The sequence below is a fragment of the Acipenser ruthenus genome, chromosome 23 (assembly GCF_902713425.1).
Source record: "Acipenser ruthenus chromosome 23, fAciRut3.2 maternal haplotype, whole genome shotgun sequence".
In the NCBI taxonomy this organism is placed as follows: Eukaryota; Metazoa; Chordata; class Actinopteri; order Acipenseriformes; family Acipenseridae; genus Acipenser; species Acipenser ruthenus.
Genome location: NC_081211.1, coordinates 22,352,770 through 22,414,005, shown reverse-complemented (window position 1 = coordinate 22,414,005; position 61,236 = coordinate 22,352,770). Strand labels below are relative to the sequence as shown.

Sequence of the window (61,236 nt, the reverse complement as noted above, 5' to 3'; positions counted from 1 at the left end):
GCGTTACTGTCCTTGGGTGCAGTGGTTACTGCTGGAAATGTAAGATGAGCTTTATACAGGCTTTCTATGGGAATTTTTTGACTTCCACCAATACATTAGTTCAGAAAGGAAATGCACATTGTAGCAAATCCAACTCATCCATCTTATTATCTGACAGCGAAAGGCTACATTTACACATAGTCTGTGTCAGACAGGCCATGTAACCATCTATTTTCAGAGCACATTTATGCACAGTTTATACATAACTCAGTTGACCAGTTGCTTTTTTTGTTCCCATTATGCTTCTTGCTCTTGAAAGGAACTCATTTTGGCAATAAGTGGGATTTAAGTCACAGAACAGAGATGTCATGCAAATTGTATTAGGGAAGGGGTGGAGAGAGCTTCACATAGCTGAGTGAAGAGAAGAGCTGAAACCAAGACATGTAAACGGCTTTATATGGTATTATGTGTTCATTTTTTTTTTCTTCTAGAAAACTGTACATGTGAGACCTACATAGGGCTTGCAATAACTTGATTTATCTATCAGTCTATTCAGGCACTCACCATATGCTTCTGATAATTTACCACTTTGAACTTTCATCCTTGTTTAACAGTTCCATCTTCCCTTCTAGGCTCTTGAAAAAACTTCCTCAGCACAGTCTGAAAATCGCTATAGGTCTTAGGGGTCAGTGTCAAGTCATTAAATTCCTCATGAGACAGTATCAAAGCCAAATCCTATTACAATCCTTCAGATGAAAAGAACTAATTTCGCCTTCAGATTCTGTCATTGCCTCAGACACAAAGAGGAAACATCCACAAAAGTTCATCTTGAAATGTAGCAATTTAGCAATACAGGCCACACTGTCAATGTGGATATATAACAATTCCTCCATGATGACCAACTCTCATTCTTGCAGGGGAGTTGGGAGTGGGAATCTGAACATAATGAGTTCTCCAAGATGGTCCACTGAACTGGTGTGCTCAGGCATGGTACTAGAGGGTTCTTCCCCTCCAGGTTTAAAATGGGAGTTTAATTAAACAATATATAATATGGTTGGAAGAGCTGGTCTGGAAAAGATTGTCATTGAGACCGTTCTGTTCACATTTACTCAAAGGTCTGTGCTATAGACGTTTCCATCAAAATTTGCAAAAAAATAAAAACAGTAGATTTTAAAAGCTTTTTAGTCAATGGGTAAATTACTCAATTTTCAAAATGAGAAAAACACCTGTTAAAGTTACAAAATTAGAAATAAACACATCAGATATTTAATTCTACATTGCTTTTTTCTCAAATACAAACAGTGGAGGTACTGTACTGTATATAACAAACATGTTTGACAGCTTAGGCCTTTTTTAAACTTTTTATTTCTAAATCGAAATCTACACAGGTAATTACAGGCACTCATTATTCTGCATGCGTATGCAAATGAATGGCTGGTTCCTGGAGTTGATTCACAAGCTCCATCTAAATTTTACAGTTAAGATATATTAGAAATAATTGCAGAGAACCACAAAGGCACAATACAGTGCATGATTCAATTAGTGTAAGAAAATACAAAAAAACCTTCTAATATTTACATTTCCCAGAAGTGATGGGAAGAATTTTAAACTGAACTGGCTGCTGTGTATGTGTGTGTGTGTGTATATGTGTATATGTGTGTGTGTCTGTGCGTGCATGGGTGCGTCCGTGCGTGTGCGTGTGTGTGTGTGTGTGAATGGCTTGGTACAGAAAAGAGGGTCTCCAAGGACTGAGAGGCTTCTTATCCCCCTGTGATTCAACCTACCTGTGCCATGCATCTGCAGTGTATGTTCTTGTGCCACAACGGCAAATGGACAGGCAAGCAAAAACAGCCACACAATTTTATTTATTAACAAAACAAGACACAAAACAATAACTGCCTTTTATAAAGGTTATGTGTTTTTTGTTGCAAAGCTATGAGAAGACACCCCCAATTGTCCTCTTCCCACAAGTTCCTCTTCTGAACTAAACTTTTAAGTTGGTCTTGCAATCACCAAATCATTACACCATGAACACAAATCAATACACTCAATTAGAGTAGTGCCCAGAATAGAGATGCTCAAACAGCACTTTCTTAAATGCAGTTAACAATTATGCTAAGGATAATCAGACGAGAGGACCAGAGAGATAACGCTGCAAAAACTGTCTCCCCGTAAAGATATTGAAGTAGATCTTCTTAGATATTGGTACCAGGATGATTTTTGGCCTCTGGTTTTCCCCAGGAAACACAGACACAACTGTGCTTTAATACATGTGGATACATTGGCAATTAATGATCCAATTTACCAAGACCGCTTTTCATACATGGTAAATTAAGACAGAGCTCCCATTTAAACCATCTATTTCACATGCATGGTTTGCCTGCACAATTGGAGGGGAAGCTGAAAGATTTACTTTTCAAGGAACGTTCTTTCATCTCTATACCCACCTCTGGAATTTAGAGGTTAAACTCAGGATCTTTTCAATTTGCTGGATCTGTTTGGCATTGTATAGTATCATCATAACACCACTCAAATAAACTAATCTGATCAAACTCTCCCATCTCTGTTCCATAGACGCAAAGATGTTTCCCGTGACCATGCCGGTGAAGTATGCTAACGAAGCACAGGTTTTTAAAGAAGATTTTATAAGTCAAGCTTGCCGTGTCTGTTTAAATTGTAAAATTCAACAAGAACATCTTCATACGGATTTACTAGATAGCTTCTCTACAAGAGGACACTATTGCAACCTATTTATTTAAGAGAACACAGCCCTTGCACTTGCTTGCAGATTATTATACACACATAGCCTACTGTATAACAAAAAAGCTAATAAACAAAAAAAGTTGAAAACATATTCATTTTATGCAGTGTAAATCCTTTGTATGCACAGTAGCATTCTGTGTGTGCGTGTGTGTGTGTATTAAGACTGTGAAAGCTGATCCCGCCCCTTCTCTGAGCTCAGTGAAATTTACAGTATTAGGGGACTGGCTCTAACTCACTAGGCTTATCTCCACTTAAACACACATACACAAACTGCTCCAGTCTTGGGAAAACAGCAAATGGGGGGTGGGGGGGACATCACAGAGAAGCAATACTGAGTATCATTGGACTAGCAGGACTGGCTCAATGTACTTTACAAGGTAAGGGACTGACTCAGTTTTTTAAGAGATGGTGAAAAAGGCTACAATAGATGTTGTATCGGTATGCTACAGGTGTGAATATGTGAGCTTGGCTACAACTTACAGTATACTGAAATCCTTGATATCTAACTGTAAAACAATAGGTTAAAGTAAGAATTTGTTCAGGGATTTTGTCTTAGAGCATTATATACTGTATAGCATTGTTTTAGTCGCATTGAGAAAGCATGTTTACTTTTTCTTTTTTAAAACAGTAAAGCAGAGAGAATAAATGTTATGAGGGTGATTTTTAATAAAACAAAATGTAATGTTTGAATTGGGCACTTATACTGAGATTTACATCTTCCCACAGAAATACACTTTCTGAGCCACTGGAGAACAGACTTTCTAGCTTTACTCCTATTTTGTACCGATTCTGTATTGGTGTGTGTGTGTGTGGCATTTCTAAAGCTTCAGGTAGCTGATTTTGAGAGAAAAAATTGCTCACAGCAGTGAATATTAAAAGTGGTTAATGTCCCAGTGATTCATTTTGAATAAGAGCTCTGCTTTTGAAGGCCCCATTAGTGGTTCCTCCTCAATTCTCACCCTTGAGTCCTAATTACTTTAGTAAGATAGCCCTCATTCTTGCTATTGCCCCGAAAGTTTACATACATGTCATGCCTTAGAGAAGAGACAACTCTGTGTAACACATGTCTTTGTAGTTTTATTTAATTTATTACATTCTGTAATCCTTACTGTATATGTACTGCATGTTAACACACCTTCATAAACATCTCATATGGTATCTAATGTGCCATGTTGTGGCATTCTGACTTTATGGCTTCCGAATGATAGATACTGTATTTGCTTCATTTCTGATACACCGTTTTATTCTACAATTTTCCTGCAGTAAGTGTGAGAATGGTATACATGGATATAGTACATTGTTATAAAAACATTGAAAGTATATATTTTTTCTGAAAGATTTCATATACATTATTATTATTATTATTATTATTATTATTATTATTATTATTATCCAGAATAATGCATGCTTACTCCACGGAATGCCTTTCTTAACCTGCCAAGAGGGATGTCATTTCAATATATATATATTTTTTCATATCATTTAGAAACAAGGTTAATGATTCAGAATTCAGATGGAGAAAGTTTTCTGTAAAAGTTTTTTAAAGACAGAATCTGTGGAGATATTCAGGATGGATAGAATAAACTTGTGTGAATCCCAGTTATTCCAATTAAGACATGTCTATGACCTTGTTTATAGGATACAAATCTCTCCCTAGAAGAAAAAACCCTAGACTCTCTTGTAAGTTTCACAACTACATTCTTGTCTCTTGAGCCTTCTGTCCTTGAACTAAGACAGATAAGCTATGGGGATATGGCCCAGGGCGGTGGTGCTTGCTTATAAAGTATAATAGTGATACACTTCTGGAAGCTTAGGTCAAGTGAAATTAATTTGGTGATTTCAACTAATATCACTAAATCCATATCACCAAACAAGCTGGCACAATATGAGTTGAATACATCTAAAGATTGATGTTTAATTTATATGTTTAATCTACGTATAAATGACCTGGAGCCCATTTTAAACAAATATACAAAAACAACAAAACAAGTCATAGTGCATCAATAAAAGCCACATACACACTGTCATTTTAAAGATTTTGAAGCACATAAAGTACAACAAATTCAGAACAGATCATTATTTGAACAGTTATTTTAAAATGCAATAGCAATAACATAATTAGTAATTGTATTAGCACTGGTATCTTTTTTATCACTTTCAACTAATCTATCTAATCCAGGTTGGGAGCCAGTTTTATTTAAATATATATATACAGCAGTCAGTCGTGTATTTTACTGAGGTGGGACCAGAGTAAGGGCGGATATGTAAACAGTTGGATAAATGAATACCATTATACACAGCGATAACAATGACTATATTCACACAATTATTGTTTTGAGATTCAGCTTTTATTAGGGAGCTCCCCTAAATCCCTTGTTTAGAAAGATACAAGGTAATGCTTGTGACAGGGTAGCTGTCTGCCGTGTGGGTGCGTGCACTCGCTGTTGAGTGACAGGCAGGAGAATGAGACAGAGATTGAAGTTGATACGCTCCGCAGATGAACAGGATTTATTTACATACAACACACTGAACATCTCACATGACACTACCAGCAATGGCAGCGCACAGAGTACATACAACACAGTGTATGAAAACTTTGGTGGGATCTACAATCTCTGAACTAATCTTCTCTGTTCAATAATAAACAACTCTGGCTACTCACCTGGCTGTTGGCAGTTTAAACTTGCTTACTCACTCTTAGGTATCCAACCCTCTTTCTTTCTTTCTTTCTTTCTTTCTTTCTTTCTTTCTTTCTTTCTTTCTCTCTATCTCTCACTGACTCACTAACACACAAACAGTTAGGGTGGTTATGTGATGGATTACTGTATTAACCAATTTTGAAACAAATACAAATCTAATTTGGAAAAACATTACTAAATAGCTGATACTTGCTGAATATTTCACCCTACCTTATTTAATAGTTTAGAAATACCTGTATATATGTATTTTAAATTTAAACAGAGCATGGCTGTTCTGCCTTGTTTTATAGCATGGAAAAAATAATTGAATTGAATCTTTATTCGAGGAAGCGATTGTGTTACAAGGACATTCTGCTGAAGGCAAGAATTAGCTTTTTTCTAGAATATTAATATTATCAATTTCAAATTATTTTTGGAACACTGACATATTAAGGAAATACTACAAGCTACTTCACTTTGAGAATCATGGGCTAAGATGTATGATGCATTATTAATATAGCAAAGCAGAAATGATCTATTAAATCATGCATACCTGAATTTGCTGCCACTTATGACTTGTGTGACCTCGCATATTGAAACAGATCAGGTTCCCTTTATTGATGTTTTACTAACATAGTTACAACAGCATTTTCTCATGTCGAGTAAAAATGCTTAAAACAACAGACCTTATGAATGCTTCTCTTCTGGCACATGTGTTGCTCACTGTGATGTCAAAGTTTGAGATTATTAAGGCATTATACACAAAAAAAACTATTTTTATGGAACCAATCCAAAATCTCCCTTTTTCCTCTAAAAATTGAGTTATTTCCAACTGGATCACTACTGCAGAGTATTCCAGAGAGGCCCAACTAGTAGATACCATCACATGCTACAATGCACTGAAACAGGCAGAAACAGGATAGACTTGATCTTTAAATGCATGTCCTGTTTGGTTTTATCCTCTAACAAGTTTTAGCATACATTTTGTCAAAATATATACCTTATGTCTTTGTGATTTAGCATCACAAAGTTAACACCACACATTAAACTGAGTAAGATTCCTTTCTCTTTTAATGTAATTGTACTTTTTAATGTTGTGCAAACCTTTCTGATGAAAAGGCACATTAGACCAGATTTATCAATGTTTACAAAACCATCTCAGGCACACTTTACACTCCCCGAAGTAAACTTTAGCACTGCCTGTTACTCGTACATTAACAGTTTAATTTTCCTTTTACAAAGAATGGTGCAAATTACACTTTGATGTAAGACCTTGATGAGGCACCATTTGTGTCCTGTTCACAAAACCTTAAATTGTCAATGGATCAGATAACTTTCCTGGAATCAGATATATGATAGCTATCATTACTTATCAAGTGCAAACATGTGATCTTATTTCTATTAAGGAATTTCTGAGGAGCATGAACGAATTAAGAAAACAATCAAGATAAGCAATAACCCAGTGCCTTGACTTTCATCAGATGTAGCTTTAAGATATTTCTGTATTTTTGACCTACTGCAGACTATACTCTATACTAGGATTTGCTGGCACCAGTACTGATTTCTCTATATTGTATTGAATTTGCTGATTCTCAGCTCTCCCGACTAAGGTCTGTATACTGTATTATATTTGCTGGCTCTCAGATCCCCAGCACTGAGTTCTCTATATGGTTTTGAATTGTCTGGCTGAGATCAACATACTGAACTGTATTCAATAGGGACACTAAAGGGCTGTTGACCAGAGGGAACCTGTGGGTTTTCTAAATCAATCATCTACTGCAGCTTCTTCGTTGAATAAAATCGTGCTTTGCGTTTCCTGTTACATGAATACTTACATTACATACAGTCCTCACTCTGCAGTCCAAACCACAGTACTGTTGATCACGATCTCTGCCTTCCCTCTGCGGTGGCCTGGTCCTCATCTTTAATGTTGATAAACACTGATCAGGGCAGCCAGCACCACATCGATCAAACTTTTTGTCAAATAAAGTAGATTGTTCAGCTTGGCGAGCGGCCCTTATACACTGTTTCACCTTATTTGGATAGAATATTATGCACTGTTCAGGGTTGCAGCCAATTTACACATAAGTGTGTTTCTGGGGTACAGAGGCGCTCCTGCTGTACTGATGGTGGGGCGAGTCATACGGCCAGGTGCTGGCTGGTTCAAATCCTGGCCTTGTTTTGTTGGTGATCTTGGCTGGGGGCCCATAGAAAGTGCTACATCGGTCTTTACACACAGGCTACCGATCTCCGGGCTCAGTATGGAGCTTGGCAACGTCTACTGTTTACAGTGAAAAGGGACAATTTGCTAGCATTTCTATCTTTTGCCTAACTGGTGTACATATTACCTCCGTATGTGTCCATACTGTATGTGTCTGTTTACTGTATAAAGCGTGCGGTTTATATAGAGCAAAAAAATCCCCACTACCAAACACCAGCTTCCTCTCACTGATTTACTGCCTGTCAGCTTCCCGGCAGGGTATCTGATTAAGGCACTGCAAACAAGGTTTTGTACATTTCTTTGCCTAACTAATAGGGAAATGTTAGCTTTCATTTCAAAGGCCTTTAATTACTTCTGGATAAAAATACATTCTTTAAAAAATGATAATATCAATTTATTTCCATTTATTTCAGTAGCTGACTTTCAATAGTGCAGCAATAAAACAAGTTCAGTGTCTCTAAAGACTGCTGATGCTAAATCTATTAAGATAAGTGTGACTGTAGCTGACCTTTTCTCATGTGGGGTCTACACATAGCTCTGTGATTAAAAACAAACAAGCTGAACAAGAAGAGTTATTTTTAAATAATCTTTAACAGAGCCAGGAAATTACTTTGTATTCTGCATGTGATTGTTAATCCAATAAAGAAACCAAAAGAGGAATAAATAACTCAGACATTAATGCTGGGGTTTATAACAGTCTTAAATATATTTTAGAATTGTAATTGGAGTATTTTTCTTTGCGTATTTTTTTTTTCTAATGATGATTAGAAGTAAATAGTTTTGAGGACATAACCATTAATGCTGAATATTAAATTCATATAAGTAATACAAGTATAAGTAACTCAAATTGCTGGCCCTGTCCATGATGGAAGTTTTTTTTTTAAATGAATTTCATTTAATTCAAATGTGTTATCAATTAATGTAACTTCCATATAGTTACCACTACTGTGTCATTACAACTGCACCAGTGCTGGCCACAAGTCTTACCGGGATTATTTTTAGTGTTTTTTTTATCATAATAATCTCCTTGAATCCCCACAAAAGAGGATTAATGCCTCGCAAGTTTATCCAGAACACTTAAAGCAGTGAAAGCACCCATTCAAAACAGAGCCCAATCACCAACATCGGCGTTAATGTGTTACACAGGTCTGTGCACATTATATAAGTAAATAAATTTCAGCCAAGTTTTTTTTTTCCTTGATTCAAGCCAAGCTCTGTTTGTAGTTCCATAGTTTATGCTGCATAACATAAAAAAAAAACATGAGGAATCTTTAGAACAATTTTATAATGTGTTGACTTTTCCAAAGCAAATACAATTTATTGCGGGTAATTGTTGTGAAGCTGTTATAATGGAGGGTGGAGCCGGAAAAAAGAAAAAGAACAAAAAAAATGTCTGGAGATTTGTAATTGTGTATATACAGTACATACATAGACCTGTGGCCAAAAGTTGAGTGCAACTGAGCAAAGAGCCCTTTAAAACTTCAACACAAATACACAGTGAATGAGGAATGGTACTGTGGTACTTTAAAGTTTTTAAATATCCTTATGGTGAATCTCCTTATGATAATTATATTCTGGAAAATGAAAAAGACTATTTACATTAATACCACTAAAGCGCTGACCACTGCGATAGGCTACAGCAAATGCATTGAAAACCTACAGTACCAGTATGCATCAAATCCTGTAGGGTTTACTACATTGCTGAAACATATAGCCTATAATATTATAATATTATAATACTATAATACCTTACTACAAGCTTCAGAAGGTGACAGACACTAATTGAATTACAGTTATCCTCCTGAGAGCAATAACCACAGCACTCCATGAACGTCCTTGGAGTATTCTATTTATATAGCAATGTATTAAAAGGAAAGTATATTTAAACATACATTAAATAAGCTGAATTCAAGATCCTAAAAACGAGGCATAACTATGGACTTTGCTTAGTCAGTATGCAGTTTGATTTGAAAGAATTCTATTAGACTACTGGTCGATTCCAGTTCAGGCACTCCTGTGATTCACAAACTGAATCATCACTGAGAAGCAGACAGGAAGCTGGTTAGCCTGAACCATGAAATTAATATTTTGTGTGCCTGTACTGTATAACACAAGCACGCACAGTAGAACACAATAATGATGTTGCTAAGTTTATGTCATTTCAAAATTTTACATGCTTCATAATGTAGATAAGAAAACTAGTATTTCTTGTTTTGTATGATTTATTTTTGTTCTCCTTTTAGGAAAAAAAAGAGAAGAGATGTGTACATGCAATTATGTAATCAATGTGTCTGAAATCTAGTTTAAATAAAGCATGACTGAATATTTAGAGGCAATGTCTTAAATGACTCCAGTCTTAAGTGAACTGAAATCCAAAATGGAGAACTTCACTCTTTAGGGACCTCAATCACTTAGTTCTGCTACTTTTGTAATATTATATAAATGTTACAAAACTTAAAGACTGTAGTAAACACAACTGTGTTGGCTGAGCAATTTAAAACTTGGCAGGATTTTCAATAAAAAAATAAAGTAAAAAAATCATATGGCGATATTTCTGCGCATGTGACACCTTTGTCACGTTTCTTTTTCATTATTTTTTTTGCAGGTGTTTGGAGGTTGTTTCACACATTTTGGGAGCAAGACAGAAGGAACATGTTGAGGCACTGAGCCATCTATCCCTCCACCCGCACCCAGGCAGACTGTGAGGGAGCCTGTTGCCTTGGATACCAGTTAGTGGAGAAACAGGCTGCTCTTTCCAGAGCAGAGATAACAAAACAGAATGTCGTTGTTGATTCTTCCACCATTACATGGAACACCGTTAAATTAAAAAAAAAAAAAATGCCTTACATGATAGTTTTTCATCCAGTAATTTCTAGGGAAATTCTAGTTGGAAGCAACCAATAGAAGCAAATAAATAGAAGGGAATTTGTAATGACCTCTTGGACAGTATTCAGTACTACAGTCAATTCTCACAGTAATAACCCTATTCAAGAGTAACCCTCCCTCCTTTGACAAGGCATTACATCAGGATAAAGAGTGCACCTCTACATAAACACCCCCAAACTGAAGACAAAATGCCTAATTTGTGGAGAACTGGGATGTCCAATCTAAGAGTGGTCTGAGGTGAACAATAGCAGTTGGAAGGAATGGAAAAATGCTTGAACAGCACCATGGCCGCTACAGACCTGTGCCTTAAACGAAGCATGTTATCTACAGTAATGCTTGGCTTCATTCTTGGAGCAGTGATCGTGCTCACAATCTGCGGCAATGTGGTGGTGTGCCTAGCCGTGGGCATGAACCGCAAGCTGCGTAGCCTAACCAACTGCTTTATCGTGTCTCTGGCTACCACTGACCTGCTCCTGGGACTGCTAGTGCTGCCCTTCTCTGCTGTCATTGAACTGCACAGGAGCTGGCCATTTGGGGCCACTTTCTGTAACATTTACACCAGCCTGGACGTCATGTTGTGCACTGCCTCCATCCTTAATCTCTTCATGATCAGCTTGGACAGATACTATGCCGTCACTGCCCCCCTGCGCTACTCCATGCTGGTGACCCCGTGTCGTGTGGCTGTGGCCATGGGGTTCATATGGGTGGTGTCACTCATGGTGTCCTTCTTGCCTATCCACATGGGGTGGAACACACTGGACCTCACAGTTCAGAACAAGGGCAAAGAAGACAAGGAGGACAAATGCAGGCTCGAGCTGAACAAGGGCTACGTGCTCGTGGACGGCGTTGGCACATTCTACCTCCCACTGGTTGTCATGTGCAGCACCTACTATCGCATATTCAAGATCGCGCGGGAACAGGCCAAGCGAATCAACTGCTGCACCGCTTCCTCCTCGCTCAATAACCACTGTTCCCTGCCCGCGAAAGAGCACAAGGCCACGGTGACCCTAGCCACCGTCATGGGGGCCTTCATCATCTGCTGGTTCCCCTACTTCACCGTATTCACCTATCAGGGTCTGAGTCAGGAGGAAGTGGATGAAATGACCTTCGCCATCGTACTGTGGCTTGGCTACGCCAACTCTGCCCTCAACCCCATCCTGTACGCAGCTCTGAACCGGGACTTCCGCACTGCTTACAGCAGCCTGCTCCGCTGCCACAAAGTGGGCCCAGCCACAGCCCCTCCTCACTCTCACCAGGGCCGAGCAGAGCTCCCCAGGGGTAGTCACCAACAACACAGCCCCAACTGTAAGGGGAGCCTACCGGAGGAGAGGGCACTCAGCTTGCAGGACAGGAATGGAAAGGAGAACCCCTTCATCCATGAGACCGCAGAAAGGTAATACTGTTCACTGGGTTTAACACTAAGTGCGTCCTATTTACAAAACCATTACTTAGTCTTATGTTTCAATGTAATCCTTAATATGTGCTGATCCTGATGATTTGGTCCTGCAGGGTCCTAGACACAAAGCTTAATTAAGTTTGCTTTTCATTAGACAAGCAACATCACAAATGCCTCAAAGCAGAAAGGTAAACACAAAAGTTTGGATTTGAATTGGAAAAAGCACATTGAATGTAAAGCAGCTCAGCAAGTATAGTACACAGCTGCAGAAGCACAGACAATAGAATTGATTGGTGGAATCGGTTCTAAAACACGATAGATCTCATAAAGTCATGTGTGTGGGAAACTCAGTCAATCTGTTTGGAATTTGACTACAATATTGCATTGATTGCAGTAAAACATGTTAAGGCTTGTTGAAAACTGTTGCTGTTTGTTCCCCCATGAAAACCCAGAAATATTAACATTTACAAGGTCAATTTCTGGCTAGTTAATCAATCTAGATCTGGCATAACAGATATGCATTTTTTTTCAGGATTGTTTGACAGATGAAAATGCTATGATAATGCATATGCTGATCCCATGCCAAGAGAAAATGTAGACCCAACCGAAATAGAAAAGAATCTTTCACAAACATAAGTAGCACCAATTAACTAATAGGACCACTGTAGATCAATCACTCAGCGGTGTCTTCCAGAGGCAGTTATTCACTGTATCAAGATAATAAGGTAATTTCACTGGATAGCACGTGACCGCTTTACATGTGATCTGTGCTGTGCAGGTTTTAAACAGGATGTAGTAGTAATGCATAGACAAAGAATACATACTTTGAACCAAGGGATGGAATCCGTAAAGATATGCATCATACACACTACAGTCATCACTCGGATATACGACACTCAGGTACACATCAATCATGTTTTATCATCCTTGTATTAAGAAACAAATCGATTCCCATTATATATATATATATATATATATATATATATATATATATATATATATATATATATATATATGTAACAAATGAATGCAATTAGCCGACTCTGTCACCAGTTTTCAAATACAAAGCCCATCTCTTCAATGTTACAATTTATTTGATTATCCGTCACAGCCCATGCTTTTTTTTCTTGCATGCACAAATCAGTCTTTATTGTGACGTTACACAGCGCTTCCTCCAGTTTCACCTGACGAATATGCAGCAAAAACAAAGAGAACGAGACCAGCTACTGTAGTGTAAAACAGTTAACCATTAAACAGTTGCAGATACTGTGATGTATTTAAAAAAGAAATCTGGGATCTTTAGTTGCTTTTGTGCATTTTCATTTGCAAGTGAACTATGACATTAGGGACTTATCGAACATTATATTCTGCAATTTTGAATACTGACTTTGGATACCGTTTTAATTCTGAAATCTGTTTTGTTGTTTTTTTTGTATCTTTGGCTAAATTGCATTGCCTTTTACGCTTTACTCAGTTCTATGGTAAAATATAGTACTGTACAAACAAAACCAACTACAGTACATCTAAATTGAAGCCTACTTATTTTAAAACACAGTCCTTTCCACTATGTATTTTTGTCATATATTTTTGCAAATACATCCAATTTGGACTGTGGGAAAAGGTCTGTTTGAATTATTAACCTCATCCCACATCCTCATAAATCACATTGTATTTTTACAGCAGGTTCTGTTTTTTCAACTAAATTACACATTCAGCACTGTTCACTATTACTGCACTGTGCCTGTCTTTCGTTTAAGAGCATATATATTTTTAATTAAACATACATGATTAACTCTTTCAACTAGTGTCATTGACTTCACCGTACTTACACATAATGCTATCTGGTAATTACATAATATGTACACAACAACATGTGTAAATATAGTGTAGTTACAAAATATGTTACCAATTTCCTAACATTTTAATTTGAACTGAAAAGGGACTAACTTTGACCAGTGAAGAAAGCATAGAGACTTCTAGAAAGCATTTAGGATAACAAGTAACAAACAACTAAGAATATAACTGACACATACTGTACTGTGGCATGTTACAAAAGAAAGAACACAAGTAGCTTAGCAACCAATTGCAATATTTTCTATTCCGCCTAAGCATCAATCTTTTAATCTTTTGATAGGCTTGGTACACTATTTATTGGCAGAACTCCTATATTTACAGAGCATGCTATCATTTTTCCATGCATTAGAATTACTGTACTGTAAAAAGAAAGATAATATAAAAGCAGGTTCATGCCATTTTCCATTCTAAACCAAACTTTTGGGGATTTCCCCCCCCTCTCGTATTACGTCCTATTCGTTCCCCCTTACCCCAGCTTGAGCCTTATGTCTAGTGGATTATTGGCAACTAAGTTGGGTCCGTCAACCGCATTTCACTTGAACTTGATTCAAGTCCAGCTGAAAAAGCAGTAAACGACTGTGAATTAGCGGCCCGCTGTGCCCCCTAGTGTGTAGCTGGCTTTCATGATACAGCCAGCATGATTTCAACCTTCAGTTTTATATGCCGGTCCTGTAGACGCCTTGAAATTCATGAGATTCGTAGCATGGATCAGCCACACCCTATCACTGCTGTTTTAAACCTGGCGAGGGTCTTGTTTGCTCATACTGTAGATTGTTTCACTTTGACCTCTTGAGCGGTAACCGCAATCAAAGGCCATATTCATTGTTTTATCAGCGGCCAGTCACATTGTCTCATTGTGATTAACAGCCGGTGTTTTCTGGCTGTCTCAGGCAGGTCAGAATGGTGTTCCAAGGACATCAGTGTGTCAGAGTTAAAAAGGGTAGACGATTCTTTAAAACGGCACATGTGGTGTTTAAAAAAAAAGGGCCTTTGAGAATGTTTTGCATTGGTACTGTACAAAATTACAGGCAAGATAAATTGTTGTAACCAGCGGCATATATAAATATGGACACTACAAAGAATATATTAAAATAAAACCCAAAAGGAGCTACCCGCACAAGGTGGTTTTTAATTTGTGTTTTTTAATCACTGAAACATCACTCTGATTAAACATAAGCTTTATTGATTGAAAACCAAATGGGAATGTACTTGAGAATAAAATATCCCAGCAAAAAAACTGTTTGTGCCAACAGATGCTAAAATGTATTTCAAACAGTCATCAGCTTGAATCACTAATCACTGTGATTAGCCCTACTCTCATACCGAGTGGCCCCAACCACACAGATAAAGAAGACCCTCTGCCAAGCATGTCTGAAATCTAGGGCCTTGCTTTCTTGTCCTCATGAATATTGAACATAACTAATGCTTGCCACCTCTGCATTACCATTAAAATTCCTTCTTTGCATCCAGGAATTTCAACATGAGAGGAGGTCTGGCCAGTGAACACATCTCATTCTCATCCTGTATGCACAGCATTAGCCTGAAGTGTTGATCAAACACATTAATGAGGGCAGGTAATATAACAGCATGTTTAGTGAGAACACACTCTGTGTCATGGCTGAGTCACCTGGGTTCTCAAGAGTACCTGGAAATGTTCAGACTTTTCATTTACCTACCATGATCAATTCTACGTTCTGTTTTTAAAAATAACTATTTCATTTCATTACTTATTTCTTCTTTAAATAATTTGCCACTCTTTTTATACTCATTAAAGTTTAGCAGCGCATACTTGATCATAAAGGTGACAGCACTGGCAAGCTTGTCATCACTGGACCCTCTTATTTTCTAGAAAGATTCATCCTCATATTTAAATCAATCTCTCGTAAAGTTAATACATTGTGTGTAGGATGTCTTGAAGATTTTTTTTTTTCTGTTATAACAAGAGACACCGTACAAGCAACGTACAACCTTATTATGAATCACACAACATTAAGATTGTACTCAGGAACTACTATTAGATAAAAAAAGTTTTTTTAGTTTTTTAACTTGAGAAACGTGCCATGTGTTACATGCACGGGATGACCTCTTTCACAAGATAGTATGTACTGCAATGTAGACAAACTCTTAATGGTGATTGGTGTATTTCCCATGGTTTATAATAATAATTTTAAAATTATTATTATTATTATTATTATTATTATTATTATTATTATTATTATTATTATTTGATTTTTCTTTATTTAACCCTTTCCAGCTTAGAGTCTGCCCCTTAGAGCTGCTTCAGCCTATCTGTCTCTTGGGCCCTGCCTCATGGCTCCTGGTCTCAAGCCCACCATGAAACTGATTGGAGGCTGAAACGCATTGTATTCAAAAACAAAAAAAACATATTCAGAATGGCGGTGAGTATGACAAAACTCAGTAACTCTGCGCATGGAAAGGGTTAACTAAGAGCCTGTTATTGGCACTGGAAATCACAGCACCCAGTGCAGTTTCACTCAAGGAGATATATTCTATTGACTGAGTTGAGTCTTACTGTATCGTGGAAAATCATTGCCCAGAGAGAAGCAACAGGTTTTTATACTTTTAATAACACCCATATTAACACTGTTCCTTTTTGCTTGAAAAAGCGACCGATACAGTGACCAATGAGGGTTTTATTGCAGTCATTATATGCTTTGTTAAATCTGTTAGGAGAATAATGTTTGAACTCTTGACTGCTAGAGTGACTGTTGGGAAATAGCACAAACTATTTTTGGACATGTCTATTAGCCAATAGGGTTGCGAGTTTGACTGTAAGGGTTTATCATATATATGGTTGAATCTACTCTTTTGCATAAACAGTTAATTGCCCACTCTTTAGCAGAAGTGGCCAAACTTGACAAGTTGAAAAAATAGAATCTGGGACTGTTTGAAGTAGAAATCCTCTTTGCCAAAAATGAATTCATCACTATTTCAATGGCTAACATGAATAAAAAGGCAAAAACAAATGTACATTCAATGACAATGACAATGACAATGTTCAGTATAATGGTACTCTTACATACTGACACTTTCTATTAAATCAATGTTGTTTGATTAAATGTTTTAAAGAATTCAAGTTCTAAGAACATATAATTGCAATAAAAATGACTGGGTAGGCAGATAAGGGTGGAAGCAGGTCTGCCAGACGAAATTGACTTATGAAAAAAATGCTTGCAAGGCTTGACAGTTTTTGACAAGTATTTCATTGACTGGGTTAGACAGCTAAAATGATCATTTGTATTTGAAACCACAGGTTGTGGTTGCTGTGAGTTACCGTCATTTGCTAATTGCAACGTTGAAAGGGTTTTTGTGCTTTGGCAGGGCCCACTCTCTCTCCTTTATCTGTCCTGCCTTCCAGGAGAGAAACCATTGCCATTCACTGACTCATTCATTATCAAGTGACCTTGAACAAGGACTCTAAGATTACACTGTGGAAATGAGACACTTTGATAACATGTTACAGATAGGTACTGTACCCTAGGAAAATAAATGCAAATCAGTAAATAAACAAATTTGAATATGTGTGTTGCACAGCCAACAGTGTAACAGTATTTAGAGCCCTCCCACGCTGTTCGAGACTCAATGCATGCATGCAATTAGATTGTTCTTCCATATTTTTTTTATGTTGATATAATGATTTCCATTACATGAGAGTAGATGTTAAAACTTCATGCTGTTTTGAACTCGGCTCTCGCCAAGATAAGCACCAACTAAGACGTAGCTTTATAGTAAACTAATGTGATCCATCTGCGTTTCCATCCATTTGCGTTTCCTTCCATCTGATGATGTAGATATCTTTCTGCCTGGTGTTGATGGCTGAAGTGTAATGCTGGCTCCAGGGATCAACCACAATGCGGTCTGCCCAGTGCATCAGCATGATAACTGTCTGGATTGAGCTAAGTAGGGTACATCCCTGGGGTCTTCAAGCAGGCACCTTACATCCTCGGTATAAATGATTGACTACTCCTCTATACTGCATATCGAGCTTCTCCTAAATGATCATGTGGCGGAGCCTTATTTCAGATCGGTTGTTGAGTCAGTTCCATCCTGCTTTTTCCTCCAGGCTTGCTAGAGCAGTCTGGGACTCCAAGGGAGGGCAGCTCCATACCATAATTAGCGGCCTGATTCGGTCTGTTTGGCTACATTGATTTGGTCCAGTTGGAAGCCTACTGTTAAATAATCCAGTTGGCTAATTTAGTTATACTGACCCATCCCATGTTTTAATTTAATAAAATTCATTTTAATGAAGCACTGGGCGATGCACAAGCCATCTTCCCAATGCTTATGTAAGCAGTGCTCTAGATATTTTTATTTTCTGTCAGTAGTCATCACTCCCTGAAATTTGTCTGCAGTAGTACATTTACTACTGCAGTAGTACATTTTTGTTATAATAAAATAAGTCACAATTAATACAATTACTTATTATTTGGTGAAATTTTGCACAGGATTAATTTACTGAATTAAGTCAGGAGAAATGTAGTCATAATAAACCAAAACAATGACGTTATAACTGCGCTTTACACTTTTTGTATAGCTTTACATTTTTTACAATATTGATAGGCCTATCAAAGTATAAAGGTACATGTTTTCAGATAGTCGGGCTGAGATTTTCTGCTGTCTGTTCGCCATCTTCTCTACTATTGTAATCAATAACAAGCCAATTAAATTTGGCTTTCCAATCACCAGTTGTTCTTTTTGTGAGCGAGACCCCAGTATATTTTTCAGCAGATTGTAAACTAGTATCAACTCGCTTGAAATAATTCAAAATGCTATGTGGTTATCCAGCAGCCACAGCGCAGGCCAGACAACTCGGTGAGCTATTTGCTGTTTATTTACTGTATTCTTTACTTTTAATGTCTACATTATTTTTCATTTCTTTCATTTTGCTGTTACTCTTATGTATAAAATGTGCTTTTCCTTTGAAATGACTGGGTTTTTTTATTAATACATATAGCTTTATATTGTTGCAACGGTATTCTATCCGCTGTAGGTCTTTCAAACACTGGAAATAAGAAAGAAGGAGGATCTAGTTAGTATCATATGTTTTTTAATGTTTACACAAACTACACAGTTATTGGTTGTGAAATGAATCGTTCTCGAGTGCACCAGTAGAAGCTTCTGGCGTCGCAGAGAAACTTACAGTCACCTCAAGTCTGCACCAGAATGAATGACTTATTAGCCATTTTACCGTTCTTTTTATTGATACACCACAAGCCATAAACAGAAAAAACACATCGTGTTGGGGTTAAAAAACGTGCCAAATGTATGTCAGTATGTGCCTCGTAATCATGTAATCCACGATTTAAGCAAAAAACGGTAAGACATTTAAAAATGTACTAATTTTGACACATTATAAACACATAAATGCGAAAGCACAAAAGGTTCATTTCTAACAGTCTTTGTGAGTGTGTTTTTTTGCGATTGCTGTAGTAAAATGCAATACATTTAAAAGTGTCATTGTTGCCCTGTTTGAAAGTCATTGTATCATAGTGTAATATTACTGGTAAGAGGGAGTAGAGGCATCGGAATCAAGCTTTACACGGGCCACTGTGGGGCAAACGTCGCCACTGTTCTACAGATCTATCTATAAGTGTGATATACAGTACAATGCTATTCACATAGATTTTTTTTTATTTTTTTATTTCAGTCTGTTTTAATTGATAACATACAGTATCAAATCAGTTGAACATGGTTATCAGTGTATGTACTGTATGCCCTGTTTGAGTGCTGTGGTATAACAGCTTTCGTGGTTATCAAACCTCTTTTTTATTGATAAAAACATTAATTAAATCATTTACGACTAACAGCTTTGTGAATAGGGCCCATAATGTTATTTATTCTAGAGTTGGCTGCAGCATTTTTAAAATGCATGGTTGTTAAGAATGGGTCATGACTTGTTTGAGTTGAGTAAGTCTAAAGGTCTTCTCTTTGCTGCAGGGATCTGCCAGTTTCCTGTGGGAAGTCAATGGGGATCCTGTCCTTCTGCCAGGGCGTGTGGCTGGCCAAGGTAGTGCCAGCGCGGAACAGGTGGATCTTTGAGGAGAATGGAGCTGAGCCCACAGTCTCAGAAGATGGTTGAGCCTTAATACAGAACCTCAGAAAAGAAATAAAATTTGAATAAAAAAACAGAATTCATCTTTTAAGAGGGAATCTTGGAATTACAGAATGCCAGAACATGATACATTTTAAAACAGGACTCCAGAACATGGTGGATGCTGAATTGAACTATTCCAATTTGAGCTAATTTCTTGCTATCAAATGAATCTTGTCATGGTAACTAACTAACTAACTAACTAACTAACTAACTAAATAAATACATAAATAAATAAATCATCTGAAGATCAGCTGCTGTTTAAGTGCAGTAAACCAGTATGAAGGTGAGTAGAGTCTACCTGCAGACATTTTAAACGCTCTGTACATTGCATTAATCTGTTCGCACATAGTAAAGTTAGGCTACCATCCTGCCCTTTTGTACCAGACAACTGCACTTTCTCTGAGGTTTATCTGCTGTTGCTTTTGATACAGTGAATGCCAACAAACGAACATAAAAGGAAATGTTGGGGGCTCCAGAGTGAAAGCGAGTGAAGTGTGGAGTGCAGGATGCGCCTTATCACCTGGACTTGCCGGTTCAAGTCCGGGCTATTCCACTGCTGACCATGGATGGGAACTCACGGGGGCGGGGGTGGGGGTGGTGGTGGCGGTGGGGGGGGGCTTAGGTTGGCCAGGGTGTCCTCTGCTCACCGCGCACCAGCGACCCCTGTGGTCTGGACGGGCACCTGCGGGCTTGTGGTATTTATTTAAATAATTATTGGTTTTCCTTTAACTGTTTTCCCATGTAATAGCACTTTAAAGGGACTAAGCTTAAATAATGGCAGTAAGCGGGGTTCACTTTATCAGGTGTTCCCTAATAACCTGCTAAAAGAAGTGTTGACAACTAATATTCCAGTTGGGCTGTGTAACTAAAATGCAGTACCAAGTACTGCATGGATTAAAATAGTCTTTGCAGAGGTCGTCAAAATACCGTTCTGTAAATGTACAAACATTGTAATAATGAAAAACCTAGGGAAGCTGTAAACAAACACACAGCATTGTTCTTTATTCTACACATCGGGTACATTTCAATACCGGACAGCAACTTACTTTATAAACTTCTAATCTTAGCCCTTTTCCCCCCAATGTGATCAGGAGTTTGTCGCCACTGACATTAACAGGAGTGATATTGTGAAGGTTTCCCTGTATTAATGAAAGTGCTAGAAAATGCTTCCAAAACAGACAGGAAGCATAGATTTACATGTTTAACATTTACATGGCAAAACCCATCCTTCAATCCATTTTATAATGCAGACATTAATTGAGCAGAAGAAGCACTGAAACTTGGACTGAGACTATAAGAAGCCTATGTACCCCTTTCACAGTACCCAGATGGTGTTTGTTTGTGATGTGAGCTACAGCCAACATCTCAAGTGGGCTGATGCCTCAAGAGTAGCCCATTTAACATGCTTTTTGCATGAAAAAAAAAACGTTATGCCCAAACCCCACCCCAGCTAAAAGTAACTGACTTGAGCCATCATCAAGGCATATACTTCTTTGATAAGCCCTTTGCAGAATATGTAAAAAAGAAAACAATAACTAGCAGAGAACATAACAAAAATGGTCTCTCTCTCTCTCTCTCTCTCTCTCTCTCTCTCTCTCTCTCTCTCTCTCTCTATATATATATATATATATATAAAATGTAAGGGTTTTGGAAACACTTTGCACATAGAACACACTTGTGTAAAATCTTTTGTTATACAATACAAAGCTAAAATCTAGTACACTGCTGCCATCTGCTGTCAGGTGCTATTATTTCAGCTTCTGTTTTATACAGTTTCCAGACAGAACGTGCCTCCTGATATTTCACTGATACGGTATTTGAATCATTTTTAAGGCCAGCAGCCACAATTTTGTAGCATAAAGTGAGTGCAGCACATAGGAAACACTGGAACAGTCAAAAGAAATGCTACAGTACTTAGAAAGCCAGTACACCATGTAAAGGAACAGTGAATACCTGCATCTAAAATCAAATCTTCTACTTGTGAGCGGTCCACTTCTCCTAGCTACAGTAAGTAAAGAAAGATTTTCTTATTTCAATGGTCATCTTAAAAATGCCACGACTACAATATTGTATTTATTTGCTTTATTTGAATTATGAATACTGCAGTTGATGCACTAATATTTCTATACTGCAGATGGCAGCCGCATGTGGAATGGAGGGACTGCAGCAGCACAGCATTTTTTTAACCTTAAATACATAGAACCCAAAAGTCTCTTGTCTTTTTTTTTGTTTCAGAATAAAATGATGCATATCTTAGCTTTTAATTTTATTTTTGTATGTTACTGTTAATGTCTTCTTTATAAGTTGTTGTGCTTTCACTAGTTTGTAATATGGAGAAGTTGTAATGTTTTTTTTAAAGCTGGCAAAATTGCACTTAAAAAAATGGTGGCTCAGTTATTTTTGCCTATTTTTTTTAAAATGTATTTATTTTTTGTAGTATATTAGAAATCACAAACGCTTTGAAGACAGGGTTATTGATTTCATACACTAACATAACACAAGAAAAAAGCCCTCTTGGCCATTTCTTTCACATCACATCTTAATGCGGCTGCCCTCAACCCCTAGGCTGACTATTACTGTACTGTGCTTTTTATTTTAATTTGAGCCCACACATCAGTGAGGTAATATGTCTGCTAAACTATCTATTTGTATCAGCAATAAGTGTTATTTTATAAAGCTTTGCTGGAAGACTAATAATGAAAAACCGCATTGCTTCCCTGGGCTTCATTCATTCTCCTCCTGTCTGTTTCTTATATTGATTAAAGTTGTCAGTCATTTTGATTGACTTCCCTTTACCCAAAACGGGTATATACAGTTAGTGCTTTTCTAATGTCATTAGAATAAAGTTATGTGAGCAGGACTCTCTATTTAAGTGATCATGCCTGTTGATCAAGGCTCTGTCTACGGTGTGGTATTTAACTGTGACGAGAGCGCCAGTGCATGTCAATGTCAGAATCACACGGTAGGGCCTTCATCGATGGACACGATCACTATTAGAAAAAGATTTTTCTTATTATTTAAAAAAAACTTTAAACATAGATTTACCTTGGACTTGTAATGATTCGTCGGGTGCCTGTCTGCTGAGAAGGGTTTTAGGAAAATAGTCCCGAAAATGTTCATAAAAGATCACTACATAGTTAAAGGGAAAAAATATTTTAAAGAAATAACTTTTTACTTGTCAGAGTTGCTTATAGTTTGTCTGGACAGTGCTGTTGTTGTTGAAAGGTGCCGAGTTCCAGTCGACAGGCTGTGATTGGCTGATTTGGCAGTTGCGGGTACAGGATTGGTTGCTTTAATCGGTACAAAATATTGATTGGCTGGTTTTGGTAGATATTAAAATACATTTGGATCAATTGTGACTTTATTTAGTACTTGATGTCCATTGATGTAAACTAAGCTTTCATTAAGGCAAGTCAAAATGATTTCGCCAGCACTTGCATGGATTGATTTTAAGTTAGATCCATTTGATGCCGTCTGATAGAAGCTTGCTAGAGCTGGAAGCCGATCGGCCCAAAATCTGGGTATAAATTATGATTAACTGCTTAAAATGTAACTTACCTAAACTGTAGCCATATATAGTATATTCTGCTATGCCAATTACATACTGCTTTGAGTAAAATGCTATATATTGGTGATTTGTGTCTGTAAACAGAAATAAAATCATTAGGCAGTTGATTTGCATTCCATTAAAAAAAAAAAAAAACTGTGAGTACACAGTGACTGCTACCAGACATTAATAAACAGTGACACGAGTTATAAGGAGCAGCAGATCAGCCAATAGGAAAATTACCATCTGCAAATGAAGTGTAAATAAATGACCCGAATAGAATGCCCTTTCATTGTCAAGCAGGAAATGAAGCAATGCAGATTCTTTTCATATTAAAAATAAACCACACAGACTTATCAGATTAAAGATAGACCATGCTCTTAACAACTGTCAGGCACTCTTGGTGACCAGTCACTGCATTCTCCTGGTAATGAAAAGGTTCTTCACATTGGGAATCAGGGTTTATTCATAGAATTCAATGCCAAAAAAGAACCACACAATGAATTTTTAAAAGGGTAAACCTAAAACCCCACTTGGGATGGGTGTCAAATATCCCAGTTATCTTCCTTTTTGGGTTAACCTTGCATGTTGTTTTCTGTTTGTCATGACTTTTGTGACTTTTTAAAAATCGGTAGTTACTCCAATGAACTCTATAGAACTCAAACAAGTCTCCTCAAAGAACACATGTGGTATGTGTTACATCCTCTGGGGGCAGGGGGTTGCAGGGGGTGGCCTACACTCTGGTCTACCAGGGTGAAGACATGACAGAGCTTTATAGAGGCTTTAAACATCAGGGTTTTTATCATGATGACTGAAACAAAGTGATTCTAAACAACAAGAAGAATAGTGAAGGTAACTGTGACTATAAAGCTAGATGGTAAAACATTTAATATTAAAAGTGAAATGAGTCTCTACTAGAAGTCTATCTCGATGTGATTAGAAGACATTGAGGATAAAGTATGCCAGAAAATATATAGAGCTTCAATGTTATTACGGACGCACTAAAGCTATGTTATTACATCCCAATTTGTCTCCAAATCATTGGGTGTCAGCTGTGGAATAAGATTTATTTAGCATACACGAGAAACGAATCCCAAGTATTACTGGACGAATAAATCTAAACAGGTTTCTTACAAACTACATACTACCATACAAATTATGAACTGTAATTTAAAGAAGAATTGGCTTTAAATGTCCTCATAAATATACATATGCATTCACGATTCACCTCAAATGGGATAATGTCCTTGAGGGTCTGAATGTGTTGAGAGTTATGAGATGTAGGTGGTTTGGAGTAGTTGGGTGCCAGGGGTAGTGATATTAATAAACAGTATTTACCTAAATGTGTGGAAAGAGCTTTTTCACACATGTCTTCAGACATTCCAGCAAGCAAGCTAACCTATGGTCCTCTATCAATTCCAGAGTCCCCCAAGCTCTTTTAATACAGTTGTTTATTTTAGCTGAAATAATAATAATAAAAATGTTCTCTAAACCACAATTCAAGAGAACAGCCCAGTACAGAAATTCCCAGGCTAGACACGGCAGAATGTTTTAGGTGTTGCCTATTATTAAAAAGGAATTACAGATTATTATAATATCACACTACACATGTATCTTGTGTCTTGTTTATTACAAACAGTATGGGTTTTTTATTCATCTATTTTATTTATTATTCATGAACAGGATTCCGATGATAATTTATTTTCTTTTACAATGTATTACTGTATAAGTTTTTCTTCACTAGGTGAAGAGCATTGTTACAGTCTTTGAATGGTGAGGTCTCTGGCATTAACCTGGTCACCAAACAAACAGAGTATTTATACAAATGAAAAAATTTATACCATATAGACTAGGATACTACACGTACTGGGTGATTGACCTTTTGAACACATCTTGATGAATAAGGCGTCTTTCACTCCCTGCTAAGAAAATGATCTCTCAGCACAAAGAAGAGATGATCGACATTTAAATTAAACTCTAATGTTTTCATTTAGACCAGGGGGTGAAAATGCAAATGGAACCAAACTGCTTCCAGATCTTTCTACCCTGATTAAAGGACACGAGAATCATACCCCTCTTATTTCTGTCCAGATTTGTATCTCTCTAAACGCATTATTGGGCTGTCGCCTTGCTAGAAAAATGAATGCACCCTGACACCTTGATGAGAAATGTCAGCTGGCCTCGGAGAATGCAGATTATCGGTATTCAGCACTTTGAAAGAAAAATATGACTTTATTTTTCTTCCCGCAGGCTCATATGATAGCCCTGCATTAAAATTCAGGAGCTGAGAATGGAGGTGCCACAGCAGCACTGGAGCGTGGCGATGCAAGTGACATCTCTGAGCGACTGAGGGCAACATCTTTGCACTGTTAATAAATGGTTATTCTAAATTGTGTGGCTTGTGAGACAGCAAGGGCACATGGAGTTACAAGTGGCCGTACATCTTAAGAGAGCCTTTCAGAGATGTTTTTGATAAGCAGGGACTCCAGAAACCTTTACTTTCCACCTAGGATGAGCACTTATTCTTTGTTAACCGTTAATTGCCATTTGTAGTGCTTTAGTGCCAAGGGAAGAAAAACCCAAATTATTGGTGCTGTTTTTAATTTGGAGAATGGAGAATGAAGATGTTATTAATGACAATGAAGGCTTAACAGCAAGGTTACGATCCTTGACACTCAAAATTGTCTTCCGACGAAATTTACAGTCAAATCTAGAACGTTTACAGTCAAATCTAGAACATATTCTGTGAAAATAAAATTGTTGGTATTCCAAAGCAAAAATATTCTTGAAAAATCGATGCCCAGCTTTTGGGAATAATAAAAAAAAACTTCTTAGCAGATTTTGATCTGATTCAATGGGAAGATTGAACCATTACACTGTGTCAGCTATATCTTCCGCAGAACCACTGCAGTTTAAGTAGAAATGTCTATTAAAATATACAACATGGGGAAATGAATGTTATTGAACTGGGGAAATCTAACATGTCTAGCATTAAATAGGATTCAAATAGTCATAAAAGTATGAAACCATTTAGGTAAACGGATTGTTGAAATGGTTAACAAACTGAATAGTTAAACAGATTTCTAGTTTTTCAGTAAGCATTCGTCCATTTCGAAAAGCTAAAGACCCTGTGCATGATGATTAGGCAGTGAAATAAAGATTTTGAAATTGTTAAAAACAATTCTGATAGACAGTGTCTTCTCTCAGAAATGTTCTATGTCATATGGGCTACTACATTTTTACAAATCCCGCCAACAATTGTTATACTCTGCATGCTGAATGAAGTCACATTCTGCCTGCTATCATTTCTTGACCATTTTCTCTTCAGACTCGACAGCGTTGCATCTCACTTTTAATCTATGTACTTTATGCTTTGAAAAGTGTTCTCTCCTTAAATTTAGATTGGCAGCAACTTTGAAATGGATCTCAAAAACCCATTCCATACAATTGAAAAACAAAACAAAAAAAAAACTGGATCCAGAATATATCTCCATTCCTAAGTGGCTCTACCAGTTTTCAAGTGACTTTATTTTCTTAGGGTCACTAATGTAACACATCTGGGTGCAAACTGGGGACCACATACTATACACTGCAAGCATGCATCTTAACCATGTAACCACATTGGCAGAGGCCAGAATCTGTAATGGTGTTGCCCACAAGACTGCCCATAACACCAATACAATTTCAAGTAATTTCTGTGGGGGACTGATATAGATAAATAGATAGATAGATAGATAGATAGATAGATAGATAGATAGATAGATAGGTAGATAGTTTCAATGTTTTTTAGGGACAGGATCTGTGGTTGGAAGGACTAGTTCCTTGGGTCAGATAATGACTACTGTAAGTGCCTGAGCTCACCTCCAGTCACCCTACCAATAGTCTGCATGGCTTTCTTCATTTTGCAGGTATTAAAAGTTGTGCTACATGTTAAGACTTGAGGGGACAGTAAAGTAAATAGCTTCTTTCCAGCCGAGTCCCTCGCAACATCAATACGGCACTGTAAACCTTACTCCACAAGGCAGCATCTATTAGCTTATACCCCTGGGGCCTCTGGAACAAAATTGAGCATATTACTGCATGAAGGCAAGAGGCTAACTCAGAAGAGGCGATTTCTTCAGCGCAGAAACCCAGGGCATAATAATGAAAAGTAAACAGCTACCAGCTAAAAGAACAAAAATAAGAAGGCTACAGCTGCCTTTTGTAAATATGGGTTGTCTATCAGGCTGTTCAGTGGTTTTAATGGTGTCTACCTTACATTAAGATCCATTAGCCCCAAGAGGGATAACATATCCAAAGTGTTCCATGGGTCCCTGGTAGATTTAATAGACCTACATGCCTGCTATTATTCACTTGGCAAAGCGGCTTTGTCACCAAGCTGGTATACAAACAATAGGTAATCCTTGGAGTATCTGGTCCATTTGGGTAAATTCTCCTGCTCTGTTTTAATAAGAATCACACTTCTGGAGATGCAACGCTATTACGGCTGTCACTTATGTTATTTGACTCTGTGTAGCCGAGGTTCATTTATGAATGATAATACAAAAAAGGTTAAAAAGAAACACATGATACATGGAAGATCAATGAGAAAGTAAATTAATAAATAAAAATACAACTGAACCCCTACGCCCTCAGCCACATTATGTTTCCATAGCAATGAACGGCACACTTCAACTTTAATTGATCAACCATCATTTGGGACCACACCAGGTACGCTTGGAAAATTTCCCACCCAGGGTTAAGCTGTGAAGTATTCTTCATATCACGTACTGTCTCCTCAAATTGAAGCTGACAAGAAGAAATGAGGGAGAATTACTCATAAAACCAGGCAATATATTCAATACCTGGGGAAGAAATAAGATTTTCTGCATTTTTACATACCAGACTACAACAAGCTAGCATGGTCAAACTGTGTTATCTGAAAGTCAGTCAGGAAACCCTATATTAAAAAAGAAAACCCAAACAAACGATGTGCAGTACTATTTGTGTGGTTTCTTTGGCTTCTGGGTGCACACTGAACCTTCGGATATCTTGAGCTGTGTGGGGAATTGCTTCAGTGAGGAGAAAAAAAGTATTGGATATTCCAATTTGAGGCTAAAATAATTGGGCACACTATAAAAAAATAAATTAAAAAAAAATAAAAATAAAAAATTATATTAGTAACTGCATACATTAGTAGTCTAAAATAATTTATATTTATGTTATAATGATCCAATTATAATTAACCATCATGTTTTCCAATTATATTTAAATGACATTTCTGATTTAGCAAGTCAAGACCTACTGCTCACACATACAGTAAATCCGATAAATAGATTTACATTCTCATTTACATACATATTAACATAACGCATAAAATATGCTAGTAATTATGAGTTGTTGGCCATATTTCCCTTGCTTGGAATTGATACAGAATAAAATTTGCTTATTTTTTTTTAATTGGAACTTTTCAGTTCAATAAAGTTTATATATGTCTACCTACACTGTAAATCTATATCTACTTCAGAGATTCAAAGTAGTACTGAAAAGAACTGAAAGTAATACAAGCAGACAAATGTCCTGTCTTTTAACACAGAGGATTCCTGTCTATGTATCCTCAGGACAGCTTTGGTTGTCAATTTGGGTACCTGACACACTCCTTAATCAGCTCTTACACAAACAGGTTGGAAATCCTCTGCGGATAACAAGTTTGGTGTCATAATATAGCTGAGTGTTATGTTCTGCCCAATACCCGTTTTATTATTGTGTGTGTTTTTTTTTCCTCCAGAGGACAAATAACTACACCATAACCAGCTGTAGCACAAACACCAAGAACTCCAAAACTGCACATCTGACTAGAGTGGGGAAAGTAAGGAGAAGGTTATTCAAATATGTCAATTAAATATGCTTTGGAACACCTGCACTTGTAGGATAAATGTTCCTAAACTGGCAATCTGAAGGTTAAACTGAAGCTTGACTGCCGAGAGTTTGCTTTCTCTTTAATGATTTATATAAACAGATAAGCCTGCAGTAGATATTACTGACCTTCAGGTAAGAGAGCAAGGTGGAAGACCCCTTAGCTTTCAGCTCCAGGGATAGAGCTTCTCCACAGCCCTCAACTACAGTCAGTATTTATAGAATGTATACAGTGCATGACAAAGCATTTCCCTGTATGGTTTCATTACCAGCATGAGCTTTAATGTTCTTTCAGTCTATAACCTCACATAAAAAGCGTAATTGACTGCATTACTTTGGCAGTGCTATAGTTTCTGGTCAGTGTATAATTTGCATTGCTGTGGTGGCATTGCACAGTACTTGCATACATTAATGTAGCTTTTTTCCACTGCTGAGTGACCTCTGCCCTGCCATTACAAACACTGTATGAAGCACTGTACTTATTTTATAAGTATATATTAATTTTTTTGAATGCAGTTTTATCATAGCATGATTTCGTAATAAAGTTTATTATTAGTTTAATAAATTTATTTTTCTAAAAAACCACCCACAGCAAAATGTAAAAATTGTAAATGACCATATTAATTTCTTTAAAAGAAACACCATTTCAAGTTCTGTAATTCAAAATAAATAATTGTACTTAAATAAATCACTGAAGTAATTTGTACCAAGTAATTTGCACATTGTAGTAAAATAAAACTTTAAAAGTTATCATCTTTATGGAAGCATCCATAGCAAGTAGTAATAAGTCCTTATCCTACATTTAGAATGGACTAATGTATACTGTGTATGAAATGAGCAATGTGTATGTGATTCTTAAGGTGCAGGTAGCCATTTCTCCAGCAGGGAGCAGTAGGAGCCTGCTTGAAAAGACAGAAATCAGCAGAGCTGGTGCTGTCAGAGAGGGCTGCCTGGTATAGCCCATGTCTCAGGATGAAAGTCATCTGATGACTAATCCCATAATGGTGGAACAAACAAGTAGGCGAGTGAAGTGTCTCAGGGGAGCGGCACAGTCTAATATTCATACACACCGAGTACAGAAGTACTGCAATTCTCTGTCTTTCTCAGTCAGGGGGAGATCAGAATTGTCATGCCATTATTTTTGAGGCTGCCAAGGATAAGATATTCTGGATAATGGAGACAGTCATTATACTTGTGAGATACAGTGCAGAGAGATGATCTGCTCTTTCTGGCACTGATTTGAGTGTTTTTACTGCTTCAAAACAGTGAGGATAAGCTTTTCTGGTGGGCGAAGACCCCCTTTATGAAGCCACGGTAACAAGGGTAATTAATAGCATGCTCTGATAAACCTTACTGTTTTATACCTCTGTAACAGGGGGTCACGGTGCGGGTATCCACCGAGATATTTAGAGAGACACAGGGCTGCTCAGGCATCCAGGTTTTATTAACAAACAGGCAGTTGCAGTGGTTGGTGGCTGACACTAGGGTACCAGCAATGGTATCCCTAGTGCGGGAGGACATGCACACAGGTGTACATAATATAAAAACACAATACAAAACACAGTGGGCAAAACAGCTCAAAACAAAGTTTGCCATCCAGTGGCTCAGGGCTGCTCCCACTAAAAGGGAGGTTCTGATTCAGGGACCTTCTCCTTACCACGCCCTAAATAAACTGGGGTGGGATTAGGGTTGCCAACTCACCCCATAATTCCGGGACAATAAGACAAGTCAGGTTTTTAAAGTTGCCTCTAAAACATGAATGAATCGATATTAAATCAAAGTAAAGTGAGTGTGAAGTGCATGAGCGGCTTCAATAAATGTTTAATTGTGGTGGCGATTCTATTGGGAGAGCATCATAACATGGATTAGTCTTGCTTGATATTTTATATGATAAACAATATCTATCAAAATAGTGCAATACCGTATTTCTCAAGAATTTTGCCCAATTTTAAAGGGAATATTGACAGGTATGAAAGTTTACTGTTGTTGTGCTTATCTTTGTTTTGTCCACATTTCAGCTTTCCTTGGATGCAATGTTTAATCTTAAATGCCGTTTGAACATTAAAAGCATTATATATCTCACTTGCCTCCAAACACCCCAGTTTTCTTTACCAAGCAAATTCAACTTTGCAGTAAACTGCAATTTTTACCTCTGACTTAATTCCCTGGTGATTTTTTTCTTCTTAATCCAGATCTCATTTGGAATCTATCTTGCATTCAGTTAAATCCAATGACTGATGACTGGGGGCAAATCACACAGTTCCAAATTCTGCAGTGTTGCTAAGCAGATGCCGATCCTTATCTGTTTAAGTTAGGTATAGACATACTTTATTTTCCATGCAGTAGCTATTTCTTGTTATATAAACAGAATAGTCATCACTTTCATACAGCAGAGCAGGGGTGGCCAAAGCTGGCCCTACCACTCCTGGTCTTCATTCCAATACTATTCTGAATTGTTTTATTGAACCAATTAAACCTCCATGCAGACCCTGAACTTGTTCATTATATCATTTTCCCTGTTAAACCTGGAGTGGAATGGTCCTCCAGGACCGTGATTGGACACCCCTGCACTAGAGTGCTGTGGTTATTTCACTCAGGAGGATGGCCGTAAACAACATTCATGGTGTATCCTCTATTAAACTATGAAACCTGTCACCCTGAGTATCCAAGGAGGAAACTAAAGAGGTTTAGGCATTATCAGTAGGAGACCATTATGGAACATTAGATTTGGCCTCATATGTTACTTGCACAAGAAAGAAAGAGAGAGTGAGGGAGAGAATGAGAGAGAGAATTCTAAAGTTCATCATAACTAGTTTTCATCAGGTTTTTGCTTTTTCATTCCTTTGTAGCAGCCTCTAGCTGCTTAGTAATGAGCTGGTAATTGACCATGATTTTCAGCATAAATACTTTTCTTAACCTTTCCTGTTTACTTTTGATTATACAACTGGGGAAAAAATAGAACAAGTAGCTCCAACGCAAATGCCCTGAAAGGCTCTCCTGTTGTATTGGCCCACTCATGACCCGCTCTGTTGCTTTAGTACAAGGCAGAGCGGGTCAGGATACTCCACTGGCTCTACGTGCCTCAGCTGTGCAGGAACTTTTCCAACAAAAGCGCTTCGAAGTTCAATTTAAAATGGTTGGAAATTGATGCTAGCGGCAAAATATGTGTATTCTTTGTGGTTCTGAGGGAATTTCAGAAAGCAAAAGATTGATTGCCCCTAGCCTCTTTAAAACCTTAAGGACCCAGCCCCCAGCTTTTTCACCGTAATTAAAGTTTTTTTTTTGTTTATTTATTTATTTATTTATTTACATAATGGTAATTTTGTTTGGTTCTCTATAAAAAAGTTTTGCTGTGGTACATCTGTCTGCTTTAATATGGTATTGTGACGTACAATTTGAAACCATGCTTAATTCTGTATTGTATATGCTTTTCATCATGCTTACCCAATACTTAATTATTCTTTTTACTTTTTTTCACACTATTTTCCCATTTGTTGAAACAAGAATGTTAAGTGATAATTGCACTGCAAATGGATTCAACTTATTCATCTGTAAAAGCATGGATTTACTTTATGACAAGAGGCTGCATCTGAGGCACTAAGGGCTCAATTAAATAAACAATAAAAACGTGTTAGTCTAAATATTCTTAACTTTGAGAGGCAAATGTGTATGTATTAAAACTGTTTACCTGTATTCTTCATTCAAGAACTAGGAAAACAACAGAAAAAATCAAATTCCTTCAGATACAAATAATAGTAATTATATATTACAAGGAATTTGTTTTTCCATTTTATACATCCATTTTATCCATTTTATACCTTAGACCAGTGGTCTCCAACCATTGGTGTAATTAAATAACTGAGAACTCGGCTGAAACGAAAACCAGCAGACCCAGTAGCTCTCCAGGACCGGGGTTGGAGACCCCTGCCTTAGACCTACGCCTTCTTATCTTTGGCTGAATAATTGCTAAAGTACTGCATCTGTAAACCACAGGGGGCACCATTGCACCTTCAGAATGATATTGTGCATTGTTCTATATTCCAAGTTCTAACCTGATGCAATGGGAAATGGAATGAGAGAAATAATATATTATACTGTCAAAGCTATGATCAGAAACAAAAATACTATTTGTTTCTACATTCCTTAAATAACATTGTCAGCCACGAACAAGCTCTAAAGCTTTAATGCTGCATTTAATATTTCATCCTTGAAACTGTAGTTAAGACCGACGATCAAGGTAAGTGCAATTATTTTCATAACAGTAATCACCAACAATTTAGTTTCTGTCACTTTGCTCATGTTTTGAAAATGACACAATTGTTTATTTTAAATGCTGGCTGGCTAAAGTAGATTAGTTTATAACTACTGTGTTTATGCTACTGTCTTAATAACTTAAGTTTCTAGCCATTCATGGTCAAATATTAAAGTAAAATATAGAAAACAAAGGATAAAAATGTAACAGTGTAAACCTGATCGATCCTAGCTGCCGTTCTCCTGTGTATTTATTATGATTGTTATTTCAACAAATATAATAAATATAAATGTGACGGCTACTCTAACTCAGGAAAACTGTCCCCATAATTCAATTGATCACAAAACCTAGATTATGTTACTCTGAAGAATCTTCATAACATAAGTCACATTTGGTTGCCAGTCTGATAGCCTCCTTTATATCCAAGTTGCCAGGGATATGTATCACATGGAAAAAAAGGAAAACAGTTACCTCAGGTGCTTAATTCAAACAGTATTTGTATTGCTTGTGTGTATTCTTCCTCATATTTTGTGTATTATAAGATCACCTGTAGAGAACGCTTAAGTCTGCAGCATTATAACCTAACAATAATTTCTGATTGAAATGTTGACCTTCTTACACATTGAAAATGCTGAAATGGCACCACTTATTTTATGTCCCTTTCAAAAAAGCTAAGTCTTTCTCTTGTACAGTCATGCATTATTCTACCTGTCTGTTAATCTATTCGAATCCTCACTCAATCCAATGTGTGAAGAGAAAAAAGGAAACCCGTATTTGAAAGCTTTTATGCTCTGTTGATTTCTTAGCTTCCAGTTCTCTCTAATACTTTCTTCCTAGTTCTAGAACCCAGCACGCCCCATTGTGTACAGCTCTCATGTCCTCCAGCATTAAGTCACCTGACACAATCTTAACTGAATCAACTTTTTTGCTTCCACCTGCACCTGTTGGGTCCCATGCTCCTCTTGTCATGCACTGTTGAACACAACCTTACAAGTCATTTGTCGTTAAAGTTACCTCGCCAATCAACGCCTGGGGCTAGACCCTTCCCATGGGGGCCCCCCAACCACTGATGTCATTGGACATGCTTGCTTCTTGTTTATGCCACAGCTTCCCTTGCATGGTGCTGCCAACAACATCTCTTGATACACTAGCAGCATGCTGGGGCTGGGTCTGATACTAACATCTTACTGCTGCCAGACGTCTACTACTGTGCCAATCCAACCCTTTCCCTCTGTCTTTCATGAGCTGGAATGATCTTTTCCTCCTCCATCCATCCATCCATCCATCCTCCACTCCTGGCCTCACAGACATTGTCAGATTTCAAGACATCCTATCTTTTCTGCCTTGGGCATTAGGAAACATTGTAGTAAAGTGAAAATGTTATTGCTGATATACAGTCCTTCACTGTACATGCTTGCTACAGTCACTTTATTGCTGTGTAAAGCACTTTATACATACATTTAAAGCCCTATTTAAATGTAGGATTATTATTACAGAATACCTACAGAAGTTTCTGGTAAATGGCGCCATTCGTTGCCTCAAAAAGGGTCAGCCTAAATGGCACAAGCACGTTTGTAGACAAGCCATACATGCGCTGTAGCCATTTAGAGACATCTAATGAAAATAATTGGACTGGAAAGGCTACCTGTTGGGTAGAATAACAGTGTATAAATCCTGTTAAGTAACTGCACACTGTGTGTGAATTATAACAAGGTCACAAAGTGATTACAATTCCGAATGCTCATTATGAAAGCTATTTGAAAAACCTAGCTCTTATCCCCCTTTCTTTGAAAAACATTCTGTCTTTGGATGACTTTCCTCTGTTCTGAAATGAAAAGCAGAACTTAGGAGACAGGGCCAGAGTATTAATGTGGCACATGAACACACATCACAAGCCAGAGCTTGATTTTAAATGTCACTGATATATCTGCATATATATATATATATATATATATATATATATATATATATATATATATATATATATATATATGTACACACAGGAGGCTGGTGTCAGAAGTATTCAACACTGTCAATTTCATTTAAACTGTGAATCCATTCCGCTGTGCTTCAGTCATACACTGAATTTGTGCAATAAACAATGTGAGCATGGTAGGCACTTGATGAGTTTTATAATTGCTTTCCCCGCACTTTCCAGCCATTTCAATGCTTTTCTGGCAGTTGCTTTTTTTTAAATTACACAGTGAAAAAGCTTTTAATCAAATGATGCATTGTTCAATTGTTAAGACTTGCAATGCAAGTGTGAAGGAAGAGACCAAGTTTGATTAATCCCTGAGTGACCTGTGACTAAGGTACCATGGTCTTAGCGAGGGTGGCTGAGTAGTAAAAAAATACATAAAAAAAAAAAAAACAACTATATTTTTGCCATTTTGCCTTCTTTTTTTTTGTACACTGAGCTTTAAATAGCACTATTATATCAAGCAATCAAGCTGCCTATAATATTTTCTATGGCATTATCTCACAATCATTCAGTTTTTCATGATACATTTTTGTATCAGTTTGTGGTGACTGCAGCTGATATAAACACGTGGTCATTAGGTAATAATCTTAAACTGTTTTTGGTCACGCTTTATTTAAGGTTCACTTTTTTAGTTTATTAACTGTTAGCGTTGTTCATTTTGAGCTTAGGGTTATACATGAAGATCTTTCTAAACTAATGGAATGGACAGTGTTGTGGGATACTCTGCCGTTATGGATTTTGTTCCCTGTCGGTGAGATGAGGTTAAAAGCTCTATCACCACAAATGCAGACGAGCACTGCTCTTCTGCATTGTTCATAAAAACCTGATTTAATTTGCTAAACATTACTACAATATATATCAAATATATGATCGACTTGGAATTGATACTTGTAATCCAAAGGACTCTGATGTTTGCAGTTTTAGTGGGCCGGTAATATATTAACTAGCCATTAACAGAAAAAATAAATAATGTATATTAACATGTTTATTAGCTGGTTGTTAATAGTTAAAACCCTTTTGAAATTCGTTTTATTTTTTATAATTTGTTTTGTTTTATTTTTCACAAATTTCCTTTTATTTAGTTTTATCCACTACAACTTGTTTTATTACAGATACACATTAATAAAATAAGATGTATAGATGTACTGTATATAAATAAAAACAAAGTACACATCATGTTTTAACTATATACATATTTTTTTATTAAACATTATCAGTTTTATTTATTATTTTGACATAAACAGACCTAGCACAAAAAAATAATTTAGTTACCATAATTTCTCATTAGCTGCAGTAACGGTAATGTATGTGAAGTCCCCCACTATTTTTAATTAACTGCCTATTTACAGTAAATACTGCCCATGCCCTCTATATATAAAAATACAATAAGATAACATAAAAATACTTATATTACCGCACAACGGAAATCAAATCAGCATGAAAGATATTAAATCAACAAACACAAAAAAATTGTTTATTTCAGAATGTTGTACATGTCAGGATTAACTCGAGAAGCAGGTTACTGGCAAAGAGAAGTCAGGAGAAATTCTTGCAGTGCTGTTTAATTGTTATGTGCGGTTTATGCATTTTACAAACAAACGTCTCTTCTCTTCCATCCGTGTCTATGGTAACGGCTGAGCCTTGACAACTAGGATTTATTTAAAGTATTTTTTTTTAACAAATCTCCCAATTAAAAAATGTCATTCTATATTTGCTTTATAATTAATTTTCGTTTTATTTCGTTTTACACATTGCATTTCGTTTTATTTCATGCTATTTTGTATTTGCGAAAAACACGGGGCTCTATTAATAGTTAATAGGCGGCCATTAAAATAAAGCGTGACTGTATTTTTATAGGGTACTTAACCTTCAAACAATGCTTTCATACCTATTGTCATATTCACACACCCAAGCTACAGGATCCTGTTGGTTATGTTTCTGTTGTCTTCAGTTTAGGTTCACTGCGGTGTTTTGTTGTCATGTGATGTTCATGTATGACTGGCCTTAGGATTTTATTCTGAAGTAAAACGAAGAGCTCTTAATGTAAAGATGCTAAGTACACCACCCCGGGGGTGCTTTAACTATGCTTGTTACATTCTTTTGAGTTCATAGTGGGGTGTAAAGAACTGTCAATTGGCATGCCAACAGGACGGAAAGGGATACAATACAATTTTCACTTTGTCTTCTATGGATTTAACATCTTTTCCCACTGCATCAGTTTCACTTTTGTATGTCTTAACAGACAAGGATTATTAACAGTGCTGAGAAGTCCCAGTGAACCACGCTGAATAGTGGAGGAAATGACACCTCCAGACCCTGTAAGATGGCCTCTACAGGGAGCTTATTCTCCCACGGCAACCACTCAGGCTTCCAAATGCTGTTAGCATCTCCACATGTCACTTCCTGCAGCAGCCAAAGCTGTCAGCTCTGACAGGTCCAAAATAAAATAAATAAATACAAACATACATACATACACAAACACCAAGGCTTTGCTTTATCTACTGTGCTAATTGCCTAGAACAAAGAACATATCTTATTTTATCCATTGTCAGCTCACACGTTTGTTTTGCTCTCTTCCTGGGGATATTACACTGGCCAATCATTACATTGTAAATAGCAGGTTAGAAATGTGTCCACTGGAAAAGGCCCCAGGTACACCCGCAAATTCAGGAGTTTCTACACATAAACCAAGCGTCACTAAAAGATTGGACTATTATCTTTAAGCTTCAGGTTGCTGCTTCCTTATTGCTGCAAGTCTCCGAATGGCACATGGATGGTTTCCACTGTGCAGAACATGAGGAGACAAAAATATGTATATTGAATTACTTAAGTGTAGAGAAAGTGAAATTGGTAGTTATATTAACAATTTTAAGGTTTGATAAAGGAAATATTCAAAATGGCAGATATTTTAGGAGCATCTTGTACAGTTGTTCCAGTTATTTTGCTTAAAGTGAAAAAAATTCCAGGATCATCCTGAAGAAAAATGGAGTTGTTTATTCACAGAAGCATTGTAGATGTGTTCAACTTGTGTAAATGGAGCTGTAAATGTTCCCAGAGCCTTTCTTAGTGAAGCAAACACAACCTTCTTGCAAGTGTTAACATTCCACTGTAATTAGTATGAAACCAATATTCACATACAACCCATCTGCATAGTTTTCCACTTGTCACCCATGTTCCTCATTATAAGAGTACAGGGAGACGTAAAGTAGCTCTACATCCTTCATAAAATGTTACTATATGAAATATCAGGAGTTTTGTTTTGTTCATCTATGAGAGCTACTGCAACTGAAATCAAATCTACATAATGCATTATAGCTCCCACTATTGCTTAGTAACCATTACAATGTCACCAAATGATATACAGCACCAGTGTTCTAAAAAAAAAAAAAAAAGCTTATTGATGTGCCAGTACTGACCACCTTGAAAGGAGTAACACATTCTTGTATGCTAGAGGCTATGGGAAAGTAATATGAAGCCTGGATTGCCGTTACTGAAAAATGTAAGCTTCAGAACTGCTGCTTTGATAGCAGGCTTATTGTACTGCGTAGTGAGCAGTTGTAACAAATACAGCATCAAAAGAAAATGTGATGTGTTTTTGACTGTAGCGCTGTTAAGAGTCTATCACTGCTCGTTCTACAGGGAATGCTCCTTTTCAAGCATTTTAACAAAAATGACACCAGTCTTTGCGTGTATCACATGTGCTTTAGAACAAAATAAAATATAAAGAAATATTTAAAGGAAGTTAATATTAAAATGAATAGAATACAAATGTAACCATTTCTTACTGTGGTTGCAATATGCACGATATTACCTATGGATTTAATGTGGAAAATAAGAAGTGTTGGTTTGGCTGAATGTGGAAGGAGTCTACAGTACAGTATGTGTTTAAAAGTTGTAGCTCCATGGACAGTCCCTGTCTTTCTATATTGACAGTGTTATCATTCAAGGAAATGCAAGCACTGAGACAGCAAATCCACATACAGTAGAACCCCAGAGTTACGAACACTAAACTTATGAACTGACCGGTCTACCGAACCCCCACTTTCAACCAATCGCTATTATTATTATTTATTTCTTAGCAGACGCCCTTATCCAGGGCGACTTACAATTGTTACAAGACATCACATTATACATTATTTCACATTATACAGATATCACATTATTTTACATACAATTCCCCATTTATACAGTTGGGTTTTTACTGGAGCAATCTAGGTAAAGTACCTTGCTCAAGGGTACAACAGCAGTGTCCCCCACTGGGGATTGAACCCACAACCCTCCGGTCACGAGTCCAGAGCCCTAACCACTACTCCACACTGCTGCCCCTGCTATGCAATCACTCAATCATGCGTGCAATGCAACCAGATAAGCGGTTTGCTGAGAATGCAAAATTACTGTACCAACAAATGTATTCAGAAGGTGAGGCAGATTTAATGGCAATTTTACTGGGAACATTTTAGTTTTAGTCCAAGGAGGCTGAATGGCTGAGCACCAGGTTCACCGGCACAAGCTGTTACAGACCTGGTATACTCTCCTATACTTTGACACATCAATTGAACCGGACATGTTGTGACATGTTTACTAATGCCGCAGAGCTCCTTGTGGTGTTAAAAAAACAATTTTACATGTATAAGAAGATTGTTACCTTAAAGGGCCTTTGTTGTAAAATATCACAAGTATAACGAAAACATCACATTTAAACTGATTAAATTGCAGTGAGGAGACTGTTTAGTTCACAAAGTAGCAACAAGAAGGGTTCAATGAATTTATAAACATGTATACAAGCTCAGTGATTTTTAAGATATGCACCTATGGTACTTTATAGCACATTACAAAAATATCTTCCTGAAGAGCGTATTTGAATGTTTATTATATAAACTGGTTTCATGTTAATAACATTCTGCACCTTTAATCATTTGTTTATGGATTCTTAAATTAAAGTGTGACCCCATAAAACTCTATGCACTGCCTGCATACAGCCTGAGGAACCAGCTGTCTGTGTCACAAAACCCTCATATAAATATGTGCCATGATACAAACAAAAAACGTAGGACCCTAGGATATTTTACAGTACTGCATTTAAAGCAGATGAGTCGATGAGTCTTTATATCGCAAGAGAAGCTCTGTCACCCACAAGCTGAACCATTTCACTGTTGTTTGCACTGTAAAAACAAGCATGTTCAATAGGGATAGTCCTCAAGCAGTCCTCATAACAGAATTAATTGTGTGTTTATTTTAACTCTCTCAGTAGTGTTTACAGTGGAATTGGTTTTCTTATGGATTCTCGGGATACCAGTTGTTTTGTGGGCTTAAGATCTGTTGTATTTATTTGAAGTACTCACTGATACTTGATGCTATTTGCTAGTAATACTTGGTATGGTATTGAAAGAGTAAACCAAGTATTATTGCCCACAACTATGGGAAACAGTATTAATAAGTACTCCATATTAGTTGTTTGGGATGGCCTACCTGAATAAATAGTTTCAAACCCCTCTCACAGATTAATTTTGAGTCTCTCCAGCTACCAGCATGGATCATTGTAACAGTACACAGCCTCTCATACACACCTGTTCCAATTAGAAAGCCACTAAATGAAACAAACACCTATTACAATCTGTACTAAATCAGTGATCTCTTCCAAACCAGGTCCTTAATTACTGAATTGAACACCTAGGTCCGATTAAACAATTAAAAGACCTGGTTGAAACAAAGTAGTGGAATTATTTGAAAGAGCCACAAGTGAAAACTGTCCTATGTTGATTGCAATAGGGCCGGACATGGTTTGGTGGATGTTGAGTTTTACATTTCAGGTTTTAAAAAAAAGAACATTTTGTACTGTTAAATCTATGCAAGCAGATTTAAATTACATGTTTGTAATATAACTTATTTTCATGTCAGTTGGTTTCAGAAATATTATGCTTGTAATTTTATTTGTTTGAAGGGTCATAAACACCTAATTAAAAGGTTCAAATACTGGTTGCTTACACATTTACCCTTCCTATAATGAAATGATAGCACACAAAAGTTTATTTCATGAATGTTGTTAACAACTGCATATAGGCATGCCTCTAGTGTGTTTATGCCATTATGAAACTGTAAGTATTTGCTTTAATTGAGTACAAAAATGGGCTGATTTAGCTGTTCAAATCCTGTGAATGTGAACAATGCGGGACCCAGACCTTATGAAACAGCATCAACACAATTATACACAATTAAGTATAAATTACACACAATTCCAGAAGAGTGCATTTTAATACATAGCTTTAAGTCCTCATTAAAAACATCTTTCAGAAAAAGTATAAAACAAGGCTCTTTTAAAACCACATCTATCACCAGCCTGCATTGTTATATATTCAGTATTATCTCATAGGATTAATGGCAAAGCAACCTTGTTTGCCCTAATTGCAGAAACCATTAGCGATCTCACATTTACGAGGATGACAGGGCCACCAGTAATAGCTTCTGACATTAATTGTTCCGCCTTGTTTTGCTTCAACTGTCAGGCCTTGATTTAAAGCTTAAATGACAAAAAGCAGGGACCAAAAAATACCCCCTGCGATATAATAAAATAATAATAATACAAAATAAGCCTGTCGCTGCAGCATGCTCATACTAATCACTCCTGAAACATGCTGTCATTTTCAATCACGCTTCTGGATGGTGAATTGCAAACTTTGGGGGCACGTTCTGACATCTTGTTTGCTGTAACTGTATCCGTTTAATGGAGTCCTCTGGGCTGTAAGCAGAAGGGTCAGCCAGAGGAGAAGCTTGACTGTTGAAATATGGCAAATATATATATATATATACATACAATACCATCTTTCTGATTGCCAGGCCAGAAGGTTGATCCTTCAATCTGTGAGTTTGTGTGTGTGCGTGTGTGTGACCAAGCTTTTGGTTAAGACGAGAACATAAGAACATAAGAAAGTTTACAAACGAGAGGAGGCCATTCAGCCCATCTTGCTCGTTTGGTTGTTAGTAGCTTATTGATCCCAATAGAAGAGCTCACACTGTTACTTGAGTTTACTTTAACATGAGAAACACTTGCCATATTACTGTAAATAAGGAGTGGGCCACCATGGGCAGCTTACAGCACTGATTTGAAATGGCATCTAGTCTGCAATGTGTTTCATTTGTTCTGAAGCGATACCACAGCCTGTGTTCCTGCAGGAAAATTGAAGATTGGAAATTAACCACAAAAACTGTTCTTTAGAATGGCCAATAGGAGATCAATAGCGTTCAGATCTGGTAAAGGAGATGGAAGTCATACACTATGCACAGGAGCATTCTCATACAGAAAATAATACGGTCATTAAGGTGAGCATCATGGGATGGACCGGATCAGCCACAATTCACAGGCAGTGCCACCAAAAAACAAAAACAAAACAAAACTGTAATCATTTAAAAACTGATAAATATGGACTCATCCAAACTTACCAACCTACACCATTGATCCCTTTGTCCATATGTTATCCTCTATCCACCACTCGACAGAGAAACATTTTAGTGTAAAGAGAGGTTTTGGGATTGTTGCTTTTCCGTGACATTCTGCTCCTTTCACTGTAAAAAGCAAATTCATTAAAATTCCCCCCACCACCCCCAGCTTTTCATCTCTGGAGGCCTGGGCTGAATTATGTTTTATGTCATAGCTGAAAGGATTTTAGTGGTCTTAACTGACACCTCAGTGGATAGTATACAGAAAAGCACTGCAACATTTCACAAAGCTTGCAACAAATGGCATATTCTTCTCTAAAAAGAACCCAAGAGTCTTTTTGGGAAGTTCAAATAGAGCCCACCCACACCATACCTGGCTGCTATCAGTGCCAAAATAATATACTTATAAAGGAAAAAAAGTTCCACAGGGGGGCATGGTAAACAGAAACATGAGTGAGCACCACAGGCAGAGTGATGTTTAATGGTTTCCAGACAACCAATGCCATTCAGGCTTGGCATGCAAGTCTGGGCTTGACCTTAAATCTACCCTTACTGTAGCAACTAAGGTGCTTTTGAAATTATCAGAAATTCGAATGGCCTTAAACACTCAGCAGTGCAGCCACTCTTAGGCCTCGAAGCTCTGGCTTCCTTTGTCTCCAGAGTTCAGTCAGGCACACACAATACATACCCACTGAGAAACCCCTCAAGCCCTGCTCTCCCCACAGTTACATACTCATCTACCATTTCATTAGCTGGCAGCTTTAATACAGACAGGCTGACTTTACAGTTAACACTTTGATCCCGATTCTACTCCAGTCCCTGTTTATGAGCACTTTTTACTGGGCTAAACCAGACATGGGTCTTTTTTTCCTTGCTGTTTGTTTGTTTATTGGGTTATTTAGGAAAACACACATTCATACAAGACGTGTCCTTGAGGTGTCTTCTGTTACTGGAATGACAAAGTATGTATGTATTCCTACATTACCAACCAACAGGAAGAGATATCACAGTTAATAACTTTAGAGTTTCCAGGTGTCTGGAATGATTTGATTTATTCACAATGCATATGTCATCCATTACCTCTGTTTTAAAAGCGGGAATTAACAAAGGATAAATTCAGAACAGAAGACTGGTAGTATAGAATATACCAGCTTTTTTAATTTCTTACATATATGTGAAAAGTGTGGGGGGATTTCAGTAATAACTTTTCATCCTTTTCGCACAGCCTTGCATCCAAGCAGCTTGAGGCAGAAGAATTACCTCAGATCTGCTACAGACTGGTGCTTTCAATAATTATTGTGTTAATCTTCCCTTTAGTGCCCAGTTGCAATGACGGTGGTAACATACCCTTTAATAATTCCAGCTCAAGTGACTTCTCAACTGCAACTATTAATTCTTACTCTGATTGAAATTGTACTCCTGTCACACCTTTGAGCTGGGTTTATGCAAATATGAAAACTAGAGCAAAACCAAAACTGGTGACTGGACCAAAACTATTAAAACATCTTCTCTGGTCACATGCCAGCAGAACTGTATCCCTTCAGACTGGTTGTATTAAAACACTCCAATTACCATATCTACATATTTTATAGTTACACAAATGGGTTTTAAGGTGGTACTACTAGATTATGTTGAAGGTCATATTATTAGTTGATGTTTTATTATTCTACTAAGATGTTGTGCATTTTGTGCAACCATTACAAGTATGATTTATAATTCAATTCTTCTTAGAAAAGGAATTGACTGAATATACCACTTATCTTAAGTACTATGGTTTGCTTGAAAATTCCAGTTGTACAGGGAAACTCCAGAAAAACAATGAATATGAATAGGGATCCGGGCTCAGGCACAGCTCTATCCTCTTACTCTAGTATAATAGAATTTTATTTAATTACACTTTGCAGCTGCGTTGGTTTCTACTGACGATCTGCTGGTTCATCGCCTCACAGAGGGTTTGCTAATGCATGTGTGGATGTACCCCAATACACAGTGGATATATGACACTACACCTCCTGACAACCATTTTATGGATGTAAACAAGAAACTAGTTACAAGCTGTTACCTTTTATTAAAAAGCAAATCATTTTTTAACTATAAATAATAAAACAGACTTTTTTTTCTTCATAGCTCTGTGCAACTTCTTGCGTATTTTAGTTTTTTAAACTCATAATGTGCATATTCATTGTCATATTCATTTATTTTTATTTATTTGCCCCCCCCCCCCCCATTTCACCTCATGGATGTTTCTTACAGAATAATTACAGAATAATAATAACGTATAATGCTAAAAACAGTTGTTTAATACTTAAATCTATCCTACTTTGTCCAAAATACTGCGTTACACTAAAAATATTTATATCTCATATCAAACCATTTTTCTTCCTTAGCATAGCAATTCTTCCCATCATAACTAAAAGGCTTTCATATATTATTATTATTATTATTATTATTATTATTATTATTATTATTATTATTATTATTATTATTATTATTATTAATTTGGCAGATGCCTTGATCCAAGGCGACTTACAGGTGTTCCAGGACAGTACAGCATTGCACTGCAAGATTATTACTTAAATACAGCACAGTTTACAGTAAGTGCAGATAATATTACTAAGTACAATATGAACTAGTAAGGATTACAGCTAGTTATGTCTACAAAGACATATTAGTAGTGTGATAGTGCACTACTAAATCTTTCATTTTTCTTATCAATTAGAAACCAGTCTTTACAATCCAATGTAGTGGTACTCCCATGGTTGTTAATAAGTAAATGTGAAAGTTACTGGCACTGTGAATATATATTAAAAAAAATGTTCATGCTCCCTTAGGCATCACTTAAACCATTATTATTGTTGTCTGATTATATATATATATATATATATATATATATATATATATATATATACACACATTTCATAATAATTGTTGTTTGTAGGGTGGGGCATGGAGAGAGGGCAAGCATGAATCTTCATTGGAGAGGCACCCCATCTGGAAGCCATTAAAAGTGTCGGCCCCCAAGGACACCTATTTAAAATGAAAGACAGAACTAACGAAACATTAGCCACCAGACATCATATCACCGTAATTATCTGACAAAACTTCCAGTTTTCTGGGGCTATTTCCAGAGCCTCTGAGGCAATGCAGATGAAACTTTAATGAACAGTAACCAAGCTGGAGGTTCAGAAACGTGTTGTACAGGGAGATGCTGTCTGCTTGGATTAGGGGATTTCCAAGCACTGTCTTACAATGCCTGCTTGTCTGCCTGAGAATGTGTTCCCTAGAACTCTCACTACTGGTACTTGACACATGGAATACAATGTAGGACTTGTAGGACTTTTTACTGGATCTTATTTTGTCTTGCATTAAATTAATTCCAACAATAAATGATCTTTTTTTATATACAATAAGCAACTCTGGCTCTACTAATGCTTAACAGAAATTCCATTCTAATTCATGAGATTTGTTTCACGCATATAGTATTGCATTAGAATTAGATTGGAGCGCTGCAAGATGAGAAATCCGAACATCCCTGAATTCTGTAATTGAGTGTTTTCGGCCACAATGCCCCATTTGGTTAAAATTTGCAGAACAATTTACACTCCCACTTCTTGAGAGGGAATATGTGGAGAAAGTCAGAAGTTTTGCTGTAACACTCGAAATGGACTGTTTTGTAACAGTAAAATGACTAACAATCTGTTTTCAAAGTTGAGAGGTCACAGTATAGTCTGCTTCTGTCTTGGAATGAAGGGAATGTGAAGGGTATCACTGTGCTGTTTTTTTTACTTTGTTGTACAGTACATTACGTTTCTGTAAAAGCTAGTCATTTCAAGCTGACAGGTAACACAAGCATACATAGGTATTTGACATTTCAACACAAGACAGGAGTCAGGTATCAGTTTTGCTCAGTCATGGAGACACACACACATAACATATTATCAAGACAAGACATGCTACACGAAGCACATCTCAATTGGAGAAGGATGATAACAAACCACAAAGATTGGTACAAATAACTGATGACAATCACTGTTTATATTTCTTCAGCGTAGTGACTGAACCTTTTTTTTGTTTCAAACACAGAACACTTTACCTGAACAGAAACAAATTGTTGATTAAAAGAGAGCTGATTAAAAAAAAAAACGTTCAATATAATATAATATAATTGGTTCTCTTGTTAGCTTGCTCATCTTACAACTTGCTAGTTTTTACAACGCTGTGAACAATTCAGGGTATCAACAGATATTAAATTCAATTTCAAAGCAAATACAAATTTGAATGAAACAATTATTACATGTAAAACTAGCCTTTGTTTGTTTGTTGTTGTTGTTGTTGTTGTTGTTGTTGTTGTTGTTGTTTCTTTTAGTTTCCTGCTATTTTTTTGTCATTACACAATAATCATATTCCTCCCTGAAATATTTTTTTGCTGTTTGTTTTTTGCTTAAAGCAATAGGGTTTGTGCATATCCTCGTACAAATACAGCATTCTACTGTTTTTCATGTTATTTTGGTGATGGAACCCTTCTCTGAGACAAATGGTGCCCATTCAAGCAGTCATATCAATACAATCTATAGGCAGCAACTGTACGGTATCACTCATGGTGCTGGTCCAAGCATCTTATTGTGAATAATTTGGGGCAGCAGATTTCACAGTGGTCTATTGACTTGATTCACCATGCAGGTAAAACAAACATTTGATGTTTCAATACAAGACAGGAGTTCTGGAGGAGGTTCTGCTCAGTCATGGAGACACACACACACACACACACACACACACACACACACACATAAGACATTGACTTGATTTACCATTCAGATTATAATTTAGGAATTTCATTGCTGGGTTCTGTTAACATTCTCAACTTTGCCTCAGGAAACCTAATTATTCCAAATGACCTCATACTTATTGATATATTCAGATAAAGGTTGGCCATCACAGCCTCCTATACTGTCAGCTATTGAACTTTTTTGCACTGAGACAGTTGGAAAACTCAGGACTCAAGGCAGACAGCTAATGCTGAACAGCTTTGTCAGCCTATTCAGAATGTGCACAGTGAGTCACTCTAGCCACTTCTTGCAGTGATGCTACCTGCCTTTCAGACTTGAATCAAAGCTAAAGACATTCCTGATGAAAGGGAGATTCAATGTCATGTGAGGAGGAAGTGATGGAAATGGCTTTGATTTCCATCAAACTGATCATTCCTAATGTGACGTTACATTTTCTGGTACTATAGGCCTTTCGTGAGAAAAAAAAATAAACATGTATGTATAACTGCTTTTGTCAGCTCAGCTATGTTTGCCAAACATACCATGATTATAAGTATATAGGGCAGCAGTGTGGCGTAGTGGTTAGGGCTCTGGACTCTTGACCGGAGGGTTGTGGGTTCAATCCCTGGTATGGGACACTGCTGCTGTACCCTTGAGCAAGGTACTTTACCTAAATTGCTCCAGTAAAAACCCAACTGTATAAATGGGTAATTGTATGTAAAAATAATGTGATATCTTGTAACAATTGTAAGTCGCCCTGGATAAGGGCGTCTGCTAAGAAATAAATAATAATAATAATAATAAGTAATCTTTCTTTCTCTCTGTCAGTTTTCATTGAGCATCCTCAGACTAACAACACATTTGTTTTTATTCTCTGTCACCTTTACTGATGACATCCGACCTGCAGAAATGCCTAGTGGCATTATTAGTACATTATATCACAAATGTCAAAAGTCATCAGGAGAAGTAGCCAGTATTCAATTCTAGACCAGTTACTGCAAAATTGCCCCTCATTGCCTTCCCTAGTCCAGAACTTCCAGCACAGTAAAAACATATATGTGCTTACACACTGACCACTGAATCTGACAGCGCACCAACCTCCATTTGATCTACACATGAGCACAAACACAGAAACTAAGCACCGTGAACTGGATGTTTGATGAAGAAGAAGTTTGATGAAGTTTGCTGGTTCCTTGCGTCACTATGGTCTGTAGCTATTGCATATAATGAGACAGCCAATGTGCTGTATGCTAGGGAATGATTTATTTAATTTAGTAAGGTCAAGGGCTTTAACCACTGTGTGCCATGCAATACTTCCAGCTTTGCAGTACAGTACTCTTTTGTAATAATTTGGTATTGAAACTACCTCTGGAGGTTGGGTCAGCTCATTTAGGAGTTAAGTGATCTTGCTCCCTGATTTCCCTCTATAGAGAGTCTAGCCTGTAGGCACTCTTGCTACCATAGTACTAACGTGTGAAAACAATACCATTTTCAGTTGATCTTGTAACAGTTACATTTGTAATGCGTGAAAATATGCAGGAATAGGAGATTTGTAATGATTCCTTACCACTGGGACCTGGTTGGGATCAAGTTAATGGAATATTGCTGACATCTGGATCATATATCTGTCACCATAAAATAATAAAACCAATAATACATTAATGCATGAATGCATATGTACTATTTCAAGGGTTTTGCCCGAAGGTGATAGAGAATAAGCAACACCTCACACAAAGGTGCAAAGTTTAATATTTACTTCTAATGTAAAAAAAATATTATATGAGGCTATAAGCATACATAAAGAAAAAAGATTCTTCCTTTATGGGACAGTCAGGCGTCCTGTTGGTGATCTGCTCTTCTCTGTGGTGGAAACTGAACTGCCTGCAAGTCTGGAGCCTGAACTGCCTTGTGTTACCATACTCAAGAGCTTTATATCCTCTGTTCCTCACCTAGCATGAGAAAAGGAAACCAACAGGCTGAGTTGTTGTGAAAAAGCAATCCCCCCACAGCTGCAGGCTGGTAACCCCATATATACTTGATGCCCATAAACATTAATGTAACACATACATACTGTACATACATACTTACATATATACAACACATCTAAAAGAAATGACCTTCCATGAGTCTACCATGTGAAGTGCATTGAAGGTTTTCATTGCATCGGTATGTCACATACCAATAATAAATCCTTTTGATTGTTAGGAACTGGCTATAACAGCTAATCACAACACTAGGAATTTCATGGCATGTTTCCCTAATTTTTTTTGTTTATTCGCCTAAAGCCCTTTTCTTCTTTGAGAGGAATTTATCTAGATTAATTAGCTGACACATTTGTGACTGAAGCGAAAGTGTTCCTAGTTGGCTGTGGTAATATAATCAGGAGCTTTTTGATTTAACACAGAAAGCGATTTTAACTAAGCTTCTTTTCCACCCTGGGTTGGGTGGATTTGAGCGTGAAAATTATCTTCAAGTGAAGCATTAGGAGATGTATTTTACTGTCTCATTTAAACCTTTGTTCCTTTCCCAGTTTTAGTTCTTAAAAGCATTAACAGCTCTCTGTCCACCAGAAATAACCTGGAAAGCATCCAAAGAAATGCAATATATTCTATGGTCTGGAGTTAGATAAGTTGTGGTCTCAAAATAAGTCAATAAAGAAATCTATATTTTCAAGGTTTTATTTTTGTGATACTGGTTATTAATATATGTATATAGTACAGAATATAATTAGGTCAGTCAACAATTCTGAAAGTGACATTTACATAGCATAACCACATCACTCTAAAGATGAAGTGTGAGTTTGAAACAGCACACATCAAAGTTGTTGAAGTAATTGGAATTATGTATGCAGTTACTATCTTGGAATGTTCAGCTGCTGCTGACAAGCTGTCAGGCGATTATGTAATCTGTGGCAACGGTTGGGTTCAGTTCTATTGGTTCTCATTTATTTTCCTGTTGTTCAACTATATATATTTGGACACACAAACAATTGCGTCCAGGTCTAATAAGTAAGTACCAGTTTGCTTTTAAAATTAGTGCCCTTTGTACTGGGATGCAGAATTGGTGTGCATGGTAAACAAACATGTTTCTAACACTTACATTTATGGCTAGCATAGACCTGGTGCAATGATCAAGGGAATACAAAATTGTGTTAGGAAATCACTAACACGTGAGCGCATAAAGACAAAGTTTCACCCTGAATATAGGAATTCATTTTGGAACATGACCATTTATTCAATTAACCTCTTAGTAATGTGTATATAATGGTCTATAATTTGTAAATGGATAGTAAATTGGTGTAAAATGTTTTTTAAATGGTATTGCTTCTGTTCTTCCTCCCATTAACATCTTGATGTGCTGTTTAATGAACCTGATTACTACAAGCAGCTTGAATCCTGTGTATGCTGCATGTCACTCCTTCACTAGAAATTCTTGACCTCAGGGCATAACTAGAATGTAAAAGCACGTCAAGCTGTCATATAAAATAGCATAGTTCCTCCACAACTTCCAACATGTAATCATAAAATCTGAACTTGTCTGACAGATGTATTTCCCTTTCAATTCGAAGACGACCACCAAAACATTACGTATGGCATATGCTTGCCTATTGGTAGGTATTCATTGAGCTCTTTATACCAGAGCTGCCGATAGGTCTCTTCCTGGATGACATCCTCGGTCCCGCCTACCGAGGGGTTAAAACCATCATACCACGGAAGCCATTTCTCTTTTTGCATCGAACCCGTGAGGGTGACCGATGCAACCTCATGGTTGGTGGTCGTCTTCTCTTTCAGGGAACCAGGGTTACGGTAAGTAAACTAACGTTCCCTTTCAATTCGAAGATGACCACCAAAACATCACGTATGGGAAATGTATACCAGTGCCGTCGCGAGGGAGAAGGAACGGCAGCATACGAGGGATGCATCAGAACCGCCTAACGCAAGGTTAGTGATGTGAGTGTGCAACTTCAAGGACCCTCGTGCCTAATGAAGGCAAGGAAGGATCTATCATGTTTTAAACCATTTTCCACAATCAATATGTCTTATGTGTCAAATGCCACATATTGATTTAAAAGTTGCAGTATTAATATTCACAATGCATAGCCTATTGTTCTTTTCACAGACGTGAAAGCTTTAAACCTGCTCACTTTTTTGCTTTTTCAGACTCTTGTACTAGTATTCATTTCATGATGTCTGTCTGCTGACACGACTGATAACAAGGGCAAGCTGCAATTTTTATTAGTATGAGTGTGTTGAACCATTTTAAGACCTTCACAGATTTCTAATAGGAAAATTCAATTAAAAACTGAATGCAAACAATAAAATAGCAGTCTTTACCTTGCAACCGACTTAACCAGACTGTTCCCGTTAATTGTGTGGTCCCCCATTCTTCTAATTAACACAATTATAACACAATCCTTGTACTGAAAAACTGGGCTGGAATTTGTTTAATTTTGTCTGTTTTGGTTTCATGCACTTCCTGTTAAACATAAATGTTCATAATATAAATTTGTGTAGTTGTTTAAAGGAGTGCTTTACAATTTATTAGTATGAGTAATCTTTTCACTAGTTTGTAGTTTGTGTTCTTTCTTAGTTTCTCTTTTTAATTTTGTTTCACTAAATTAAAACTACAAACAGTATCTAGCTGGTATCTAATCAATTTCTGAGCTGTAGGGCAGGAACATTGACCTCGGAGCTGACATTTAATCAAAACCTCATAGTCCAACAGCAAAATAAAAGAGATTTAATTCACTGTAATCTTTGTTAAGGATAATAAGTAAGAACAAGTATTTTAACACTTGGATTATCACTGCTTTAATAAAAGGGAGGCCCATGCAATGCAAAGGAAGGTATTTCCAAGTATATACGTGTACCGTTCATAAAATTATTTACAAACCCCACTAAGAGCAAGGCTACTCACAGACCCCAGCACTACTGTGCCTAAGGCAAGTTGCACAAAAAGAAGGTAATAATAAAATAGTGCTGTGGCTGCAGAAAAAAACAGTATATTCAGATTGGATTCTTCAATACAGTCTGCTACTGTTGATAACAAAGGGGAAATATAATTTGTGTTGGTGTGGATAGTATTAAACCATTATAATACTCAGACCTTCACAGTTTTCTAAAAGAAAATTAAATTAAGAAACACAGAATGCAACAGTAACATGAAGGCTTTGACTTTGGGGTGGATGTGTCAACAAACCATTACAGTTATACTGTATTTGTGTGGTCAAAAAGCCTTATGATTAAAGAAATATCTTATTTATCTTGAAGTTTTATGAGAGAAATGCATCTTATTAGTGTTCATGTTTGTTTTTAGTGTTCACCAGTAGGGGTCGCTGTAGTGTGGAGAAGAGGACTATCGCTTGACAATTTTCCTCCCTAACTCACAGGAGCTCAAAGGTCAATGTAGTGCTCACAGACAAGTGTGGCACAACCAAGATTCAACCAATTTCAACACTAAGTACCCGGAAACACTATAATACGTAATTAATTCATAATTATATTTGAGTTCCTGACACTTATTTTAAAGTGTCACCCATTAACCTAAAAACAGAGGTAGACCCTTTTGCTAAAACATACCAATCAAGAAAATGACTGGTATTCCCAAGGAACCAAAAACTTAGTTTTCCTCATTCAGTTTTATGAATTGAAAGAGAAGCATGTTTTTTTTGTTGTTCTGTCTGTGGGTGGATGGAAGGATTAAAAGGGACTTTCAATAACTAACAGGCCTCAATAATTGACAATTAATCCTCAGAAATTAATTTAAGAGAAAACAAAAAAATCTATTGAGAAACACAGAATGATAAGCCGTCGCACTGAGAAGTTTGACCTTGAGTAAGACGTGACTCCAAAAGGTTATTCAACTTTAAGAACCAATATATAATCTGTTAGCACTGTTAGCTAGCAAGCTATTAACATAAAGTATGTCATTCTTTTACAGTCAGACCACTACAATCTCAGTCTCACCTAAGAAATACAATTAATGATACATTTTGAGAATGTGGTTTTAGTTCAAATTATTCAAAATATTCTATCCATTAGTGTTATTCAAATGATAGTCTTTTCAGCAGAGCATCTAATATGGAAAAGAACAAAAACAAACACAAAACTCTAATATTTGTCCTTGCTTACCATATTTTATACACAATGTCTATATATTTGATGATAAAAAACAGATAACTCTTCATTTTAAGAATTATCTACAACATTTCAGCCTCTCCCTTTTTCAGATAGCATGGATGGAATAGATACAATACATACACATATACATTACATGTTTGGAAAAGATTCAGTGAGACCGTGAAACCAATAGCACCTAAAAGTTTATATGCATACTGTATACCTCAACATTAAAACAAGAGAACCACAGTGTGCGGTGAGAAGATGAAATGAAAACACCAAATTAGCTTTACTGACCGGCGCTCTATAAAACTCATACTTCTCCTTAATGAGAACAAATGTATTTAATTGGATTGGAGGATAATTTAAAACAGCCAATTAATTAACTCCCAATTAGATCTAAAGGCATTGCTTTTACTTAATCTCCACTTGTAGTTTCATTGATTTGTTGTTCTTTAATGGCACTAAGGGAAATTGGCCACTGTTTCAGAGAGTCATGCCTAATAGACAATTCTAGGACAGATTGCAGACTCTCCCATAGCTGTCAAACTTTATAACAGTTTGTATCTTTTCTATTCTTTCCATTATTATGAATATGTTTATTTAACTCCTATGCCATACACTGAAGGCTTTGTAGCATACCTGCACGTTTTAAGAGAACTAAAAAGTGAATCATTTGTTTCACATTTAAAAGAGCCTGAGGATGTAATTTACAGCAACCAAAAATAAAATAAAAAAGTTCCACTTTTTCACTCAGTATATAACAAAATGTATTCCGGAAAATAGTCGTTAAAGTATATTGATTTTCTGTAAACGTTTATGGAGGCAGTTAGGATTTGATAGTATTTTTTTTTTTAACTGGATTATATAACACAAACAAAAGTAACATAAAACACTCCAGAAACTATTGTACTGTCTGATTTACTTTCAGAAATCTGTAGAACCCATACAAAAAAATAAATGCAGCAATAGTTAATCACTGTGGACTATTACGATCATTCCATACATTTAGTTACAGTCGGTGTATTGTAGGAGTCTGTATTTTGTATCCTTTTGAATAAGTCTGTGTAAGGTCTGAAAGAGAGAGCCCCTTGTATATACATATACAGTATATGTGCTCTGAGCACACTCTTAAACTCAGGGGAGACTTTTAAGGAGGACAGAGATGTTTTAAACTCCTGTAAGTGGTTTTGTTCATGCACTGGGCATGCTATATGTCCAGACAACTTTTCAATAATCAAGAAGATCACACAGAGTGTGAAAATCACACTTAACATCAAATGCAACCTTGAAAATTAAAACTTAGGACTGCTCATACATGTACTTAATGTTATTATATTAGGTTTCTTATTTATTTAAATATTTTTTTCTTACTATAATCAAACCTAGTTCGATTGCTTCTGGCGTATTAACTCTGTTCCATATAGTCTGCCTTTCTGCTCTCGCTGGATAAGAAGGTTTTAAGGCTCTGAGTTTAATTAAAAAGTATTATTTTGCCTGATAAGGGAGGTTTGGAACTTTCAGCAGGTTAGCCTGACCTTTTGATACAAGAGGCTCTCTCTTTCAGACCTTACACAGACTTATTCAAAAGGATACAAAATACAGAATCCTACAACATTACTATTAGCAATGTATTTCATTCTATAGCATCCAATCCATATCCAATAAGTCAGCTTGTTCCCAGCAAGATTCGAATTCTCCTCCTGGCTCAGCTCGAAGTGGCTCTGCGAACACCACAACAGGCCTTACACAGATCTAATATTTTCTACTGGTTTTATATTCTTTAAAACACATTACAGTTATTACAGTATTTGTTGCATTTTCACAAATGTCCAATTTGTATCCCAAAGATCGCCCTGCTTACAGTAGCGATGACAGTCTTTAAAAGAATAATACCTGCAAAAACTTAAATCTTGTTAGCTGGGCTCCCATCTCTGCATCCTCATTCCCATCGTCAGTGGGCAGACACATTTTAACTGAATCTGGGTCCATCAAAGAACCGCACACCCTTGCAACCGAGGCCTTCCATGCAAAAGGATCTAATGACTTATAGCACAAAAGGGAAGTGTCAGAACCGTCTGTGACATTTTCATAAATATAGCTTGTGGTTACCAGATGAAAAGACAAACTGGTTCATTTTTTTTTTTTTTAAATCAAGCAGTGAACGGAATTCAACCCAAAAGCTTCACAATCCAGCAGCACCTGGTTTAAACACAAAAGCATTTTATCAGGCTGTCAACAGAGAGACAGATTTTATGAATCCTATATTAATGGCGAGGAGCTTGTTTGCATGTATTCTTAATGGCTGCCTGAAATGTCAAAATTGAACACAATAAGTTCTTGTCTTGGCTTGTGCTTACTGTGTTTTTTTTTTCCTTTTTCAAATTAAACGGTGCCACTCTGCTGGCTTCCACAGACTAGTTCTACTCAAAGGTTCTTGTTAATCAGTTTCCCACATTGACAGGTTGTGCCATGTCGGCATTTCCCCCTTTGGTGGCTGCTGAGGTGACAGGCAGTTGACTACAAATGGACGGAAGCCCTCAGAGAGCGTACAGCACTGTCAATCAACCCCAGAGCTCTGTTTAAAAAATACAAATCAGGCGTCATGTTGTCCACAATAATGGGGGCGTCAGTCAAGTGCTGAGCATAGCAAAAGCATGGTCAAACATAGGTAAGCATTGTAAAGAACAGTGAGGGATGATAAATCACATTAATAAACATGGCAAACCAAAGTAAACTATGATAAATGCATAGTATAACCATTGGGAAATTGTGGGGAAACTGTGAAAAATACTGTGGTAAACATTTGTATAAGAGTTGAGAGGTAAGTATGGGTCTTATACTGATGTCAATATTATCAATCATCAACTGCTAGGAGGAGATTCATTACATAGGGTTATTATCTTTGCAAGCCAGACAGTGTTAAAAGATATCTGTGCCAACAAGCGCATACAGCATTTACAAATAGTATCTCATTTACTATTAAAACATTACTAGCACATATCCCAGGGCTCTGCAGTCTACCAGATGTCTACTTTCATTTGCTCATTTATTTAATTATTTTAACATCATTAAGTTCTTTATATGAAAATGACTGTTTTGTTCCTTAGTTGTGCAGGCCCCATAAGGTGCCGATCAGAGTCGATTTATTTCAAGCACAGCCCGAATGAGATTTGTTCCTGTTGCCAGCCTCCGTCTGACAGCACGGCAGAGGATGCTAATTACTATGTTATTTCTCTCTAATACGAATGGTGTCAGAATTTGTTTTTTTTTTTGCCAGACAGTTCTCATTATTTGCAAGCAAGGATAATGTGTTGAGTTGAAGCAATTTGAGTCCTTTATGTCAAATGGCTACTGAATAACAACAGTGCCGGGGAATGTGTGTTCAGAGTGGTGAATTCACTGTATTCCATTTTTTCTGCTACAAAACTCCTCTTAAATCTTTGGTCTTAAATTTGACACTTTTTTTCTAAGTTTCTTCCCATCCCACCTCATATCCGCAGTACTACTAACATTGGGTATGAAAAATATATATATGGCAAACTAAATGTAAGCAGATAAATGAAATACTCAATTCGGAAAATATCTCACTGATACAAGTATAACTGGAGATCAACCAATAACATAATTAAGACAACTTCCTTTTACCTCAGCTATAAGAACATAAGAAAACTTACGAACAAGAGGAAGCCATTCGGCCCATCTAAGCTCGCACAGTTCCTTGTAGCTGATTGATTTCAGAACTTTGTCAAGTTGGCCCCTTAAAGGGTCCAAGTGATTCTGCCTCAACAACATGGCTAGGTAGACCATTCCATACTCTCACTAGTCAGTGTAAAGAAGTGTCTCCTTCCTTTTGTAGTCAGACTATCTCCACTTAATTTCCAACTGTGTCCTGGTTTCTGTGTTGCGCTTAAAGTATTGGTTCATGTAACTATAACAAATCCTTTTAAGACTTCAATCATGCCCCCCTTCAAATTATTATTTTTTCCAGGTTCCATTTTTTTTTTTTGAATGTAAACAAAAGGTTTTAAATGATTACAAAATAATTTATTTGAGGATGTTTCAGGCTAAATATATACACTTTTATACACTTCAATATACAGTGCGTGTACATTAGCTGTGCTGTATATACACTTCTGTAACATTATTTAATACAGGCATTACAAAGGATGTTATGTTGGTGAACATATCTTTATAAAAATACATCTTGTTGATGTATGCGATTTTGTTCTCACAATCTCACATACTAGTAAATAAACATCTCATGTAGTAAATATTTGTAAATGGTCACTATACTTTGTGGTGTGGTAACAGAGAAAATATGTCAGTCTAAAGGTATGGATCTACACTGCAAGTGAGCGATGCAAGCAGATTTTGTATCTATGTCAAAAGCGAATATTTTAGCAGAAACTGTCACGTGACCCTGTCCTTATCCCTCTCACTTTTCTCCCTCACAATCCCACACAAGACAGAGGCAGCCCATTCACAACACCACTCACGCAACACATAGACTACAGAACAAGCAAGCAAAGCCAACACACACCAAGGAGAGACCGAAGTCGCCACACACCCAGGAGAGAGAGAAATGGCAGATGAAGTCGCCACAGAACCAGGAGAGAGAGAAATGGCAGATGAAGTCGCCACACACCCAGGAGAGAGAGAAATGGCAGATGAAGTCGCCACACACCCAGGAGAGAGAGAAATGGCAGATGAAGTCGCCACACAACCAGGAGAGAGAGAAATGGCAGATGAAGTCGCCACACACCCAGGAGAGAGAGAAATGGCAGATGAAGTCACCACACACCCAGGAGAGAGAGAAATGGCAGATGAAGTCGCCACACAACCAGGAGAGAGAGAAATGGCAGATGAAGTCGCCACACACCCAGGAGAGAGAGAAATGGCAGATGAAGTCGCCACACACCCAGGAGAGAGAGAAATGGCAGATGAAGTCGCCACACACCCAGGAGAGAGAGAAATGGCAGATGAAGTCTGCACACACCCAGGAGAGAGAGAAATGGCAGATGAAGTCGCCACACACCCAGGAGAGAGAGAAATGGCAGATGAAGTCGCCACACACCCAGGAGAGAGAGAAATGGCAGATGAAGTCGCCACACACCCAGGAGAGAGAGAAATGGCAGATGAAGTCTGCACACACCCAGGAGAGGGAGAAATGGCAGATGAAGTTGCCACACACCCAGGAGAGAGAAATGGCAGATGAAGTCGCCACAGAACCAGGAGAGGGAGAGGTCCCTCTGACAAAGGGAAGAGGTACAACACACACAATCACACTTGCAGTAATAAACACAATACACCCCCGGCGCCCACAAAACAGTACACAAACAACTATTTACATAATTTCCCCTTCTCGTCCACCATCTACCACAGTCAAACCATCCCTACTTCATTAAAGCTGTTGCAGGTGGGGCTTATCCTGGAACTGGGGTTGGGGCAGGGATTGGAACAGACCCTGGGGCTGTGCCTGGAAATAGGGCTGAAGCTGATCCTGGATGTGGTTTTGAGAGTGGGTTGGGAACTGACATTGCTTCTGATTGGTCCGTTTCACTCAAGTCACTCGTGACTGGCGGGAAAAATAGAACACATTTCTATTCCTGTGGAGTCGCTCGCTTCACCAAGGCAGCCGCTCGCAGGTGGTGTATAGAAACATCCCTAGATTCCAGTCACTTCTAAATTATTCGCTCGTTACCACAACTTGTACACTCACCTTGCGTTGACTTCTCTAGAAGGAGGCCCAGTACTTGATGCTGCCGTTTACTGAAGGCAGAGAGAAGTACATTTGACATCTTTGTTAAGTAAAGCTAAATATTTAGTACCAACAGATACAAAATATTTAATATCTTGTTTAGAAACAGGTTCTGACAAAAAAAGCAGTTAAATATGCTCTTTTTTATTTTCCAAATGCAGACAGTGAATCCAAATATGAGAATAGTGCTTTAGACATCTCTCTCTCTCTCTCTCTCTCTCTCTCTCTCTCTCTCTCTCTCTCTCTCTCTCCTCTCTGCCTGTAGTTGAGATCTGAGATTCACTCTCTTTTTTTAATTTTATTTTGCACATTTCACACTGCGATGTCAGTGCCCCCAATTTATTTGCATGACAAATTCTTATAACACATTTGCTTCTGAAGTCTTTCTCATTCAGGGATCCTTAAGGCTACAGTAGAGTGCAGTGTTTTCTTCTACATCTTTCTGCTGCTTATTTAAATGTGTGATGCCAAGAGAAACCCTTTTGGGGGTAGCATCTTGTTTACAGAGACATCATGGTGTGGGCAGCTGCCTCAATGCACTTGGCTCCAGATTAATGTAATTAGTAATATGCATTGAAACACGCATTATAACATTCCTTTACATATCAATTAAAATACTGTATACACATATAATTGTGTTTGTATATTTACTAGGACATAACTATGTATCCACACAGGCTAATACAGTGTAAATCAATAGTCAATAAACTTTTCATAAATGCTTAAATCAACAAAACAGGCTTGAATTGAATCGCCAATGTATGGACTGTATATTATGTATCAATACAATACATATGCCGATTTGATTGTCTCAAGTCACATAAACATGGTAATGGCTACTGTAGCAACTGTCATTCTAGTTTGAAGATTACATTTAGTTAATGAATTTTAAGAAAACAATTGAAAATCCATTAATGTGTTGTGTGTTTTGTGTAAGGAGACCAGTAGGGTTTAGGAACACGACTAACCTTTGTGTCTAGAGCCGCAGTATAATAAACACACAGCCTGCAGCAATGTTGTGGTGCACATCAATAAAGAGGAGTGCTGTGATCTGATTATCAATCTGTGTAATTTCACTAGCACAAAACAAAATGCAGCATGCTGTTCCGATATCTTCAAAACCCTGCACATTAGCAACTGGCTCTGTAAAAGTCAAGACAAAGTCAGTTAATATGTTGCAAATTCATATTGTTTCAGTCAAATGCTATAGAGTTCAGCAGAATATGCAACTAGGAGTAAACATACATTTGTATAATGCGTTATGTGCATGTAACATGGTACTCCCGGCCCCTGTGCATATCATGTGTTATTTTGTATTATTATTATTATTATTATTATTATTATTATTATTATTATTATTATTATTATTTATGTATTTAAAATATGATTGCAAAAAGCCCTTTTGGTTAAATGTATGCGGGCGGACAAAAGCCGTCCGCTATTTGATATTGTGTTGATTCAGCAGGGAGAGGGTTAACTTCCTCTCTCTGCCTTCACGTGTGGAATGCAGGTGGTCAGGAGATAAATGATTGGCAATTGTCTCATTAGCTCCTGACCTCCTGCTATACAAGGTCTCGCTCTCGCAGGGA

At 37.2% G+C, this 61,236-nt stretch overlaps 1 protein-coding gene across 3 annotated transcripts; it reads left to right on the top strand.

Moving 5' to 3' along the window:
- The first annotated feature begins 2,996 nt into the window (after positions 1-2,996).
- On the top strand, positions 2,997-28,455 carry LOC117413030 (histamine H2 receptor). 3 transcript variants are annotated; one of them, XR_009308231.1, is made up of 4 exons: positions 2,997-3,119; positions 10,247-11,920; positions 19,736-20,175; positions 25,690-28,455. XR_009308231.1 is itself a non-coding variant. In XM_034021733.3 (3 exons), exons 2-3 carry the CDS (start codon positions 10,788-10,790, stop codon positions 19,875-19,877), a joined length of 1,275 nt encoding a protein of 424 aa, XP_033877624.3. In that variant the 5' UTR covers positions 2,997-3,119; positions 10,247-10,787; the 3' UTR covers positions 19,878-20,464. The 3 variants fall into 3 exon arrangements, 1 of the variants encoding a protein (XP_033877624.3); XR_009308232.1 differs by lacking the exon at positions 25,690-28,455 and adding an exon at positions 16,032-16,176 and having other exon boundaries at positions 19,736-19,872; XM_034021733.3 differs by lacking the exon at positions 25,690-28,455 and having other exon boundaries at positions 19,736-20,464.
- The last annotated feature ends 32,781 nt before the right edge of the window (positions 28,456-61,236 follow it).

Coding starts and splice junctions, on each gene's coding strand:
- LOC117413030 (XM_034021733.3), top strand. CDS start 10,788: ATGGAAAAATGCTTGAACAGCACCATGGCCGCTACAGACCTGTGCCTT. Junction 11,921..19,735: donor ATCCATGAGACCGCAGAAAG/GTAATACTGTTC, acceptor TCTTTGCTGCAG/GGATCTGCCAGTTTCCTGTG.